This window comes from Papilio xuthus, unplaced genomic scaffold, assembly GCF_000836235.2.
Source record: "Papilio xuthus unplaced genomic scaffold, Pxut_1.1 DF827680.1, whole genome shotgun sequence".
Taxonomy (NCBI): Eukaryota; Metazoa; Arthropoda; class Insecta; order Lepidoptera; family Papilionidae; genus Papilio; species Papilio xuthus.
This window is the reverse complement of record NW_013530969.1, coordinates 4314831-4383068: the sequence shown is the minus strand read 5'-3', so window position 1 is coordinate 4383068 and position 68238 is coordinate 4314831. Positions and strand designations below refer to the sequence as shown.

General features: G+C 32.1%; 7 protein-coding genes and 1 long non-coding RNA gene across 9 annotated transcripts in view; 3 read left to right on the top strand and 5 right to left on the bottom strand.

Annotated features, from left to right (window-relative positions):
* The window catches only part of LOC106117467 (uncharacterized), a 32313-nt gene extending 29072 nt beyond the window's left edge, over positions 1-3241 (bottom strand). Inside the window, exon 1 of the mRNA XM_013311801.1 lies at positions 3059-3241. Within this exon, the coding sequence (XP_013167255.1) occupies positions 3059-3067 (9 nt within the window). The 5' untranslated portion in view covers positions 3068-3241. The remainder of the gene's footprint in view (positions 1-3058) is intronic.
* A 5271-nt stretch (positions 3242-8512) lies between these two features.
* LOC106117409 (kynurenine formamidase) lies at positions 8513-28532 on the bottom strand. 2 transcript variants are annotated; one of them, XM_013311712.1, is made up of 5 exons: positions 16578-16758; positions 13688-13820; positions 13006-13107; positions 10560-10773; positions 8513-9122 (listed from the first exon to the last, which is right to left on the bottom strand). In XM_013311712.1, the coding sequence occupies exons 1-5, from the start codon at positions 16668-16670 to the stop codon at positions 8663-8665; spliced, it is 1002 nt and encodes a 333-aa protein (XP_013167166.1). In that variant the 5' UTR covers positions 16671-16758; the 3' UTR covers positions 8513-8662. The 2 variants fall into 2 exon arrangements, with proteins under 2 accessions (XP_013167166.1, XP_013167167.1); XM_013311713.1 differs by lacking the exon at positions 16578-16758 and adding an exon at positions 28315-28532 and having other exon boundaries at positions 8515-9122.
* A 1334-nt stretch (positions 28533-29866) lies between these two features.
* LOC106117325 (uncharacterized) lies at positions 29867-30694 on the top strand. Its single transcript, XM_013311581.1, has 3 exons — positions 29867-29904; positions 30037-30140; positions 30441-30694. The coding sequence occupies exons 1-3, from the start codon at positions 29882-29884 to the stop codon at positions 30617-30619; spliced, it is 306 nt and encodes a 101-aa protein (XP_013167035.1). The 5' UTR covers positions 29867-29881; the 3' UTR covers positions 30620-30694.
* A 2190-nt stretch (positions 30695-32884) lies between these two features.
* LOC106117324 (uncharacterized) lies at positions 32885-36001 on the top strand. Its single transcript, XR_001227875.1, has 2 exons — positions 32885-34783; positions 34860-36001. It is a non-coding gene; the product is annotated as an uncharacterized LOC106117324 (long non-coding RNA).
* Positions 36002-36618: 617 nt separating this feature from the next.
* On the bottom strand, positions 36619-46634 carry LOC106117323 (carbohydrate sulfotransferase 4). Its single transcript, XM_013311580.1, has 5 exons — positions 45640-46634; positions 44071-44250; positions 38310-38526; positions 37452-37631; positions 36619-36735 (listed from the first exon to the last, which is right to left on the bottom strand). The coding sequence occupies exons 1-4, from the start codon at positions 46359-46361 to the stop codon at positions 37521-37523; spliced, it is 1230 nt and encodes a 409-aa protein (XP_013167034.1). The 5' UTR covers positions 46362-46634; the 3' UTR covers positions 36619-36735; positions 37452-37520.
* A 237-nt stretch (positions 46635-46871) lies between these two features.
* On the bottom strand, positions 46872-48351 carry LOC106117099 (ATP synthase subunit g, mitochondrial). Its single transcript, XM_013311171.1, has 4 exons — positions 48268-48351; positions 48106-48189; positions 47823-47926; positions 46872-47099 (listed from the first exon to the last, which is right to left on the bottom strand). Exons 1-4 carry the CDS (start codon positions 48299-48301, stop codon positions 46929-46931), a joined length of 393 nt encoding a protein of 130 aa, XP_013166625.1. The 5' UTR covers positions 48302-48351; the 3' UTR covers positions 46872-46928.
* A 435-nt stretch (positions 48352-48786) lies between these two features.
* On the bottom strand, positions 48787-50295 carry LOC106117091 (uncharacterized). The gene is made up of 2 exons (XM_013311162.1): positions 50219-50295; positions 48787-49415 (listed from the first exon to the last, which is right to left on the bottom strand). Exons 1-2 carry the CDS (start codon positions 50256-50258, stop codon positions 48973-48975), a joined length of 483 nt encoding a protein of 160 aa, XP_013166616.1. The 5' UTR covers positions 50259-50295; the 3' UTR covers positions 48787-48972.
* A 13320-nt stretch (positions 50296-63615) lies between these two features.
* The window catches only part of LOC106117265 (beta-1,4-glucuronyltransferase 1), a 60017-nt gene continuing 55394 nt past the window's right edge, over positions 63616-68238 (top strand). The window contains exon 1 of the mRNA XM_013311483.1: positions 63616-63930. The gene's annotated coding sequence lies outside the window, so the exon portion shown is untranslated. The remainder of the gene's footprint in view (positions 63931-68238) is intronic.

Genomic DNA, 68238 nt, shown 5'->3' with positions numbered 1-68238 from the left:
AAGGTGATAAGTATCGGCAATTGACGTAATCATTCTAAAAACGGATTGATGATCGATGTCGTGGAGCGAGTGATTAAATAAACGAGTGCAAGGAATATTGTTGTTTGAACTTTTGGTCATCCCCAAAAATAAATAGTTGACTATTTATAGTGTACCAGTGTGTAGGGGTCCACTGATGACAAGGCGGGAGTGCACGTTGACGGGGATATAGATGAGTTTGAGAATATACCGTACCTTAAATACGCAAAGTTTGAATAAAATAAAAGAAGGAAGAATTGTTAAAGTAACATTTCTTTTTACATGTCGTAAGGAATGCAAGTACATTTAATTGAACACGTGGCGGTGACATTTTTAAATGTGTAATTAAAGGCAAGGCAACGTTGGTCGTGTGAGTCAGTGTCGCAGAAGTAATTACATTTGCTGAGGCATGTCTACAATGTAACCTTCCAACGAATTGCTGACGAAAAATTACTTTAATGTGCCTAAAAGTGTCTTTTGTGCAACATATAATCAAAATTCTTTTTAAACGTATTATACAAAAATTACAGTTTCGTGAAATTGATATACAAAAGAAAATTTGCCAAATTATAGGCGTTGAATTGTTAATGTGACTTTTTTAACTTAACAAGAGAAGTTTTTAATTAAATTCCTATGATAATAAATTACTTCCTACTTTATTGCTTCGAAACTAAATTGATATAGCTCATTTCTCTTTCATTTATTATAATTTTATTATTATCTTGTTGCTGGTATATAGTAATATAGTTATCATTATTTTTATCATTTTTTTCATTATAGTTATCATTATACCACCGAGGGGCTCGGAGCCTACCTCAAAGTTAGGGTTATAACGCCATAGTCAACCACGCTGGCTCAGTGCGGGTTGGTTGACTTCACACATATCTTTGAATTTCTTCTCAGATATGTGTAGGTTGCATCACGATGTTTTTCTTCACCGTAAAAACTTCGGATAAATGTACTTATGTAAATCGGAAATCGAAAAACACATTGGTACATGGCGGGATTCAAACCTACAGATTGCAAGTCAAGGTGCTTGTCCCCTGAGCCACCGACGCTCAATATAGCAGTATTTAGTATTAATGCGAATTCATTTTATTTATCTTATGATGATATTAAATTGTGAAAATGAAATATTTGTTCATCTATTCAAATTAAAATCAACATTCGTTTGCTCGAAACGATATTTAGATTTATTATAAGAAATAAAATTTTCTTTGCTACGTCTAAAGATTCTTGAAATGTTTTGAGGTCACACAAACACTTGATGGTTAAGGGTATGGACTACCTATTTTGCGGTTGTGTAATCGATTATCATTCGACTTCTGTTTGAAAATATCCAAGTACAAGTTCCAAGTTTTTTTTTTGTAAAATAAGGGGTCAAACGCACAGTGGTATCATCGTGGTATTCAACGACGTCCATGAACATCTGTAGTACCAGAAAACCGCTGATGCGTTGGCGGTCTTTGAGAGATAAATGAATTTCAGAACTTTCTATAATTCTATAAATAATCTATTTCATATATTGATAGAAAAAATACAATTGATATGCATATTTAATAACTAACCACTACAAAACAAATGAATTAATTTATACTATATTAAATAAACGGTAGGTTTCCCAAGAGGCTTGCGGCATTTCCCCGGAACGTACTATTTTTTAAGATAAAAAAATAGATTCGGACCACTGCCATAAATCAAATCAACAGTTGAAATATTACTAGGGTAAATAAATAATATAGGTGTATTAAAATATGATAGAAATCATTTAGTTCCTGACACAGGGCAACCGCTAGTTGGCGGGCAATTTGTGTTATAGTTGAGGTTAATCTCCTAGGTTGCAAATGTAGCAACATTATGACCTCGGTTATGGTATACTGGATAAAAATGTATACATTTGCGAAAAAATTCCTTGTAACTAGTCGCATAAAATGTATTATATTTAGATCGAGAGAAATGTAAAATCATTTCTAAATCCATAAAACACCCTAAAATGGTTAGTGTAGGAGCATCCAATTATTAAGTTATTGGTTAAATTTTAATTCCCCACGTGGTTTTAAGTTTAATTCAAATGGTTAAAAGAAGTTTTAATTAGTAAATTACTTGCAATAGTAAATACTATATTAAAATAGCTTAGAAGTCAAAATGGTCTTAAAAGAATTAGGGTAAATGAAACATTTTTTGTCATGAGATTGCATTGACGAGCCTAAGGCCAGCCGTTTGTGAGTTTAGTATCGTTTCCCTGATCACAATCCGTAGGCTTCACTTAAGTTCGCGCCAACACAATTATAACCTCTGATGATTGACGTAACGACTCTTCAGGAATTGACAGATTCTGATTGCTTTATACCCTTAAAGGGTAAGGTCGCTAAATTAAAGTTGCTTTTAGCCTTTTAGGGATGTAATAAAAATATTCAACGGTCGGTAGTAAACTGAAGTTTTTTTTTAAACAACTGCTTATTTTAAGTATCCGGATTTTCTTTTTAATTTAAAGTTACTTAAATTAGACGTTTTTATAGAGAAAGAAGTTCGTGGAAATATTTAAAAAGAAAATACTGATAGTTAAAGGCAACCTTTATAATTATTTCAGTCAATTTAGTTAAGTTAAGGTAAGAAAAAAAATCCTCGTGTTTCAGTTTTACAGAAGTTTTATTCATTTTGATTCTAAGGTCTCTTATTTTGTATAAAGTATATAAAAGTTGAGTTTTAAATAAATACCTTTCTATTATTTTTGTTAATATATTGATTTAATTAAAAATAGATAATTTCCACGGACATGACCGGATATACAAAACTCAGTTTTCTTTAACGTAAATATTTTTTTTTAATTGATAACTAATTAATACTAGTTGGCTTTGAATTGATCTCTATGTATTTTTATTCACTATTACGAATTTGCATAAGTTTCAAAATTTTTAATATTTAATTTCGATTTTTGCGATTAGCCTGTTTTTTACTTTTATTTTTTTATTTAAAAAGGTAAAGGTTGTATATAAAAATGGAAATATTATAAATAAATTAAGTTATATTTAAAACTTACCTTTAACATCGTGACACGACAACGAGTGGGAAAACTAAGCGAAAAATAAGTTACTGCTAAGTATTTTTTTTTAAGTTTCTAAAACTACTTCTAAGCACTAAGTATTGCTTTAGAGCCTCTGAATTGGGGAGGTTTATTACTTTTATGCGTTAGTTTAGCGACATTTTAGCGATCGCGTCGCTTCGTTCACATGGTGTGCGCGTGTGCAGCCTGGTCGACGGCGCAAGGCGGTCTGATGTTGAAGCCGCCCGCCCTAAGCGTTACTTGCACTGCCCAACTTTGAGTTGCGTACACAAAAACTTCGATACTTACGCACGCTACGAAAACTTGTTTATTAGATAGAGCACGTATGAATACTAGCTGTCGCAAGCGTCTTCGTCTACAACAATTAATACGACACTTTTTATTTCTACTGAAAAGTGTTTATGTAAATTTTTTGATAATTTTGCTGAAGAAAAATCATTTACATTCCCTTCAATTTTGTCTTTTACGAGATGTCTTTTGAAAATTCCTTATTTGCAATATGTCAGGCAGTTTTTCCTTTTATATGAATAGGTAATTCTGTCGATCAATTCTTTGTTTTTATTTTTCTTACTAACAACTTGCATATTGCAATCTGGCTTAGACATGTTTATTTAAAACTTTTCTATTTAAAATGCAAATTATAGGGATATATTAAAGACCTTTATTGATGTGTTTATTAAAAAATCTATTTTCTATACATTTAATGTACAATAATAAATTAGTAAGCGGTTAAGGCCTTCAAATCCTAATATGGTCAAGTAAGTTATTATTTGTTAATTTCGTTTTAAGTAAATTTAATTAATGAATATGTTTTCAAATAAAATGTAAACTTGAGTCAGTTTTGTGGCCTTTGCTCCCTTTACTATTTAGTTAGTGTATAAGACGTATTATAGTTGACTGTTCACATCAAAATAGAGTTCGGTTGAACGTTGAATTGAACTAAGGGACGGATTATTCCACTTCATAGATGATACGATCTCTTTGATGACATATAAAATAAATTATTAAAAAAAAACAGACGAATTGAGAACCTCCTCCTTTTTGAAGTCGGTTAATATATAATCTCAGTTCAATAAAGCAGAATACTTTTGTATTGTTATATATTTAATATAACTTTAATAATGCAATTGTGTATGTTGAATACATAATTCCGTAAACAAACTTAGTAGCCTATGTGTTCTTTCAGACTATGTTCTACATCTATATGCCAAGTTTCCTAGGGATCTCTGCAACCGTTCTGGAGATACCTTCGACCAAACATACATCCATCCGTTCATCCATCTAAACATTCGCATTTATAATATTAGTAAGATATTTTCATGACAATTGTTGTACCTAATTGTGAGAATTTTAGCGGTGCCAATTTATTAAAAAAAAATTAATGTATTATACTTTTGAAACTAGGTTTTAAATTAATATTTTCTATCACGTGCAGATTTATCAAGAATGAAATAAAATTATAAAATCACAGCAGCCGTAGGTTTATTGGCGCGGTTTTATTGAAGCAGGTCGGCAGTAAGGATTGGGGCCAGATGCGTTTTATATCATGTTATTCTTTATGACTTCAAGAAGTTTTACAACAAGCCGTTATATTTCATTCGTTATAAACAGAAATAGGTAATAGAATTTTTTAATGTTAACATTATACATAATTACGCTAATCCTACATGCGTTGCAAAGCTAAAACAATATGAAATTGCGAACAAAGTTGCATTAATACTGATAAAACTTTATTATATAATATTTTATGACGATGCTGGAAGGTGGTGATCGGAACTTCGCAATGAAACGACACACCTCATCCAGTTTGGGCTTATTGGAATCGTCTCGAATATCTTTTTGTAAATAAAAAAACATCATTAAAGCTTCTCTGCCTTCACAATCTATATAGTGGTTAAGGAATGTAAAGAGAAAATATACACACCTTAATTTTATTTATAAAGTTGTATGTGCAGATGTGTTCATAAAATCCAGGAAGTGACTATCGGGATTCGGCCTGGGACTGGATTTATTGAACGCGCCGTGTGCAAGTAAATATGCGGATAGGGTATATTGGAAAATCTTTCGTTATGATCACGGAAACTGGGACAAGTAAATAAAAGTATGACAAGCTATTTGGTCGTTCCTGTATTGCATGGTGTTGGTTTGTACACATGAATACACGATATCTCTTTCTTAAATCGAAAGAAACATAATTTCTACAGTATGTAATGAACAAATTAGGTTTTTGACACTGCTTAAAAAGTTTTTATTGACAAATTAATCTTGTAACTAAACATTTTCGTACTGTCATAAACAGTGGAATTGCCCCTTATTCTCATTTAATTGCGATTGATTAAATTAACGGGGGTGCAAAATGAATACCTCCGAGAATTAATTGCTACCGAAAATGTGGATCACGTCGTTGAAATTTATGAATGTCTATGCCCATTTTGTTTTTGGGTCATTGATTATTAAACGTATAAATTACGAAGACGATGAAAAGAGAATTATGGTACAATCTTATTACATTTTTACAGGCTTTAAAAATATTAAGAGTCAACTAAATATGATTGAAAGCAAAATCAAAGGTAAAAAAAGAATTTTCATACGACTTACCAAATACCAAGAGAGTGATTTATAGAAAACGGTCGCAAGCGACTGCGTCCACGTGGAATTAAAAAAAAACATAATTAGTAGCCTATTTGTTCTTCCCGACTGTGTCCTATATGTATGTCAAATTCCATCGAGATCCGTTCATCCGTGCTGAAGATACCTTCAAACAAACATCCATCCATTTAAACATTCGCATTTATAATATTAGTAAAATTATAGGTGTTCGATAGGGTGTTATTATGAGTGAAAAAACTACTTTTTTATTGGAAAAAAACCTTAAATTCTGATTGTCGACTCGTATGATATTCCTGACAAGAAAATCAATCGAATTTGATTACGACATCACCTCTCGTCAAAATTGCCATAGTCGTTTACGCTCCAGGCGGTCACAATGGAACTTATATACAAACCCAAGTGTAAGTTTCTCAAGGGGTTTTCCAAGGGTTTCTCATGTCAATGTTATTCTCGTGTCAATGTTAGTTATCATACTCCTTCTAAACGGCTTGATCGATTTTCATGAAATTTTATATATGCATATTCAGTAGGTGTGAGAATCGGCTACTATCTATTTTTTTATCCCGCGCGACGGAGTCACGGGCGAGAGCTAGTATTATGTACATTTATAAATACGCACGAAAAACAGAGGAGGACTCTGATAATTAGAGTGCATTTAGTTAAGTATGTCTCTGAGTTTTTATTTTGCGTTCTCTTAACTAAATAGGCTCAAACGACGTAGATATAAGATGTTGAGTGCTTGTCGAATTCACGCGAGGTCCATTCAACCTCTAATTAGGGGCATGCATGTCAACTTGAGAGCTTGGGTTCGAATTATTCCACTCCATAGATTACAGGGAGGGATTTTCCTTTGATAACGCTCAGACAAAAAGACGCAAAAAATGTACGATAGGATGACCTTAATATATATTTATACTAGCTGTCGCCCAAGACTCCGTTCGCGCAGAATTAAAAAAAGCTAAAATAGTCGATGTGTTCTTCCAAACTATGTTCTAATTCTATGCCAAATTTCAGAGAGATCCGTTTAGCTTTTCTGGAGATACCTTCAAACAAACGTATATCCATCCATCTAAACATTTCATCACAATTTATAATATTAGCATGATAGAACCTATAACCTTCCTTTCCCTCCATTTACAAATTATTATCACTGTGGGTCCCCACGTAAGTCCCCCGTAAGTTAGGGAATGACTAGGCCATAATAAACCTTGCTGGCTTAGTTCAGATTAGTACGAAGAAATAACACTAAAGAAAAATCATCTTTTTTGTAGCTATCTGGTGTTGCAGGTCCGTCGCCTGGTGCATGAACATCGTTGTTTACCTTGGTGTTACCGCCGCACTTTTGTCCCCTTCTCTTATAAGAAAATGAAAAAAGATTATATTTATTTATTTAATTTTGATATGCTCATTTCACTAACACATATTAAAAAGAAAAAGTATATACAGCCAGTATTATTTCTTGAAGCAAAAAGTTGTAATTAGACGAAAGTTTACATGATAAATGATGGCCTTTAAATGTTAAGAATTTTATCGTGTTTTATAAAGATTTTAGTATAAAATTTGTATGCTCTTCAACATAATATGTTTTTGATTTTGGTGAAAAAAAAACTATTTCATTTTTGATACGGGTATAATATCCTGTCCGGGAAATTGACACTTGAAGCTTTATTTTTGTCACTTCATATCTTTGGACAATTCAAACACATTCGTATCAAAATAACTATGAATGGCTCAAATTATTTGTTCCTTTATTACATAAGGCTGCAAAAAGTGATTTATTTTTACATATGCTACTAATTATGCTTTTTTTTACTTCATCATCAGCTCACTATATGTCCCCATCGAGGGGCTCGGAGCCTACCCTAAGTTATGGGTGACTGGGCCATAGTTAACCACGCTGGCCAAGTGCGGGTTGGTTGACTTGACACATATCTTTTGAATTTCTTCTCAGATATGTACAGGTTGCATCACGATGTTTTCCTTCACCAGAAGCATCGGAAATCGAAAGACACATTGGTACATGGCGGGATTAAAAACCAGGACCTGCAGATTGCAAGTCAAGTGCTTGACTGAGCCATCGACGCTTTAGACTCTTTTTACTTAAAAAAACACATATGCTTTTAATTATGCTTTTTTACTTAAATTCAAAAAAGCATAATAAGTAGCCCATGTGTTCTTCCAGGCTATGTTATACGTCTGTGCCAAAGTTGTTTTATTATCCCGCGCATGCGGAGTCGCGGGCGACAGCTAGTATAAGTATATGCATGTTATTTGATTTCAACTATCGCGTAGACATTCCAATTATTGGTTTCGATTATTTGCGGTGAATGATCATTATCAAACAGAAAGGTTATTAATTGAAGGTGTTTACTTGGTCTGAATTACTTTGGGAATATTGTTTATTTTATTTCAAATTTAAATTGATTTCAGGTTAAATTGATAAAAATTTATGTTTAGATTTTTGTATTAACTAGGTTTCACTAATTATTAAGTACCAATATATTTCTTTTGAATCGTATATGTAATTACCAGGATCACATGAATTAGAAAACACGTATTTAATATTTTGAGGCGATTATTATTATACATCGATTATTTTATTTCATAGCGTTCCATAATATTTTATAAACAATGTTATATTTCAGTTTTATTCTTATGAGATTTATGCTTTGTTATTTGTACATCAAAATATTTTACTTCTAAACCTATTCTAGTTAAATATATAAAAAGTATTTGTTATTCCTATACATCGCATTTAAAAGTAAACGAAAATATAATAAATTTAAAATGTTATTATTAATAAAAAAAATATTCATAAAATCATGGAAAATATTTGGTTTTAAATATAATTTTTCCTTTGTTTTAATTTTCAAAAAAATCTCGTCAAAGTTAAACGAGATTTTGTCTTTTAAGAAACTATAAATAAGGGATACTAAACTTAACTACAATAGAAATAAAGATGCAAATAGCTTACAGATGTTTCCTTACGTCATGTACCATTAAATTTTTAAGATAATTATCATTCTCAGCAAGACATTCGACAATGTCGAAATGGTCTAGGTCATCTTTGATTTCTAAATACATATTTTGCATTAAACAAGTATTATGGAGTAGCTCATAGAACTCTCTAGATTGTTTTTTAAATGCCGGACTATCGTTTTGTGCTGCTAAGATATAGATCCTTGTTCTTCTAGCTTGTAGATGTGTGAAACAATCAAATAACGGTGATAAAGGTACCGCCCATTCTTCTGGGAGTTGTACAGCATCGTTAACTGATGTGTGGACGAGTTCCCGAAGGTCATATACACCTGATATAAGAAAAGCGCCCTGCAGACGATGAACACCAGGATTATTCTCAAAGAAGTCAGCGTTACTCAATAGTTTCGCCACCAAATGTGCTCCTGCCGAATGACCCGCGAAGTACACACCTCTGGAAATAAAAAAAATATCTATATTAGTATTACTATTTACAATTTTTTATAATAATTACATTTCGGAGATTTCCTAGCGGTTTATTATTTAAATGGTCGATATCATAATCACGCACACCGGCGCGGACGCTGTCTTTAAACCAAGCCTATCACTTGTCGAACGACCTCGACCACTACTGACAGATACAGTGACACTGACAGACGTCAATCACACACCATACAAGCGATGTTGCCATTCAAATTAAATAATTAACGTCATAAATTGATATTCTCCGACATATATATTTTTTTATTCCTGTATCTATAATATTTTATCGTGCTTTTATTTGTAAGTTAACTTAATTACTCCTTTTCTAATAGGTTATAAATGCTAATTAATCTTTTCGATTTCTATAGTGAAATGTCAAACCTTATCAACCTTTTAGGGTTTATGGATAATCAGGTCAACCCAATTTTTCGGTACTCAATTATAACAAAGTTTAATCGGACTAGAGCCGTGTTTTGTTACCTATTTCAATCTTGATGGCTGCACTAAATGATATTTTGAACACAAAAATTTGATATTTAATGTGCATACTTAAAAACCATAAAGACAATAATTTACTGACAAATTATTGTACAAGACTAGCTATCGCTAACTCTCTTATTAAATTATTATTTAGCTTGCGAAGCTATATTAAAAAAAAAAACTAAGTAGTCTTTCTTTTCTTCCAGACTATGTTTTACATCTATGGCAAATTTCACCGAGATCTGCTGAGCCGTTTTGGAGATTCCTTCAAACAAACATCCATCCAAACATTCTCATTTATAATCTTAGTAAGATAGTAATTTTATATTAATTTTATTGTCTTCAAATATAACAATAAAATTAATTTATATCAATCAATATGGTAAAGTATCACAGTTCCGGTTAGTTTTTTTATAAATACCCGTATTTCTGTGAAGGCCATATACTAAATACGGAACAGACCTTTCGCTTACTGTCTGTAAGCAGTTTTTATCGTGAACAAATCAATGACAAAGCAAAAAGTTGAATCCAGTTCGTGCTGTCGCGTCGTTTGATACATTTTAAACAACGATGTTTAATGCATACCTAAATTATTTTGCGAATTTTATTTAAATACGTAAAGAAACGAATCTTAATAACATTATAAATACGAATGTTTAAATGGATGGATGGATGTTTGTTTGAAGGTATCTCCAGAACGGCTGAACGGATCTCTATGAAATTTGGCATACATATAGAATGTAGTCTGGAAGAAGACATAGGCTACATATTATGTTTGTTTTAATTCGGCGCAGACGGATTCGCGGGCGACAGCTAATGGCTTATTTAAAAACGATAAGAAACGTAAAAAAATACACAAGAAGTCACATAGAATTACTAACTACTTCATCTTTCTGTTACCCTAGTATTTAAATATTGTAAGCTATACCTCGAACCCATTTTCTCTGCATATTCGAATACAAATCTTGCAGCGTTCTCTATCTGATGTACGATCTCCGGCAGTGTGTAAGCGGGACATAGATCGTATCCTATCACTATGGTCTTGATGCGAGAGCGGTGCAGCGGCTGAGCGGGATACCGCGATAACTCCCTGGACAACTCCTGCCAGTATCCACCGTGAATGTATACTAGGATTGGAGAATCTGGAAACATGTTAGTAGTAGTGAGTAATAATACTAGTAAGTCAGTAATAGTAATAGTTTCGCACGACTTGGCCCGGCTCGCCCGGTGAAATACTACGACCACATAGAAGACAGGCGTGAAGTGGAAGCAATTCCGCGTTTCGTCTGATGGGTGTGAGTCCTGGAGGCCTAATTCAGTCCTCTTTCCCTTCCCACCCTTCTTCTTATAAGGAAAGGATGAGAAGTGGAAGTGGACTTTCCGGATGAGAGGATGCATGGAAAGGGAATATATTTTCTTTATGTGCATCCTCTCCTCTGTCGATTAAAGGTAGGCAACGTATATGCAATTGCGTATATCTATGGGCAACGGTCACTTCGCTACATCTGCGATTTCAGGTGGCCGCTCGCTCGTTTGCCACCTTATGATATAAAAAAAAAACCTAATTTAAATTATTTGCGCCTATTTTAAAACTACTATAAGCCGTACTATAAAAATTGTTTCAAATACACTGCGCGGCCACCTGAAATCGCTGAAATAGCGAAGCGACCGTTGCCCATAGACATACGCAATCGCATATGCGTTGTCTACCTTTAATCGACGGAGGAGAGTATGCACAGAAAGAAAATATTTTCCGCTTCCATGCATCCTCACATCCGGAAAGTCCACTTCCACTTCCCATCCTTTCTTTATAAGAAAACGGATGGGAAGGGAAAGAGGACTAAATTAAGCCTCCGGGACGCACACTCATCAGACGAAACGCGGAATTGCTTCCACTTCACGCCTGTCTTCTGTGTGGTCGTGGTATTTCGAGGGCGAGCCGGGCAAATTCTTGCGAAGATGTTAAAGCTGGCTCTACCACTGTTAAAATGTTACATATTAGTTATGGTGCTTCAATACAATTAATCATTGGACTGGTTCAGTACACCGTTTGTCTGTTGTACAAAACATATTTGATTCTTAAGTCAGCTGTGTGTCTATGAGCAATATATTGTTATTTATAGTCTCATGTAATTTTATGAAAATAAACAATTGATAATGTAATAAGCCATTACAGATGTTATCTTTAAGATTTGTCCTAGGACAGATGTTTCAAAATAACATTATATAAACGACAAAGATAACTGTCGTTTAGAGATATCAAAACAATCTCGTAACAAAATATTTATTTAATGTCAATATTATTGATCTATCAATCATCTATTACAAGTTGTAAATACGCGTAATGAGACCACAACGATCACAAAGGTCTTAATTACGTTTGTTCTAATTAAATTATTTTTAACCTTTTATACGCCGCGACCCTCTTGGTTATATTTTAGCGATCCCTTTAGTAGCAGAACGAAAGACAAGGTCATCTACCAAGATCATAGTTGTTCCTGTTATTTAGTAAAAAATACGCAATAAATTATTGCAAGCTATCGTTTAATCTGTAATTCGATATGTCAAGTTATGTGTTTTGAATTTAAAGGTATAAAAATTTAGCTATCTTTGCGTCCGATCTTTTGGAAGATCCAAGTACTTATCTTTTAAGAATTGATAAAGATGTTCAAGTACTTGCAATAAAGCTTTGTTTTATTATAATAATAATCAACAAGGTTACAAAAACGTAACATTTCAACGTTAACACAGTATTTATTTAGAATCATTGCTTACACGAATTTTTCGAAAAAAATACGGCTTTAAGGTAAGGTCTCAACATCAGGTATTGAGCGAAGGAAAGTTGTTTAACGTGTTATTTTTAAAAATATAAAAAGGACGTTTACATAATTTTGGCACTAAGCGTCCCTACAAGATAACGAAATCCAAATGAAGAGTTAATTGAAGACAAATTTATAGGTTCTGATAATGTGAACAATATTCAAATATTTTATATTATTAATTTTCATGTTTAAAGCTTTTCTAATATATGCCTCTTATGTCTTAAATGCGCGTTACAAAAAAAATGTACGTAATAATTACAGTTTATGGATAAAAATACGCTTACACTTTTCTCCCTTTGTATGTAAAGGTCTCTGTCTGGGGATATTCTAGCATATTTATTCTTAAAATTACATGCATGATCTAGTAATTAATTTAAAAAGTAATACATGTACAATGTACAAACAGAAAAAAAAATGAATTTAATGATCCTTGTAACAAGACCCCTTTCTTCGCTTTTGGGGGATCGCAACAGAATGGACGCGAATAAATATCATTATTTTCTCTCAATCGGTTAAATAAAATTAAGAATAGAATATTTTAAATGAACTCACCGTCTGGCAGATCTGTTCCCAATATGTCCAACTTTTGTCCGGGAGTAGAGCCGTATTCTATTTCCAATTTATGTGGCACATTATTGGTGGCTTTGTCGCTCGCTGGAACGAAACAAACATTTATTTGTCATCGCTCATCGTCTCCAGTTTCTTTTGACGTAAATTACAGTGTCAATATCGACATTAATGTGGGAAAAAAAGATCTGAGGATAAATGTAGTGATGAAATTACGCAACAAAGACATCTCACAGTTAAACAGCAGGGCTCTTATGTAGTCATTTTAAAAGTTTAATTTTAGCTGTGTATATTAACAGGGTAATAAAGCCAGTATTATGACATCATTGGAATTTAGAAATTTTAACATATTAATTTATTTTTAACATATTACATAAAGAGATGTGGGGTCGGGGCACACTGGAGCACACTTTCCTCCACCGCAACGGATGTTATTCTTTTCATTTTGTACAATTAGATTTATTTATCTATAGCTGTTCCGGTTATAGAGTACTAGCTAGATTTAAGAAAACTTAATTAGTAACCTAATCCTATATTCTACATATATGCCAAATTTCAACGAGATCCATGCAGCTGTTCCAGAGATACCTCCTAACAAACATCCATCAATCCATCCAAACATTCATATTTATAATATTAATAAAATTTAAATAATAGTAAGTATTACCAGCAGTAACAAATTGCACGTGATGTTGTAAAACTTCACCGGCGGTCGCGAATCTTGTCGACCATCTGCTTGGTGAGTACTCTCTCTCCAGGTCTATGGACTCTGTTATCACAGACATGTTCGCGTTTGATACCTACAAACAAATATATACAATTAAGAATCAATAACATTCTATAGGAAGACATCTGATACAAAAAGTTGTCGTCCTTAATTAGATATTATTTAATTTCGTATGATAGCCTTCGTCTTAGCCTTCGTATTGGTTTGTGATTAAAGCCAGCAGCACACATGATTTCCGTATTCGATATCCGAATAAGTTTCTTCCTTTTTCGCGCAAACGTTCCTTTTTATGTATACGGAATCTTTCGGCTTGTATTTGAAATGACGTACGGAATTTGTTGTAATCGAAAAAAAAATGAATATGTGCTTTTCAGAAAATGCATTTTATAAAGATTTTATATCAGGTTTTAGAATACGGAAATCGTATATTAAGTATATTATAGGAAACAGACAGATCACTCTTGTAGATTTATTATTAAACATCTACAATGAGATACTCTTTTTTTTCAGAGAGGAATGCTTTATGCATACTCCGCGCCCCGGGGGAACGCGGTAGTTATATGGGATTCTCCTCCATAGCGGAGGCATACCCACTAAACCTCTCTGTTCCTCCAACGCATCGAGACGGGACCACGGGCACGCTTTCGCTCTCGTCCGCGGCCCACAATGAGACACTGCCTAAGCAACTGAAAGACAATTAAACAATACAATCCGTAAGATTCAATCTTTGAGAAAATTCTTTGTAACGTTTTCAACTGACATTCATGTGATAAATTGTTTACATTGAACTTAGTGCAAATTCTGTACTTGTATATTGAACGTTATCGTGAAATGCAAACAACGCTTTTTATGCTGCCTTTACCGTTGTATTGATGTCTAATCAGCAAATTGTTTGTACATGGCGTTGCGATTTTGTATACCAAGTGCGTACTTGATTTAAAATGTGACAAAATTCAGTAATTAGGTGAAACATTTATATTTTAGTATTTATAGTATCCAGTCAACCAACCCGCACTTGTCCAGCGTGGTTGACTATGGCCTAGTCACCCCTAACTTAGGGTAGGCTCCGAACCCCCCAGTGGGGACGTATAGTGAGCTGATGATGATTATGATTTATATTATCCTATGGATTTCAGTCGTGCTCACCTCTGCAAGTGCACTGGCAGGCCCTAATTTATGACACTCCGTAGAATACTTTACCTTCTAGTTTACTTTATTAGACAAGTGGGTTATAGCGCTTTAAGGCTTTTTAGGGAAATATCAAAAAAGTTAATCGACATCACAGGGGACCGCAGAGCTGGCAGATACCTCGGACAAAGAATTAGTTTAGCTATTCAAAGGGGGAACGCTGCCAGTATCTTCGGAAACTAAAGGGACTCCTTTTAAGAATATATTTTAGTTAATTATTCGTTTTTAATATTATGTTTAATATCATAGATTTAAGACTCTTTTGTTACTAGAATAAAGATGTGCGTATATTAGACAAGTATTTATACGTAGATCTTTATGTATATATAAGCTAAAGAAATATATAATGACTATGTCATAGGAAAAACGTGGAAAATGAAAATGTGCGTGTGTGTTAAATATTTTCATTATTAATTATGTTTTTTTCTTTTTCCTAATTGATTACTTTATATCTAGGATTATGTGTGTGTGTCTATCACATGATCGTAAGAAATATCTTTGTTATTATTTACCTTAATTTACTGGAAAAGCTATTATTGGCCTTGCTTTGATTTATTAATGGATGTAAATCTGATCTTAATAAGCTATTACTTTTCTTCTTTAATAAAAAATAAAAAAATCTCTGTAACGCTTCTTTGAGATACAGGCGGCAGTATCTCAGTTTTCCCAAAAAGAAAGACACGACGATGTTACTATGAGTGTTTCGGCAATGGAAAGCCACGGTAACATATAATGTTTCCATTCCATTCGATACGTACTTAATTGCTCGTACTGGAATAATCCACAATACTATTGAACAAAAGTGAAGGTTAATTATCCATTGATAACTTTCTAATGATCTTTAAACTTATACTACTCATATATTTAATTATAATGGAACATAGTTTAATTAATAAACTCTACAATTGTGTAAATTAAATTAAATAAAATATCTCTTTTTAATATCTTCAAAAACATTTGTTTTATAAAAGACATACGCTTTAATCAACATATAACACAATAATGTGAGAGTTTCAATTGAATATTCAGTATAACCTATTTTATTGTCTTTTTATTTTCAACTAGCTCTCCCGCGCTTCCGTCCGCGTGGAATTAAAATAAATTATAATTGGTAGCCTATGTATTCTTCTAGACTATGTTCTATATGTATACCAAATTTTATCGAGATCCGTTCAGCCATTCTGGAGATATCTTCAAACAAACATCCATCTAAACATTCGCATTTATAATATTAGTAGGATTATTTATTAAGAAGCAAATTATCAAGAATTTATACCCTTAGTTTATTGACTGTTGGGTTGAATGTTTAAATTAATACCAAATATTTATATTTAAATTATACTGAGCAGTGTCTCGCCACGTGGGACGTGGTGGTATTTTAGCTATTTAAGATAATAGCCTCAACAGAGTTCTGATAAATAATTAGCATTCTTGAATGAATAAAATAGACAATCTATTTAACGTTATATTAGTTTCATACGAGGGCAGAATAGTTAACACTGGAGTACTGTTCTGTCTCGATGTTGTTGGTTAAAGCTTTAATACAATTGCAGTACTGTAATGTCCACTGCTCTGACTCTGTGTGAAATTAACATAAGGGACAAGTTTTTATAAACCGGTTGAATAAATTCTCGCTTCAAACCTTATTGCTCTCGGCCGTTGTCGATGTGTTAGGATCATTAATCCACTTCGTAAACAACTTCAATAAAATTGATCCGGTATTGTTTTTCACCATTGTAAATATAATTTTTTTCTTATATATTTCGTTACTTTCCACACGAACACTTGACACACCACAGATAAGATAAAAAAACTAAAGAAATACTGTGCAGTTCATAAAAATATCACCGTTACTAAACTGTTTGATGTGTTAAGCTAATCTAATCTTTATATTATCACGTTATGAGTTTGAATTAATGTGTTTTTTGTCTCATAACTAAAGATTAACAAATTATGCGTAACAAACGCACTGTTCCACTTTAAGTGAACGCTTGCTTCAATGCAGAAATACGAATACTAACGAATCAGCACACACAACAGCAAAATTACTTGGCAATGCACTTTAAATTAGGCCTGATAAAAACACGCTGTTTACAATTATAATTATTTGTCAAACAATTTTCAGTAATTATATTGTCGATAAATAAAATTATGTCTGTTTAACAAATTAGAATGAATTTACAGCTTTATATTTCTTTGTCTTTGTCTTTATATTTGATTTATTTGTGAAACTCTAGTATTTGGGTCCTGATAAAATATTATAAATTTAGAATGATGTAACCAAAGGCTATCAGTGTCTTTCAAATTAATAGAATTTACGATCGCGCGGAAAATTAGATACTGTCATCTCAATATATAATAATTAAGCTCTTTATTCTTAAAAATACGATTTAAAAAGTATACACAGCAGACCGACTCAATACACTTACTATCAAATTTATTGGTCCAGAAATATACAACATAATTTATAGCTTATATTATCAAAATTAAAAAATAATTGGGCTAAAATCTATGATCTTGTTGTGATTTTACCCTTGAGATTCAAAATGTATTTAGCATGTAAAAATTGTTTAGCTTTCTATCGTACGATTAAATATCTAACGTCTGTTATTCTTTAAAATTTTTATCTTACTAATATTATAAATGTATGGATGGATGTTTGTTTGAAGGTATCTTGACAACGACTCTATGGATCAGGCTGAAATTTTGCATACATGTAAAACATAGTCTGGAATACAATTATAGGCCACTATTTTTTTTTATTCCGCGCAGACTAATATGGGCGGCAGCTAGTACTAAAACATTTAACGAAAACTGTACTGCATATTTTGTCCACGAAACCATAAGAAAATAGAAAAAAAAGAATATTTTCTTGTACGTGTCGGATCGTCGGTGGCTCAGGGGTCAAGCACTTTACTTGCAATCTACAGGTCCTGGGTTCGAATCCCGCCATGTACCAATGTGTTTTTCGATTTCCGATTTACATATGTACATTTATCCGACGTTCTTACGGTAAAGGAAAACATCGTGATGCAACCTGCACATATCTGAGAAGAAATTCAAAGATATGTGTGAAGTCAACCAACCCGCACTAGGCCAGCGTGGTTGACTATGGCCTAATCACCCTTAACTTAGGGTAGGCTCCGAGCCCCTCGGTGGGGACGTATAGTGAGCTGTTGATGATGACATGTCGGTAACCATAGCTTAGCATAGCCTAGCTTTTAATACCATTTAAGTTTAAAAGTAAGTTGTGCGAAATATTGCAATGCAAATTAGGAACAGTTATATGTGTTCTTTAAACTCTCATAAAGCTAGAATATTGTTTTGCAGTGTTCTTATCTAACCCATTACAACATTGTTGTTAACGAGGTTGTAAAACAGAGTTAATGCTTTAAAACCAGTACATATTGACAAACATTAATGTATAGCGAAATGCACTTGTGAAAGTCACATAATATCAATAGAGATAAGAAAATTAAAATTAACTATTCTGTAAGCATCGGAATATTTTGTGAATTCATACAGTTGTCTATATTTATAATATACCTAGTAAGATTGTGAACTCGTGTTCACAATCGGAGTTAGTTACATAATAAATTGTCATCATGATTTGACAATATAAACCACGGTGGGAAGTGGATTTGACGGAGGACGAATAGGAAGGGGAAATATTAACTTTCTGTGCGTCCCTTCCACCGTCGATTAAAGGTAGGCAACGCATCTGCAATTGCGGATTTCTATGGGCAGCGGTAGCTACGCTTTTTCGGCGTATTTATGTTGCAGCATGCTCGTTTGCCACTTTATGATATAAAAAGTTTTCTAAAATGGGTCACATTTATCGCTGCATTATACCGCTATATTCTAGTAGAAATTCCTTTAACTTCGACAATTCACGTAGAGGTAATTCATAACATCATAATCTTTGAATTTCTAATACATAAGTCTTTAGTTTATTACAGAATCGTGTCTATTATTGCTTCAACAAATCATATTAGATTATAAACATTCATCTTTTATATAACAATATTTTATCGATACTATTTATAAAATCAAACACTATTTCAACACTCTAAAAGTATCCAGGGTCATTGTTACGCTTGCACTTAACTATACTTATTATAGAAAGTTTTTTTTCGATTTGGCAAGCAAATTTATAATACCCCATTTTACATAGATAATAGCTTTTTGTGGTTCAAGGTCTATGACATTAGGCAAAGACAATTTTAAGTCAAAAAGAACTTAAAAATTGAATATCGTCGTAGAGAAAAGAAAAGATTTGATGACTTGAAACTTCTCCAAACATATGAAAATATTATTTAATCGATACGATTTAACAACATTAAGGCCTATAGACAAATTTAAGATATGACCTACTACATTTCTTTAGTGAGATTTATATTTTTGGGCCTAAATGACGTCTAAACGATCTAAACGTAGCATCAATTTGTGCAGTAATATGGTTGGTAATCAAATTAAAATTCTTCTCCGCCATTATCGTTTGATTGATTAACAAATAGCAAAGCGACTTTTCATTACTGATTCAATTATGAGACTCCGTTTAATAATCGAAAAGAATATTCGTCTTTATAGGGTGAGGTTACACTAGATTGTAATGTAATACGTTTGCGTTTTTAACATGCAATTACACAGACTTGATTTTTCCTAAAAGATGACAGTGACGTACTAAAATTATTTCCGTGGGATCGCAAAAGTCTTTTTAAGTAAAAGCCTAAATCGACAATTATGAAATTAAGTATTAAGATTTTTATTTAAATATCCAGCGCACATAAGATTCGCTATTTTGATGCACGCTGTTAAATACTAAACATGGAAAGAACGTTAAGAAACGGAACATTCAAAGTAACTATTAACATAAAACAAATAATTCAAAGCAAAACCCAATCAGTCGACATTTTATGAAACTATTAGAAATTTTGAAGGATGTTTTTTAATAATTAAATATTGCGAATTAGTGTGGTCACACCTTTATATTGATTGACACGATAACCTCATTTATCTTCATTTGAAAACGAATTATAGCGTTCCGATAAAAATCATTAAAACACAATGAAAAAGAAATGATATTTATATTGAATCCTTGACTATAAAGTGAAGATTAAGTAAAAAGAAAATCTTAATATTATTCTATTATCCTTCTATATTAAACGTTATGTTTTTAATAATTTTCATTATTAATGTTTATCATACTTTCACACTGTATAAAATGATGAATAGATATTTCGACTTCTTAATATCAAATTAATTCATCAATTCAATGAAAAATAGCAATAAATTATAACATAATCCACCGAACAACCAGATAATAACCAACAGAAGTAAATAAACTCAATAAATGTTTCAACTAAGAATTGAACCCAAGATATAAAATGCTAGTCTTATATAAATTAACATACCATTACTAATATACTAGTAACCAAAAAGTCTTGTATATAATAAAAAAATATCGAAGCACAAATCGATTGCGTCTTATTAAAAAAAAGAAGTATAAATTTGATAGTTATCAAACATTGACCTCAGTCGGTATGCGACCTCTACGAAGATACAAAATGAACAAAAAAAAGCAATGATATTAAAAACAGCTACTTTATAATACATGAATTGTATTATTACTTTTATAATTTCTATTCGCGTCTTCAAATTATTATATCTCAATTAGCAGTTGCCCATGACTCCGTCCGCGCGTAATAAAAAACATATAAGTAGCCTGTGTTCTTCCGGACTATGTTCTACGTGTCAGCCAAATTTCGTCAATATTTGTTTAGCCGTTCCGGAGATACTTTCAAACAAACATATATCCATCCATCCATTAAACATTCGCATTTATAATATTAGTTAAGACAGTATACATACTAAGTCTAAGGTCTTGTTCACACCAAATAAATAACCGCGATCAAGCCTTAACAGACATCTATCCCGTGCTTACCGACGTCTCATCTTACGAAAAGTTAACGATAGTTTGTTGTAAAATGGTCAACTAAAAACTAATGAAATAATGAACGCAACGAATTGATTTAAATTGATACATTTTAGAGTAATTAACTTCGTTTTAAATTAATTGTTTTTAACGTCTTGTAAGTAAATGTTGTTTTTATCATGGTTGATAAATAATTAATTACCACAACAGTTTTGATGCATTTCATAGTGGCTGAGCATTAAATATGTACCTTCAATAAAAAGATGATAAGATGTTTTCGTAATTTACAATGATTGTGTAATTGTTTGGTGGCTTTTTATCACAGAATGTTTCGACTTACATTATCTGTGTTTGTTCAAAAATGTGTAAATATGATATAGTGTTTTGCTTATTTTTAAAAATAACGTCTCCTCGCAAATTAATTTATGATTAACTACAATGTATTACATAAAAAATAATATATAACTATGCCTTTAGCAGATTATTTTAGCTGCAAACGATTTATTGTTAACTAGCTATCGCCCGCGGCTCTTTCTGTGCCGAATTAAAAAAACTTAGTTGCCTTTATGTTCTTCCAGTGCGATTCGTATATCCGTTCTGCAGATCTTCTAACATCCATCCATCTGGGCATTTGCATTCACAATATTAGTAATTAAAAAAAATATTATTATAAAGATTGATGAAGTGACTTACAACTTAGTAATAAAAATTTGTGACAGTAAATGCATACATTCTCTGTAGATATTTGGTCCAAATGCACTAAGTACATATCCAATAACTAGAAGGAAGGAATATAAATATAATTTACATATAAACAGTTAAAAATACTTACAGATGCCATAGTAAGAAGTAGATATAAATTACTTATATATTACGTATACATGTAAAGTTTTTAACTTGTAACTTTAAACCAACAACTTAATAGCACGATGTTTTCTATACTCAATCTATACGCTTCACTACCTTCGATCGACTGACTTTGAATAAAAAGTAAACAACTTTGAAAGAACTTAAAATAAAGATTTTTCCTACTACTTCACAATCGTTGGGAAAACCTGTACAAAATTATAATAATCGATGGATTTACAATTTTAATTGTTACAAATTATCGTTTAATTGTAAAATAAAATATGTCACGACTATTAACCTAGTAAATAAACACGCTATATTATAACTAGTCACATAATGGTCAAGTATTTAAAACTAAAGAATTTGCAATCCCATCTGAAATCTTTATTTTACTTCTTTTATAATATCTTTAAGTTGAAAAAAAGGAGAAAAATTGTTACATTTTTCTCCGATTTTTGAACTTGTTTTATGGAGAAAAACTTACAAACCACTGGATACTAATTAATATTTCAAAAAATGGGACCAAATGATACGCAATACCTTTCGATTAAAAAAATAATTATGAAAATCGGCCAACCAGGTGCGGAGTTATCGATGAACAAAAATTGAACGATGAACGAATTGATAACCTCCTTCTATTTGAAGTCGGTTAAAAAAAACGTGGAGCGTCGGTGGCTCAGTGGTCTAACGCTTGACTTGTAATCTACAGGTCCTGGGTTCGAATCCCGCCATGTACCAATGTGTTTTTCGATTTCCGATTTACATATGTACATTTATCCGACGTTCTTACGGTGAAGGAAAACATCGTGATGCAACCTGCACTTATCTGAGAAGAAATTCAAAGATATGTGTGAAGTTAACCAACCCGCACTTGGCCAGCGTGGTTGACTATGGCCCAGTCACACCTAACTTAGGGTAGGCTCCGAGCTCCTCGGTGGGGATGTATAGTGAGCTGATGATGATGATGAGGATGAAACACACTTACTCTATGAATCTAAGTATCAATTGAAATTATACAAAGAATTTATTTCTGAAGTAGTATGGACTTTAAGCAATTTCGTTATTGACCTACAGACATGTAAATTCTCACAATGGTCCTCTGTCGTAACATCATCTATATTGAATTTATCTTCATGGTATAAAATGTGTTGATAATTAGATTATATTTCTCCAGATTAAGTATTGTGAAGAATTTCTATTTATGTTTAGTGTTAATATATTTTTATGACGAAAATTATATAATAATCAATTCATCATCAACCTGCTCTTATCCCTGTCGAGGGTCGGCACAGTAAGTACTACTCCTCCATACATCTCTATCAGCCGTCATATCCGAATCTACCCCCTTCCTACGCATATTCTCTTTCAGACAGTCATTCCATACTTTTCTTGGTCTTCCTCTACCTTTGTAGCCATCCACATTCAATCTCATTACTTTTTTGCTTATATCATCATCATCCCTCCGCATATGTCCAAACCACGCTAATCTTTTACTCCTCAATTTCTCGATCACTGGTGCTACTTTCAAACTTCCTCTAATAAACACATTTTTAACTTTATCCTTTCGTGTCACACCACACATCCATCTTAGAATACGCATTCCAGCTACATGCAATCTTCTTTCATCCGAAACCTTGGTGGCCCAACATTCAGATCCGTACAATACGACAGGTCTTACGATGGACTTGTAGATTCTGTCCAAATCAATTGATATTCTTATTAAAGCAGTTAATTGGAAGTGTTACTTGATATCGGTTTAAGGTTATAATAAAAAAACAAATTGTGTTTATCATAATTAAAAGTTGACTACATTTTAATCGAACAAGATTTTAATAACCTTAAAAACGGAATTTCAATGTGTGTAATAAAGTTTTGTTATCGTCCTTTAATTGTTTTCGTTGTGAAATACGATAAAGAAAATCCAACTAGTATTATGTAGAAGTTATCTGGAAGTATTACAAATAGATAAAACAGGTCATTTTAAGTTAATTATAACTACTTTTGGAATATTTAGAAATATTTACGGTTTTTATTTAGTGAAATTAAAAAAAAAATAGTTTAGTGTTCTCTTATAAAAATGATATTAGCTAAGACGTTATCAAAGGACAAGAGATTTAGATGAACACATATCGTATAAAAAATATGTGTGTTTAATGATAAAATAAAAAAGATAAATATGTTAAAAAAAAAGTAAGACATTGTTGTATTGTTTGTCTTTATAGTAATAGGATGTATTAGAGTGTAGGTATCTTGTAAACATTGAACTAGAAACAAGGTCAAACATTTAAAAACCTTGAGATGTCTTATTGAGACACATTCTAAGATATTATTTAAAACCATCTGATTCATATCTACGAGCGCAATAATTCCTAATCATTATGTTTAGCAAAGTCTGAACGAATCTTAATAAATTTCAATCTGGGACCGCTATTTTTTTAATCATAATTTTTCTGTATTAGTGAAAATCAAATTTTATTTTATGTTCAGTTTTTGTGTTCGAGATATCAAAATATAGACATAAAATATATCTTATTTTTAATATTATAAATGCGAAAGTTTAGATGGATGCATAGATGGATGTTTGTTAGGAGATACCTTGGGAACGGCTCAACGGATTTCGACACAGATGTAAGATATAGTGTGGAAGAACACATAGGCTATTTATTTTTTTAATTCCGCACGGACAGAGTCGCGACCAACAATTAGTAATATTATAATTATCAGTGCTTTATAACAAAATACTTAATTAAAACATAAATTAATTCTTTATCAAAGCGCTTAATTAACATAAACATTTAAAAAAAGTTTTCAATATTTTTTCATGAACAGTCATTTTTCAAAATCGATTTTTGTAAACATTATTTGTCCGTCAATATATAGAAAAGCTATATAACCTAATATTAAATAATTCGCCTTTTAAACCGTAGATTATATCCGCCTTTTAAAAATATCATAGCACTTTTAAAGTGACACGTCACTTTACAAGTGACAAGTTAAAATATTATAAGTTTGTCACGCTTGGAACTGAAAAAAAAATATTTCGTAACGATATAACCTTAACAAATCATATTCTTTAAAATATTAAAATAAATTCATTGCCTCACGATCGGTTTCTATGTTAAATACATAAGGAATCCGATCAGTCCTACGCTAATGGAAATTTTGTAATTTCGATCCGCGTAATCTTATATTTTCAATCAAAATAACACGGCGAGGGATTAATAAATTTTATAAATTATAATCTGAATTGTAATAAGAATAAAAATATGATTTGAATTGGATATATTAGTTTACATCAATATAAGATCACGTATCAATTTCCATAGTATATTGGTTAATGATTATTTAATATGAGAAGGGAAATTTTTGTATACCTTCTTGAAAACATTTCTATGAACGCGATACAATAATGTTGAGAAGTAATTCATAAAGCTATTTTAAAACAAAATAAAAATCTTTGATTACAAAATATGAATTTATTTTGACTAATAAGCGATTAGTAAAAATAATTCCTAAATTAATAAATAATGAAAAATCTCCATAAGAAACTTATCGGTGCATATTTAAAAAAAACTAAATAATTATAACTTAACCACATAAATATCTGTCAAAATCCCTTAGAGCTTTTTAATGTATATTTGCAACGGATCCCTAATTAACAACAACCCGATCCAATTATTTATGATTCTCTTCTTTAACGACGGAGGAGAGGATGCACAGAAAGAAAATATTTTCCCTTTTCATGCATCCTCTCATCCGGAAAGTCCACTTCCACTTCCCATCCTTTCCTTATAAGGAAAAGGGTGGGAATACAAAGAGGACTAAATTAGGCCTCCGGGACGCACACTCATCAGACGAAACGTGGAATCGCTTCCACTTCACGCCTGTCTTCTGTGTGGTCGTGGTATTTCATCGGGCGAGCCGGGCCAATTCGTGCGAAAATATTAAAGAGGGCTCTACCACTGTATAGGTCTACGGTGTAAGAAGTTGCTTTAGTCTTCGTGATATTTTTATGCATTTAGAAAGAAAGTCTTCTAATAAATTTCTATGATTACATACAGTAGAATTTAGATAGGCAACAGACCTTTTATATATTTTTCAACACTATCTCTTCCGAGGTTCTTGTAGTAGATCGCTTTTAATAGTTCTGTTACAAATAATTTAGTCTACTTCTCTCTTACATTAAGAAATAAGTTCGTAATCCTAACCGCTGGAACATCTTAGACTCTTCGTATATAAGGAAACGTAATTCGAAACTCACATGTTGTATACTGACGTACCTTGTGCTTCGTACACAAGTTGAATCGTCAACGCGAGTCGTCTATTTAGTCAGTACAGGCCTAGCGACTACACGGCCAACAAACATTTAGTCATATGTTTTAAAGAATAAGCTAGTTTGTATGTCAAATAAAATAATACAAGGTGGATGAACTGTAAAAAACACTTGTGTGCTAAATTAACAATAGGTACAGTTTTCATGTTGATTAAATTAAACATTAATATATCATTAAGTATTAAAAGAGCATTCAGACACAATAAAGAAAATATATGTATGTATATAAATACACATAATATATAACATAATGTATGTATGTATGTAAATAAATAATACAAATATAATAATTATGTGCAATATATTAAAGGCCAGTGATTATAGTACTTTTTGATATTATTGTTTAGAATCCTTTGGCGCGAATGACACGCTTTCATTACCAAGTCAAATGTCAGAATGATTAGTGATGGGACATAAACGTAGATACTTTAATAAGGCTAGTGTTGCGCAGTACGCATTGCTGTACAGTACCGGTACAATGTCGAATTTTCTTCCTAACAGTAAAGTTTTACAACATGGCCTTTTATATCTATCTGTTTAGTTTTTGCTTGTGCCATTGAAAAATCTTAATCTCAGTAAAAATAAACATTTTAAAATCAAACACTAAAACTTGTATGCAAATGGAAGTGAATACTTTTTTCCTCTTAAATATTTTACTTTTGGGTAATCGAGATCATGACATACGTAGGTTGTAAATTTTGTGAGAACTGGTCCTTGCTTTTTTATTGTTTTTTATTGTAATACATTTTAAATTAAAACCGGCCAATACAAACAAAATATCGATTTTCAATAAATATACAATACCCATTTACTTTTAAAGAAGTTTAGACGTGGATGGGAATAGTAATGCCACTTAATAAAAAAATTTCATATTGATATCACGGTTAGTTTTCACTAACGTAATAGCTGTAAAAACATTTCCATCCCTCTCATTTTCTTCATATCAAAAAGAGATAATAAAGTTATTAAACAGCTATTACGATAGTTGAAATTTATGGTTAATTTTTAAAATCAAATTAACAATAAAAAACCCGTTTTTGATTCGACTGACGTCAATGATTCTTTAAATTTTGTTGTTATAAAACATCGTGGACAAAAGTTATTTATGGAAGGTTATAGATATGTTATTTATTTAGATCTTATAATAAACTAGCTGTCGCCCGCGACTCCGTCCGCGTGGATATAATATAAAAAAACTTAATCTATGTAGCCTATGTGTTCTTTCAGACGATGTTCTATACGTATGCCAAATTTAATCGAGATCCGTTCAGCCGTTCTAGAGATATCTTCAAACACACATCCATCCATCCACATCACATCCATTTAAACATTCGCATTTATAATATTAGTAAGTTAAATAAAAAGCAGTTCTTCAAGGCATAAATTCGAAAAAAAATGAATAAATAGTATCTTATGTCCGTATCCTGGCTCTATGCTACCTCCTCACCAATTTTCAGCCATATCGGTAAAGCCGTTCTTGAGTTATAAATAGTGTATCTAATACGACTTTCTTTTGTATATATAAGATAGGAATTATATGTTAATGACCGTATTCTGAACCTTATTTTTGTAATTTGCCTAGGTTAACTACAAACCGGCAAATGATATATTGAACCTTTTTAAAACTAATTACAATTCGTGCAACGGTACACGCAAGGTAACAAAACTCGTCAAACCTGTAACCACGAGAAAGTTGAACCAAGTTATATTTATACGGTAATTTTAAGATAGTACAGCATATAATAAAAAATCTATATATAGTAATTTATTAATTAAATGTGACATATAGAAACATAAATCTTTTGTAATCATAAATGTATGGATGTCAAAATGAGATGATATGTTTGTTATAAATCAAGCTAATCTTAATAATAAATAATACGTATGTTAATCATAATATAAATAAACGCTTATTTTGTATTTCGTTATTAAATTAAATAATTTGTCATGTATTTTTTATTCGTTAAGAATTTAGTGTTTTTTGGGTACAGATTATACACAATTGCTTAACTTTATCTGTCAAATTATAATAAATAAACCAAAAATGTATTAACATTGGCAATACCTATATTACGCATATGCGTAGGTATTTCGGAGCATAATATTTGTCAGGATTGACAACAAAAAAAATAATTATTATAAAAAAAAGTCGTGTTGATATTGATTGAATACATTACAATAAATAACCTAAGTAATTTATGACAATGTTATCATATTTTTAACGCATGTTTATATCTGTTAACAAAACAAATTCAGACTTACCGATAACGTTGTCTAAAACTTTTGATTTTTACGAAAAAAAAAACTCAAATTGGTTAAGGTCAGGTCAGATAATATAAAGTTGTTTGTAAACAAAGGCGATGACGCGCTCCCGCGCATGCGCAGTGCACACTAGCGCTTGATCTGTCAACGTGCGTCGCAGCACGCCACCACGCCCGCGACCAGCGCGCCAACTGAGCGAGACTTACCACGCATATCTAATTTTAACTTGAACTGGTTAACGATAAATACCGGCCGGTTCAGCGGTAATTGATAAAGGTGCATCTGCATCTTGTGAACATATGCATTTTTATCAATATTACGTCGTAGTTAGGTATATGAAAATATCATTATTTTTGTATACGGCTTTGTCTTCCGTTCGTAGATGTAGGACAGAAATAAGCAAAAAAGTTAAGGCATTTAAAATATTGAAACAACGGTTGGTCTCACTGCTAAATTCGACCAAACGACATCCTGTATGGTGGGCCCAATGGACTAGAAATGAGTTGATACCTACAAAAGGAGAATCTATCCGATGTTTAATTTATAAAAAAAAATAGTAAAGTAGACATCAATACATTGTTTTTTGGGGCACGCATAATGAAATAAAAGTTACATAGTTAAAAGCACAAAGGATTAATTTGTAATAACTTTCTGTTTATGTGAGTTTTTGCACTTACGTATTTTTTCCTATAAGAAGGTTCCTAAAAAGGAAATGTATGTAAATAGCCTGCTTGTCATTTTTAATAAAAAAAATATACCTTTGAGTATAAATAATTAATTTCTTTTGATTAATTATAGTTATTAATGACGACATTGATGGAACTAATGCGGGAATATGGGTTGTAAAAAGTATTTTTTTAGCAACAAATTTATTTACACAACTTTGCCGAATATTTTTAGCAAAGAGTGTCGGTAACATTTTTAGCGACTCCCATGTTATCGTCGTCACGTATTACTTGACTACATGTAGGCGGAAATGCACTTGGTATTTTTATAAATGCTATGAGTAATCAATTTACGATAAAACACAAAGCAAGCTGGTCATTGAACCTACGACAACGATTCGCACGGCGATATATTAGTGTACAATATTGTACGATAAAAAAAAATCTAAATGCACCTTGTAAGAAATATGTTAGCAATAAATACTGACCCTTATCTTCCAAGTTAGAAAAAACACGAACTTGATGATATACCGATGAAAAAGATAATAATTCAAGGCTCCAATGTGGTCGAATTTGGTGGACCTTTTATTATATTCTTACTAATCTTCAATAAAGGATAAATAATTCATCACGACGAAGGTTTTGTAACTTGTAATTCCAGATTTTTGTTATTACGTCATTATTAGGACCTTATATTATTGTGTACGAATAGTACCATCGATTAAAAAAAAATACCATAAATCTTTTGATTTTTTTGTAGAAAAATAAAAAGACTATGACATTTGTGACACATTCATTTACTTATATTATTTACATTATTGAGTTTTCTGTAGTTTGCAAAGCCTACAGACGGGTTAAAACTTATTTATTTAATAGGTTTACTAATAGTAATTAAGCTTACTATGGATCAAAATATTCTAATAAGGTAATCTGTTAATTTACTTTGAAATTTATTATCAAACCTTAATTGTTAATATTTTTAAAAAGGATGAGGTTCTGAATTCGTCTCTAAATTGTTGGTGTGTTTACTAATTTGAATACTTCTGTATTTTTACAGTGAACCTACTATTTCCAAACGAGTTTATATAATGCTGATGTTAAATATAATTGGAGTTATTGGCACATTGATTTTCATAATCATACTTATATTGTGGGCACTTGGTAAAGCAATATCCGTACTAGAGTATATTAGCATTTTAAAGATAAAAGACGTTTTGAAATTGGTTAAGTAGTTTAAGAGAAGTATTAATCATTACAAACAACTTATAAAGTTTCTTGCTAGTGAAGATTGGTTATCTTATTCTCTCCTTTTCCCACCTTTTAAATTCAAAACAAAACATTTCTTCATCTTGAGAAATTATTCCAGGCTATCGTAAGCCTGCGGTCCTTAATATCCCGACTAACAGAGTCTGGAAATTACTGGTGTAGATATAATACTTTTTTCTGTTTTTTTTTTCGCAGGAATAATTCTGGTGGAACCTGACACATCGCCGGTGATAAAGAATTACATAATTTACTTCAACAGTAAGCCGAATGGATCGTCCATCATAAATCGTGCGGATATCATCGATAGGTTTTGGGACTTGGCAGATTTTGAGCAATACCCTTTTGAGGATATTACAAGTGGCGTTGGAATGTAGATATTGCAAATATTTTTAGACATTATTAATTACAATACTTTGGCGCGAATGACGTGCTTTCGTTACAAAGTCCAGTGTCAGAATGAATGTGAGGGAACACAAACGGCGACATTTTAGTAAGTCCAGTGTTGAGTCAATACATAGGCACTTTTCCGTATTTTATTCCTGACAATATCTAGCAGTAATACTACTGGGTACATAAAGGTTTATTTTACGCCCTGTACTTTATGGGGAGAAAAACTGAAAGCTTAAAGTAGGTGGCGCTAGCGTCGAGTTACCTGTCACTTGTAGAGCTTCGAAGCCCGAATACATCGACAGGAGGAAAGTTTTTTTTTAATATTTTTAAAGGGAAATTTGACGGACGTACTGTTTTGAGTATATTTGTCGTATATTTTGCTCTACTGTCACTCTTGATCATGTTAATATCTAACAGTGAGTAAAGGGCAGTTTTCTCCTCTATTATATTACTATTATTGTATCGTAGCATTAAAACTTGTTAAAAAGGATTCAAATAAAAATCGTGTTCTCAACCTAGATTTGTAACTTTATTTAATTTCAAATGAAAATATAATACAATGTACGTAATATCAACTGGCCGTCCTATAGTCGTCTACAGACAATCAAATCCCTTAAACCCTCCTTTACACTAATAAGGCTACCCTTAAACGCTACAACCTTTTGTAAATATAAAATGGCTTTACGCAAATTATTCGTTTAATTATTGCTTCATTTTCCCGCCTTTGCGATATATAGGACGTAATACAATTCCTGAATGCCTAATGCTAATACACAAAACTATATAGGATGATACATTTTTTAAATAAAGTCAATAATTTTCAAATACATGTTGAATATACATATAACATATTTAAAAAAAAAACCTATACTAATTAAAAAAGAAAAAACTCGACTGATTGAGGATGTTATGAATATAGCGCCATCTATTGCCAGAACTTTAAAACGAATATTTTTCTATTTAAACTAAATAAACTATCGTTATATGCAATTTTTCTTATTGTATAATAAACAAATGATTCAATAATTTAAAAAAAAAGTTAAACGTAAAAACATTAGAAGTGTTTTCCAAATAAATTAGAATTTAGTTACTGCTAAAATACATGTTTAGTTGAGATGTAATGTCTATGACACTCTGGGAAAAAATACAAACCGAATGACACTTTACTTGGTACCAAATTGGTTCATCCGTTTAGGCTTTAGGCCGTTACAAAGAAATTTACATATACATAAAATCCACGTATATTAAAACAAAATTATATGGGCGCGTTAAAATGCCTATCAGTCGAGTAATAAAAAATAAGTTAAAACTTAATATAAAAGGGCAATACAAATGAGAATTAACAATATAACCGTCGTCTTTCACTGCCGATATTTTAGTCCTTTTTTTCTCCCAAAAAAGGAAGTGATAAATATGAAATTACATTTTTGTATATATATATATATAGGCAGTGAAAATTTATGATAAAAAAAATTAATATTTTTAATACTTTGAGACATAAAAGTGTTATTACATAATAACTAAGGTTAATACAATTCAGTTAAAATTAGCACTTTCTAAAATTCTTCTAATTTAATCAACTCTACTTACTGTTATATATATAAGTAAGATATTGCTTTTAAATACAATAAAATATACTGAAAAAGGAACACCAGTGTCTAAATCATAACACACACTTTTAACTTGTATTACCGTGGGTTTCCGAGACCAAAATCCTCGTTTAAAATATACTGTTATCTCTGTTATGTCAAAGATAATGACAGGGATGGCGATATGTTTCATACAGAGATCAACTCAGAAACCAACGGTTAATCATACAACAAATAAAATTATTATGTGTTACATATCGTATTAATTAATTGACATAATATAATTTTATTTAATGTTCAAAAAATTTAAAGTAAATCTAAAAAAAAAATAGTAATAATAAAATAAACATTTCTAAAACATGTTTATAAACGTAAAATATTAAACTAAAAACTCTCGTAAGTTTACAAGCTCAAGCAAATATAATGAATGTAACATAGATAAGTTTTTTTAGTCTTATGATATGCTAATGATATGATAGAAAATCTACATCTGGTTCCAGCCAGTTCCCGCGACCATGTATCATAAAAATGTAAACATAATTACAAGGTTTAAGCTGTCAACGGCTCCGTCAAAAAACGTTGTTAAAAAAACTAATCAGCCTATGTTTTCTTCTAGGCATTGTCATTAATATAAGCATTTATAATATTAGTAAGATTTTTATAATCCGCTTTAATATCTTTATAAAAACATTTTTTCATCTTTATAGTTTTAAACTTATATAAAAACGGCTAAAACATACACGTAAACATTGAATACCTCTACGTTTCTTTGAGAGAGATTTTCATTGAAAAAGATAATAAGCAATCAACATAATCTTTGTAAAATCTTTTGACATTCAAATGTCAGACTGACATTTACATGATAACATTAAATAATACTTTTTTTTAATTTTATGAGCTGGTAACATAGACCTTTAAGTCATATCTTATTCCATTAAATAATACTGTCTAAATTTTGTACAGATTATGTATGTCATTTTTATAATACAAGGTCGGTACATTTTAATTAAAAAAAAACTATAATATATATATGTATATACTATATGTATATGACTACCATGCAGTTAGTAATAAATTCTTAACTATATCACTACCAGTATTTCGATAAGGCATAACTGAATATATTGTCAGATCTATCAGGAAGCATGTTATCTTAAAATAGTAATTGATGGCTTTTCATTGACTTTAAGTTGTATATTTCGTAAGCATATTAAAACTTCATAAATATTACTATATAGTATATGGCAACATTTTTATGTATTGCCATACCAATATATAATATTTACCATTAAACTAGATCTTACTAAGAAAAAAATTGCCTCTTAAAAGAGATATAACTTTGAAAGTTTAACTAAATTCTAGATTAAAAAATAAATCTATTAAGTTAATACTTAACAACTAAAAGCAAATGTCATGTGGATAATATTAAATTATAATTTGATCGATTTAATTCATTTCTTTGTAACACCAATAAATGCGAAGGTTTAGTTACATCTCTCGGAAGTCACTTAACACGTTAGCTGCCAGCTGTTCGAAAAACGAATTTTTTTTTTAATTTTTGTCCAACACCATTTGAATGGGCACTTGCGGGTCACGCTGTTTACAACAATTCGATTAAAAAGCCCCAGCGAGGTGTTGAATGGAAGTATGGCTTGTCGGACACATAGTCCGCCACGGCCTGATTGAAACATTAGCTTGTCGGACATAAAGTCCGACATGGCAGCTAACGTGTTAAACAATTTTTCAAGCATTATAAAAATTAAAAATAGATGAAAAAAATCATACAGTTTTAATCAATGTTCAGATTTGGTAGATTTAATAAAATGGACAATTTAATTTGATATTGCAATCTTACCCGTTTAGGGAAGACAAACTCTATGGTAATTTAGAGATGGTAACATTAAGGAAAAAATATTTTCCAGATTCTTTTTATTCAATAGATTATTTTATTTAAACCTTCGCAAATAGTTCTTTAAAAATCTTGTTACCACTAAAATGTATTTGATCAGTTGACGCTAAACGCAATCACGTGCTAAAATATTACTTTTAAAAACTAACATACAAATGACGTCACAAACTTTGTGGCCCAACAGGGCACACATGTAAATGTAAAAAAGTAACTAGCCAATATGAGTTCATTAAAAACATTGAAACGAATACATACATGTAAAATTCAAATTATTACATCAAAAAGTTTATAACAATGCCAAAAATAAATCTTCACGACATCAAACAATTCGAGTATCATCAAAATCACATAAGTTACTAATACCACACTTTTTCGAGCCTAATATTAATGATACCTTCTTAATTAACTTTTTAAATTATTTCTTACAATCAAGTGCACTTTTATGAGTTCTCACTACATTCATAGTTTCGTTAATTAGAATTATAACAGCGACCTTATTTCTAATACAATAGAGTCGGTTTTCTCTTGAGGTCGGACATTCGTCATATAAAAATATGACAAAGTGCCTAAAGATTCGTTTAGAGAATCCGGGATCATACGAATGCTCGTCAGTCGAATCAGAGTGGGATAAACATATCGGAATACAATACGTTTGTCTTGCTCTGAAGCGACTGCCGAGCGTTCGTACCCTTCCGGATTAGAGCGGGATAAATGGGAATACAATAGGTTTGTCTCGCTCTGAAGCGACTGCCGAGCGTTCGTACGATTCCGGATATCTAAACGAACCTTAACGCCGGACTTGTATAGACGTATACTTTTTGTAGCCGATTTTTATATTGGCTTTACGATATGGTAAATGAGCATCGATTTTAATCGATTAAAAATGAGAAATAAACAACACTAAACAATCTAACGCAGTGTTTCTCAACTTTTAGGCCAAGACTTTACGAAAATTACAATAGGGTAACGATTTTTGCAAATACTTATTTTGAGGAACAACATGATTATTACAAATTTCTTTAATTACATCCAATAGTAAATTTAGCGCCATTTTTTTTTCAAATTGTATATCAAAGGTGATTTTTATAGTCGTGCCTCTGTAAGCTTGAAAACACTGACTTAATGTTAAAATTATTGCTATTTTTACTGAAATTCCATAACTCAATTGTTACATATTGAACTGTTGACCTCACAACATTGTCATAGGAAACAATTCGGTAGATTCTCGCTTATTTTACCACATGGACGGAGATCCAACTAATATTCAATACAATGACGTTATACAAACATTTGTCAAATATCAACGCTATAGTCCATAAGTTTGGGCAAATGTTCGGCAAATTGTCACAAATATAATTTAAACTGTTGTTTGCATAATTGGTGTTCATATTGGTGTTACAGTTTGACCCAAATTATTGGCCAAATATTGTAAAAAAGAGCGTCATATAACAATTACATAAAACTTATACTGTAAGCCAAATCTACGTGTACACGGCTCCTAAAATTACGAAAAGCCAAAGTAATGATATTTGTATATTATATATTTATATATGTATATGTCTGTATATAACCAGTGCAATGAGTATATATCTAAACTATAAAAAACGTGTTGTCTATATTGGAAGCATCAACAATTCGTCAATTCCGTGAGTGCTAAATTATTAAGTATTTGTTCCTAAGCTTATCAACTAAAACGAGAAGACTTTAAGGATCAAAATCGCTTGAACATTGACCAACTAATGAGATTCTTTCATTCAGAAAACCTTTAACTTTGTTCAAGGGATTTTAACCTTAATAATAATGGTCCATCTTTTACGATTTGATACGACTTTTCAAACACAACCCACTCTAAACTATACATCCCCTTTCCATTGTATAAAAACATTCGAATAATAAAAGAAATACGATGTTTTCTTTTTTATTAGTTAATGGCAGATATTTAGCGAAATAGTTTTCGAAGTCATTTTCAAGGCCATCACTGTAATTATTTAACCCATTAGTGCATAAAGTTTATTAACGCCTTCATTATGATCACTGTAATATATTTTCATTTCGAGTGTATTTGACCATTAAATTATATAAAATATTTAATCAATATGAAAGTTTAGATTTTATAGCCCGTCCGATAAATCGGACGTTATGCTTCCCGGAATGTCATACCAACAGTATTAACACTTCAAATATATATTACACTACTGTTTAAAAAAATAAACGGTTAGTAAAATATATATAACTCCTAAAATTAACAATTTTATTGGCGTCCGATTTATCGAACGTTATGCACTAATGGGTTAAAAAAAGAATTGAACACTAAGTCTTCAGACCGATGAAGGTATTATTTTTAAGCAATTTACCCTTTTATGATACCTATTACTAGTAGTTACTGATATTAGTTATATTTCGATTAATGTTCGTAAAAATTAAATTCCAATATAAATTATAATAAACTAAGAGAACATAATTATACTTTAGTTAAATATAATGATACAATTATGAATATAATTCGATGTAATAGCTTATCTTGTAAAAATGTTTTCAAATGTACTTTAAAATCATGAAATATCGCGTACCTGCTTTTTGTGCTATGCGAAGATATAAAAATCTGAAAAAAAAAACATTATAAATTTAAAAACTGTATAATACTTTGCAAAAAAAGAAACGAGATTTAGGGTTCCGTACCTCGAAAGGAATAAAACAGTACCCTTATAAAATCACTTTGTTTTCTGTCGGTCTATCAAGACCCTTTTTCTCAGGAACGCGTGCAAATATCACGCTGTAATTTATTTTGTGATGAACAATCTTGCACTTAACCACGATCCCACCTGATGTTATGTGATGATGACGAAAGATGAAGTCAAAACTTATAATTACGGGGAAACAAGAGTTAGGAATAGCCATCATCACCATCATCAGCTCACTATACGTCCCCACCGGGGGGCTCGGAGCTTGCCCTAAGTTAAGGGTGATTGAGCCATAGTCAACCACGCTGGCCAAGAGCGGGCTGGTTGACTTCACACATATCTTTGGATTTCTTCTCAGATATGTGCAGGTTGCGTCACGATGTTTTCCTTCACCGTAAGAACGTCGGATAAATGTACATATGTAAATCGGAAATCGAAAAACACATTGGTACATGGCGGGATTCGAACCCAGGACCTGTAGATTGCAAGTCAAGTGCTTGACCACTGAGCCACCGACGCAGTCAGTCAGTCAGTTAGGAATCTGGCAAGATGACTCGATGATATAGTCAAAGTGTAAGAGTATCTCGGTAAAAACAAAATACGACATTAGACCGCAAAAATATAAAAAAAAACTTACGCGTTATTATTTATTTGCTCACTCCATCATGTGAATATTTTGAGACCAATACGTATCACAGAATATGTTTCATTGCACGAGTGAGTATTCTTCGAGAGGATAGAAATCTTTGCTTAGCATGTGCGATGCGTTGTGCGCCATTTTGTAACCCCACAGGCTCATTGCTTCTTTACATGTTATCTGAAAACGAACGATTTACCGTTGATTTCTAAGACCAAAATCTCCGAATAAAACATATCGTTATCCCTATCATTACCTTTGACAAAATAGAGATAACAATATCTTTTAAACGACTATTTTGGTCTAAAGAAACCCACAGTTAGATTTTGTACTTTACAATACAGTGTACAATATTCGTTAAACATTATTTTTAAATCTGTCTTCACGCAGTCATACCAGGCAAGACCCCGGCTTTCATGCGTCATCAACTGGACTAAGCAGAGCGCTGCAGACCGAGTCTAATGACTAGGAAGTAAAGTATGTCCAACTAAATCAGATATTACAAAATAATATATCTATACTAATATTATAAATGCGAATGTTTAGTTGGATGGATGGATGTTTGTTTGACGGTATCTCCAGAACGGTGATGTCGCTAAAATTTGGCATACATGTAGAACATAGTCTGGAAGAACACATAGACTACTTATTAAGTTTTTTTTTAATTCCGTGCGACCTAAATCGCGGCTGACAGCTAGTACAAAAATATATTGGAACTGGTTATAAAATTTAGTAACATCACAAATCCTTTTACAATAGGCGTTCAACTGTAAAATGTTTGAAAATAAATCTATTGTAAAACTTCCTTTATTAATTTACAATATTATTTCTTCTTATGTCTACAATTTACTGACTCACCTGTATGTCCTCAACGTAGTCAAACTTTAGTACATTCTTCCACCTGAAAGGCACATCTCTTGAGACTCGGAAGGTGGAACTGACGCCGGCAACTTCCACACTGGTGTGAGATCGTAGGAACTCAGCGACCGACGACGTCACACTCAAGCCAAGGAACTTGAACAGTTTGTACGTAGTCACGTTAGGATTCAACGCTAAATCCTCGTATCGTAACACCCTGAAAATATTTACGAGACTTCTTGATACGTTTGTGAGACGAAACATGTAGACAATGAACTAATGATTACCAAGTTTTTGACTTTAGATCTTACTTTTCGTACGAATATTATGAATGCGAATGTTTAGATGGATGTATGCTTGTTTGTTTGAAGGTATCTCCAGAACGGCTGAATGGATCTCAATGAAATTTGGCATACATACAGAACATAGTCTGGATGAACACATAACCAATCTTTATTTTTTTATAATTCGCGCGGATAGAGTCGCTGGCAACAGCTAGTCTAACAGTAAATACGTTCTTTTAGATATTGTTGTACGTATAAAATACCTGAAAAGTTTTAACAAGGTTTAGCTTGTCGACCACAAGAGTTTAACAAAAGAAGCATGCTGAGTGCTGCGAGCGCCAGCCATTGTGGAAATATTTGAGGAATTTGCAATATTCACAAGTAGACTTAACCCAGTTAGCGAGTAGGGTGACCATGACACATTCTGAATTTAAAATTTAACTTTTTTGGCTAACGTAAGTTAACAATGAAATTTAAAGAAAAATAATGTGTCTTCGGTCATCTTTATATTCTACGGTATTATTAAAAAAAACAGTATTTGAAAGCAATGTTATAATCGATTCTGATAAAACGTATAAGATATCCTAAAAACTACGCGGAACCTTAAAATCTTAGTAAACAACTCGAGAGAACAAAAACAACATTTTTATTAGTAATAGACAGAAATTCACAGGTTAAATTATAGTGGAAAAATTTTACGTAATAAGATAGAAAAAAAATCAGACGTCTTAACACACGGACAAAGCCGAACGGGCTTCTAATTTATACTAATATTATAAAGAGTAAAGATTTGATTGTTTGTTTGCATTGTAGGCTTTGCAACTACTAAACCGATTTGAAAAATTCTTTTACTATTACGAACCAACAATATCTTCTGATGACACGTCACGAAGTCACGGGCAACTGCTAGTATTTTGATATTTAAAGTTAATTACGTTGTGAAAAATTATTTAATTGTATTTAATTAGTATCATATTTAAACCGGTACGAATGTTCTAGTGGTCTTTTCTGCAAGGCCAACTGAATGGTTGAAGTTATTTTGTAACAAAGTTTTTACGCTTACGTATAGCAAAGTTATACTAAACACAAAAAAGTGTGATTAACTTACGTACGTTGTATGTATTATTAAAAAATGTAAAGGTTGAAAAGTATAAATTAAACGGAGGTTACTATGTTGTGAAATATTAACACACTCAAGTCATATGATTCCCTACGGATACGATCGTATATGTTTTAGAAATACTTCTTTGTAAATAACAATAATTAAACATTGCAGCATTTTGGCGCGAGCATTTTGTTTTGGCAGTGTTCCAAACATAAAGGCAACGTGGCAAACGAATTGTTTGTTTTTTTACCAACAATGTAATGCAGCAAACTAACCGTAGAGCTTGGCATAATGTCTAAAGGGATTTAATCACGGTGAAGGTGATATGAGGACAAAATGGAGTATTAGACAATATTTACAAATAACAAAAGATAGACGAATATCGGCGGAATATCGAACGTCGGTGGCTCAGGGGTCAAGCACTTTACTTGCAATCTGCAGGTCCTGTGTTCGATTCCCGCCATGTACCAATGTGTACATTTATCCGACGTTCTTACGGCGAAGGAAAACATCGTGATGCAACCTGCACAAGTCAACCAACCCGCACTTGGCCTGCGTGGTTGACTATGGCCTAATTACCCTTATCTTAGGGTAGGCTCTGGGTAGGGTGGGCTCAGAAGCCCATCGGTGGGAACGTATAGTGAGTTGATGATGATAGACGAATACGTTGTACTTTGGTCCACCAAAAGTCTTTTCTAAGCGTTTTTTTTACGCGAACTTATTAAAAGGTATATTATGAAGTAAATTTGAACTAAGCACTGCTAAATAAATCTTTATTTATGTAAAGCCTACTTACTGAGCTGTAATTTTATAACAAACCTAAACATGACTTGTGTGACTTGACATACTTTTTCACTTTTTATTTATTATACGATTCAGATGGTCTAGTCATTGTTGCAGCCAATTGATATGTAGCACGACTACCAATTCTCAGTCGAGGTCGACGCTCTTTACTTGTGGTGTTCTGTTACATGCAAACAGTAACTTACACGCTGAAGTGAGCGTAATATTTACTGTAAACTTCATATCTAAACTTCTTGTTTCAATTAAACAAAATCGAACTATAAAATCTATTACTTCCTGTGCTTATTTTAAGATGTAAAGCAAGCAATGTTATAACACGTGTAACCTTGCGCAACAATGTCATGCTTATAATGTACAGGCAAAGAATTAAATTCCCTATCCACTTACGATCGAGTATTGTATAGCAAACTGTCTCCATTTTACTAATATCTTACTTCTTACTAGTATTATAAATGCGAAAGTTTAGATGAATGGACTAATTAGACGGTATCTCCATAACAATTGTATAGATCTTTATGATATTTGGCAGATATGTAGAACATAGTCTGGAAGAACACATTGACTTCTAATGTTTTTTTAATTCCACGCGGACGGAGTCAATGGCGACAGCTAGTAAGGACTGTAATTTTGTGCGTATATATGGTGTTATAACATGTCTTCTGATTGCATTGTCCTGTTCAAAAGATATTTCTATTATTCAATTACTTCATAGAATACTGTTTAAAAACGTAGAGGAATGTTGATTAAAAATTTACACCAGTTATTTATAAAATATGTTTGGGTAATGTTTATATCATAGACAAACGAATTTGAAATAAAACAAAACAATTATAAAACGAATCATCAATTACGTAACCTATGTTTATTAACATGTTTAGCGTAAGCTTTACATATTTGTAGTTACGATATTATTTTAATATAAATATTTTATCAAAGAACTTTTTTATGAAAAGGCATACAACACAAAGGCATAGCAATATCAATTTCATTGGTTGTGTTTTATTTAGGCCAATTGAAAGTTTTCATCTGGGTTAGTAGCTCACTGTGGGTTTCAAAATCCAAAATCTCCATTTAAAACATCTCTGAGTTGTCAAAGATAATGACCGTTATAAGCTTTATACAGAGATTTTAGTGTCAGAAACCCACGGTCAGTCGTTTAAAATTCAGCCAGTTTATAAAAAAACAATAATATTGTCTATGTAATCATGTATTATTTTTTATCGGAATTCGTTTAATTTTTTTTTTCAAGTACCGCATGGTAAATTTATTTTTAAATTCATGAATACAGTTGTTCACAATGAGTTTCCATCAGGCAGCGCCAGTCAAGTGTTTCATTTTTTTCTCTCCACAAACTACAATAGACTTGAAAAATACATATCCGTGATTGCTTTCTTTTCTTATAACGTCATTGACCTAGATTTTTTAATTAATCTAGAAGTAACGTATTATAATAATCTTTCACGAATATAGCAAAGTTGGTAGTCAGAATAAAAACAATGTTAATTTCCTTGAAGTCGCAATCTAACAAAATTTTGTATAAAACCTTAGAGGTCTATTAGTGAAGATTTAATATGACAAATATATACTATGCGAAACTTTAAATATCCATTAAAAACTCAGAGTGCGACATTAAACTTTTTTTAACAGTAACTTAAACGAGACATAAATATCTTAGTAATTAAAATATTAATAACAATCAAGGTTACAAACTGGATTAACATAATATAAACTAGATATCCGATAAACGCAATCATGCGTACGGTCTATCAGTTTATTTTTATTCTCGCCATTTTTAGCGTGCACGATCAGAATGCACGAACAGAATATCTACTACCCTCAATTAAACATCACCATATATTTGAAATCTTTTTTTATCGTAGACCTCGTTTAAAATATTACTGACGTCAGTGATCGCTACCGCTAAATTTACTTCTCAATTTTTGCAGCTGTAGCCCATCCGGGGTCTACCGTGGACTTCAGGGGTCCACAATGAAAACTTTATGAATCATTAATCTACATAAATATTGTGATAACGTTAACTATGTTACATTGCCTGATTACATACAAGTTTAAAAATTGTAGATATAATGCAACTCAATGTCTCAACGAATCTTGAATCGGAGATTGGTAACCGGACAAGTGAACGGCATTTAGAGCTTATTGACATGCACACTTTCACGTACCAAGTTTCCAATGACGTTTTTAAATTAAAAATATAAAAAGCTTTATAGTAATTACTTTCACTGTTAATACATTTATCCAATTGAATTATTATATTTTACTAATATTATAAATGCGACAGAGATCTTTGTTAGCAAATAACACCAATACGTAAACGGATCTGGATGAAATTTGCCAATTAGATTACTGTCTAAAATAGTGCGGAGGCTATATCTTTTAAGGGTTCCGTACCTCGAAAGGAAAAAAACGGAACCGTTATAGGATCACTTTATTGTCCGTCCGTCTGTCTGTCAAGCCCCTTTTTTACTAGTAACTACATAAAAATAATTGGCAAGCCATTAAATCTACAAACTAGTTACGTGTAAAAGTGGAATTATCATGTTTCCATACTATAACATGCTTATACTATGAATAAATACTTTTGTCTACGTTTCATTTATATTGTTCTGAAACCGTTATTCATTTTACTAATATTATAAAAATATAAGTTTTCTGGGTGAAATTTTGCACCAAGATAAAATTACTGTTTACAATAACGCATAGGTGTAAAGTTCCTTTTTTAAATTCCGCGTAGATGAAGTCACGGGCAAAGACTAGTCTTTGACATTTTAAGGTACAGTTATATGTTAACATATCCAACCTCCTTTAGTGGATCTTCAATAAAAAAGGGTTTTGACAGACAGACGGACGGACAACAAAGTGAACCTGTAAGGGTTCCGTTTTTCCTATCGAGGTAAGGAATCCAAAAAAAAATTTAATAATAAATATATTACACATTTTAATTTTGTTTCAGTTAAAATAATTCACATGTAACTCAATGCGATTAATTTTCACATGCGTTATCAAATACACAGCATCACCACTTGTTCTTTGCTAATTGTCCGCCCAATGTAGAGTGGCATTAATTACGGTTTGTTAGTTATTATAGCAAATACCTACAATATTTAACAAACTCATAATATATGATAAGCTAGTAAGAAGTATTTTTTATCTTTTTTAATCTATCCACGAAAGGTTAGGCTTTCGCACGGGTTCATTTCGATCTTGAGTTTTAATTATAAAGAACACAATTACTAATGACTACTACGAGACAACCTCAAGAAGCAAACCTTTATTTTGGCCAAAGAGCGACAGAAAGAAAAGAAAGGAAAACCCTAGCTTTATTATTTACTACTTAGTGTAGAATTTAAACATCATCTGGTCGTCTTACGTAAAATTGTTTTTACGAATATCAGAAGCATCAAGAAGCTCATTTAGGGGACCGATATACACACATTTTGTAAATCCAATGCTGTCCTTTACGTGTAGGTGCAGTAATGTTCAATTGGAATGAATTACTGTAATAGGAATATCAGGTATGGGAACAAAATAATATTAAACAACTCACATGAGTCTGTCTGGGTATTGGTTCAGCAGCCTGCCAGCAGCAACATAGTCACTGATCATGTCTGCACAAAGCAACTCCGGCTGCCAGCAGTCTGGCGCCGGCTGACAGAAGTTGCGGTGTTGCCGCGACTGCATCACTCCACGCGGGTCACGGATCAACAATATCACTTTTACATTAAGCCTGTAAAGTTACACGCAAATTAATAGTGCGACAAAAATATTTAACCCTCCGTACACGAGACAACATAAATCTTCGGAATCTGACGAGTTTAGCCGCTACTTAACTTTTAATGCAATTTCATAGAGGTTAGTACATCGGTCCAGTCACTCGCAACCTTTTATAGCCGACTTCAAAAAGAAGGAGGTTATCAATTCGTCTGTATGTTTTTTTTTATTTTGAAAAAAATTTTTTGATTGAAAGGTTTTACTTTCTCATTTTTGTCAAGATCGTCATAAGAAAAGTCACTGCAATTTCAAAATGGCGGAGCAAATCTATACTGATGATCTGGTAACACATTTTTGGCATTAGGGGTCTAAAGAGTTTTTGTAATTTTGTTTTAAAAATTAATTAAATCAAAGATGTGGTGAAATCAATCCTCACAATCTTAATCTCAGTATAAAAATATTGTCATCCCTTTCATTATCTTTGAGGAAACAGAGATAACAATATATTTTAAATGGGGATTTTAGTCTCAGAATTAAAAAGACAAAGATTATGTATAAGTCAAGACTTGTTGGCTTTTTCTAGTAAAGAAATAATATTGATATTGAAAACTTAAACGGGATACAAAGCAAGCGTTTTTATTGTTACATAAATATTTTCTTTATGATGTTTAAACTAACAATATGTTATGTTATCATTGTTTTTACAAAAAAGGTTGTTTTGGCGATAAACAACCTATTTATTCAAAACCTTTTACTATTTTAAAATAAAATATTTTACTTTCTTATGAACATGCCATAGGACTTAGGCAAATTGAGTTGTGTAAACTATTAAAAAAAATATTTTTACTAAGGATTACTTGATTTATACCTTTGTACTGTGAATTTACAATGGTAATTAGAAAACTTACATATTGAATGTTTAACTTTTGAAACAAATGTTTTAGTAAGTGATGCATAAAATTTATATTTCAAATATTTATGTTTAGATGAGCAAATATTTTATATACTTTCAAGTAGGAAGGCAATATATAATAAAACTTCTCAATTGGTCTAAAATTTGAATTCATTTTGCGTTAAAGTGTAAATTTAGTCTAGAAACAAAGAATATACAATTGAATTTTTAAAAAGTACATTATTTTCTTATACAACCTTATTTCAAGAATATTATTTAAGGCTTTTAACACTATTTCAATTTAAATAACATTATATAAATTTTGTGTTTTTTTTGTTGATATAAAATATGTAATCTAAAGGTCTATGCCCTGCAGTGGGCGTCTCATGGCTGAGAAGAAGAAGAATCTAAAATTATAAGCATGAAAAAAGTACACAAAGAGTTTTAATGTTAAGATTGGTGTTAGTAATAAAATATAGTTGTAAAATTTATAATCTTTAGAACAATACTCACTCTTTATCCTGCAATATCTCTTGTATGAGACGTAATCTGACACGAACAACTTTCATACTTTGGAAGGGGAACTGCTTACAAAATCTTGCAGTAAATTCAGAATCAAAACACAATTCTTTCTTATATTTACAGTGGTCCCATAGTCTACCGTTGTGACTAAATTGGTGCAAATGCCCTTTTCCATACTCGAAATAATCTTCCATCCCATCAAACTTACACTTAAGCATATTTTTTATTGTTTTTAAAGCTTTATCAGCATGTGGAGGACCCCTTATTTGTATAATTTCATATTTCAGAAGCGGCTCATAATGGTAAAAATTTCCCGGCATTGCATTCAAAATCTCACCGAGGAATGTTGTGCCTGATCTCCAAGTGGAAATTATTAGACTTCTTATTGGTCGACCGCCAGACTCCATTAGAAGATTTTCAAGATTATTGACTCCAGATGCAGTGTAGTTATAGTTCCACAACTCAAATTTAATTTTCGACCTTGTTTTTTCAATAATTTTTTCGATGTCTGGAGAACCGTCGTCTGCATTTGTTGGTAGTGGCTGAAGTAACTCTTCCCCATCTTCAACTTTTTGAATGTTTTTAATATTTCTTCGATTTTCAGAGGACGGACGGTAATTCGTGTTATCTGTATATCGACTTCCAGCAAGAATTAATAGAACACTGAGACCAAACGCGATACATATTGAGTAAAAGTTTACTCGCCGCAACATTACTAACAAAAAAATTATTTAATATTAAAACAGCAAGGAGTACTAAGGACAGAGTATTTTTCCCAACACAAATATTAACAAGACACATTTAACGTCATTTTTAAAAAGTTTTTTTATGTTTCACAATCATGATTCTCGTCCTAACGTTTCCGCGGAAACACCGCATTGCACCCCTTTGCATTGCACCTTCACTGCCATCTGCCATCTTGCTGGAATGACGTCTATACGTCAATGTCAAACTTTAAAAGCTGTCATGGCACTGTCACATTTATTTACGGATTCGTTCAGAAATTTAATTTTAAACACAATAAACTTAAATTAAATCTCGTGTTATGATAGGTTTCTTTCAATGAAACCTGTTTGTTATTTGCCTAGGTCAGTTATTGAGACGCATTGAACGAATTCAATTACTTTATCATGTATTTTAACAATAAAGGAATTCATTGCCTACCAAGCCACGATTAATTTTTGACACAAAACACACACCGATACAAAAATGAAATCTAAAAAAATTATAAGATATAATTTTATTATTCAAGTATCATTGCATTAGTTTTAAAGACAGTGTTACACTTTGTAACCAACAAAATGCATTTTTCCGATGGTTTCTCCCATGAAAAACCATAAGCCCACTTCGGTGCACACCAAAAATATAAGGAAAGCTTGCTTAACGGTCAAATATTTGAAGCATTTATTTTGAATAAACTCCCGTACTAAATTTATGTCCTCTTGCAAAGTCTGAAAAATAGAACCAATATTTCCAACCGTCACATTGTTATTTTCATTAGGATTGGTTCATTTATTCCCTTAGGGGTACAGATGTCCAAATATTCTTCCTAACTAAACTTTAGTATTAGTTTTCACATTTTTATACTTTATTTACTTTTTATTCAACAATGTTTGAAAATAAAAAAGACGAATCAATTAAAAAAGATATCCCGATTCCGCACGATTTCAAAATTGTTGTGATTGATCGATGGCCTATGATTAGATAAAAGGCGGCAATAAATTTTACCTTGACAACTATTTACCAATAACAGTACAAGGTAAATATAAAACGCATTGAAGAAGTCATACGAGTAAATACGATGCCCATTGCGAGAGTCTGTTAATATATAAACCAAAATTTGTATTTTAAAATCTAAGTGGACATAAACGTTCAAGAAATACACTGCATTGCGGCAATGATGCCCAAAGCCGCATACTAGCATTGACTGTTGCTTTTAAATGTCAAAAATTAAAAATAAAATACTCAGTTATGGATAAAATTATTAGGTTATTCGTATGACGTCAGATTACTGAGGACTTAAGGTTCTTGTATTGTATTTTTTTCTAAGCCTAAATACTTATCATGAAGCACATATTAAGATCTGTATTCTTTACAATGTACAGATTAAGATATGTGTCTGTTGTTGCCGCACTAACATCAGGGTATGTTTATTTTTGGGTTAAAAAAATTACCTTTAACTCGTAGCTCGATGGCGGACTCATTTCTAATGTAAAATAGCGCCTAGCAATTCTTATTTTATCTGCCAAGTCTGACTGCATCACCCGATTTGATTTCTCTATAGTTGTAAAAATAAACAATCTCATTGGAAATTTGGCAACAAAATCGATACGAAAATTCTGTAATGTGTGAAGTTTTAGACATTTTTTTATTATAGTTTTTTCAAATAAATGTTAAGAGGTGACTTTTTTTGCACTAAAAGCAATAAGGACATGAATATCAGATAGTGATTTTTACCTAAAATTATCTTCGACAATCTGCCTTTATTCTTGTTCAGAGTTAACTCATATGTCCCAGCGATCGTTTGCAATAATCTAACGCCTGTTGAAAAAGTAAGAAGTATTGTAAACTAATTTAGGTTATTTCCAAATGTTCACCAAATAGATTAAAATAACTTACGCTTTAGACTATTTGTCACTTTTGAAATATTCATTTTCTATAATATTATATTTTATACTCTTTACAGAATAAGGAATGGTCACAAAGTCACAGAAATTAATACTTTAATACAGTGCGATTAAACTTTGACATTGACGTTAACTGTCATTAATAAATTCTAATTAAAATTATTTTATTTCTGAGGTATTGGCGATGACAAACAGTTACAAACGGCCTGCAATTTGGTATAATAGGTATTCACTGAGGTGAAACAATAATTGTGAATTCATTCACATCAGTAGAAAACTAATTTGACAGCTCAGTAACGGTTTTAGCTCTACCAGCGCTCTGGGCGAGAATCCCAGGGCACCCATTTTTACCATACCTTTTCGTTTAGACAGAGTTACGTGACCTATGTCGGTCTGTCTATCGTTAGACCTATGTAAACTCATTATTATAACTCCTAATGCTCCCACAAAAAGTAGCGAGCCTCACCTAAATTAAAATAATACTTAGCAACTAATAAATAAAACGTATGCATTACGGACAAAAATTTATTTATGATATTTTCGAACAAGAGAGCAAACAGGAATAGGATGCAAATACGTCTCTAAATAAAACTTTATCAATTAAAAATAATTTTGAAATGTCATATTCAAATACTCAACAAATTACACAATCAGAAATTGATAACATAGAGAAAGTTTTAATATGATTGTTCCATTGTCACGTTTTGCCTCCTCGTTTGGGCTTCTTCCCTCCTTTTGGTTTTCCTTTTCCTTTGCCCTTGGCTTTGGCCTTTGCCTTTGGCTTCGTATCAACTTTTTTAGCTCTCTTTTTAGTTACCTTTGATTTACCTAATTGCTTAGATGAGCTTAGCTTAGCTTTTTCGGCCTTTTCCCTCGCAATTCTGGCTTCTTCTTTTAATTTCTCTTGCGCGGCTTTCACAGCTTCCTCTTTAAGTCTTATTTGCCTTAATCTTTCTGCTTCCATATCACGTACCATAGCTTCTAAGCCAGCGATCAAGTTATTTGCTGTTTTGGATGCAAGCTCTTCTATTTTGCGACCACCTCGTCCGGTGAAATATGCAACAGTTAACGGCGGTGCCATTTCTATTTTTGCATATTGCCATGCTGTACCAATCGCAGGCTTGACGGCTTTAGCAGTTACTAAAATTGTATAGAATGTTTAAGTACAATCAATCAATGATACAATAGCTCAGAATGTTCCTTAAAGCTATAATTAAGCATAACTTCGCGAAACATCTAGAGTAATACTCAAAAATTATGTGAACCTTGCCTTTTATTGACTGGTGGGACGAGTGCTATGTTATGTTTTTATTGAGGAGTTCATGTATTTACGCGTATTGCATTTAACTAACCTAAACGTTATTCAAATAAAAAACTTTAGCCTAACATACATTATCTTTTTTCATTTTCTCCTTAGCTTTTTGTAATTCTTTTTCGAGATATTCGACTTCTTTTGGTAGCTGGTTATCTCGAAGTGTAGTTAATTTTGTTTCTAAATTCTCTGTCGCATCATGGAGCGCATGTTCAGCCCTTGTCACTAAATTATTGTCTACGAGACGTTTAGCCGAAGTTTCAAGGATGTAACTTTTTGATCCTCTCCATAACCTAGATACAGCAGGTCGAATTGTTTTAATAGAAACTGTAACAAATGGATCAATGATTTATATAAATAAAGATATAGAAGATTTTAGAATAGTAAAGTATGTAATAATACATTTTTATGATTTCATTTGCTGCAGTTTCTTTTTTAATCCTCGTTTAATTCACAAAGACTTACCTTACTTAATTAATTACATTCTTTAAAATATCACCTAAGAATTCCTTAAAAATGATATGTTTATGGAAGTGTTAAGTCTATGAAGATTTATTTTTACTTTTAGAGGATTTGTTTAGTTCGTTTGGGTTGTTGGTCAACGATATTATAACTTTACGATAATACGTACCCAAAGCGAAGTCTAACGCTATTCTTGTTATTCTTGCCATTTATTCGAAAGCTGTTTAATTCTTCTTAGATGCCTTTGTTTTAAAAGAGATGAAATAAATGTTTTACTTTATCAACAAATATGACATTTTGTTTACTTCAAAAAAGGTTATCTATAAGTATATTTATGTCATAGTTTTTTTTTTAAAATTACAAATCTTTTATGTTTTTAATATTGTTGAAACTTTTTAATTTTCGGGAAAAAATATTTGCAAATATTTATATTTTAATTTCAACAAAAGTTTTCAACATCTTGTTAAGAAATCAACCCGCATAATTAAAGGTTGGAATTTACAATCCTGTTACAAACCCGATTTGAAACAATGTTGATTGGTTGCCAAACGAGAGCTTGCAGGGCTTTATACAGAAATAAAATTATTTGTTTGTCATATAATGATGTTTTAAATTCGACGCCAATACTGTTGTCTCTGGAGAATTTTATGACGAAACAGAAAAAGACAGATATAAAGTGCGTGGAAATCTTTAGGAGAAGCCTATGCCCTGAAGTGGGCGTTTTGTGGCTGAATAAACAGAGCTTTAACCTATGAGTTTGTCCGAGAGGAATTAAAAACTTAACTAGTTATTAGCCTATCCTTCTTAGCATTGTAGGCTTAAGCTCTGAGGGCGCAGTAGTGTCTCTACCAATGCGAACACTATCGAATCATCATTCACAAATCGGTTTAGGGTTCCTTATTATCATAAAAATTAAAACCCGAAATTTCCGAGATAAGAACCTATATACTACTGACCCGAAATCACTTCCAGATAAATACTAAAAAAAATATTACCTACCAGTACATAAGTATAACTACGTGCGGCATTTTACAAACGGTATATATTAATGCGTTTTTTACAGAATTTTCGGTCGACGACATTTCATCCTTGAATATACTTGAGTATTAAACCGGTTTTAAGACCTATTTATATTGATTTATGATGCTTAGATTGCATTGATTTTTACCGTGCAGTGGTACCGCAAATAGAGACAAATAGACGGTCTATGACACATAAAATAGTATTAAAATCACATCTGAATATTTTAGTTAACAGTACATAAACGCCTACATCAGTTTATCAGTGAAAAAATATTGTTTTTCGGAAGGCGCTAGAGATGCCTAAAGATAGATAGAAGACATGAGGATTGTAGGTTTCCCCAATATGCGAATGCCACCTAAATTCGCCAAAATGGCGAAACAACCGCTGCCTACAGACACCTGCAACGCAGCTGCCTTGCCTATCTTTAGTCGACGGAGGAGGGGACGGACAAAAAGAGGATATTTTCCCTTCCTATGCGTCTTCTCTTTTGACAAATCCACTTACCATCCTTTCTTTATGAGAAAAGGGAGGGGAGGAACAGAGGTCTAAAATTAGGCCTTTCAAAATACGGTCCTTCGTCAGATGTTTAAAAAAACTTATAAACAATAATATTTCCAAGCTATTAGCTACTAGCTATTATGGTTAAAGATAATATACAAAATTATAAAATAATCGTACTGTTTCAAAGTGGATTGGTGATTATTTTTAATCATTGTATTACGTTCTTAATGAGTTTCCGCGTAACAGTACACTAAAATTTTATTATTACCTCTCAGAACTTAAGTAGCGGTTGGAAACAGTTACTTAAAACTAATAAGAATTATTTAAAAAGTACCAACAAACGACGCAATACAAATCAAAAACATCACGTTATTCGTGATTACTTAAATTTTCATCAAGTACAGTTATCTTTCGTAATACATAATTTACTCTTGCACTTATAAAATCTCACACCGGATAATATGCACTGATGGTATTTACTTTTTTTGTCTGTACTCTTAATGTAGATAACAAATCTAAATTACTATAAATGTAGCTGGCAACATTCCCAACGTTATTTTTTATTTAAAAAAAATAACTTGTCATGCTCGGTATGTGATGATTGATTTGATCGCGTTAAAGCTTAATATCTTAGATTATACAGAATATAACTGTTGAAGTAATTTTGAATAAAATGAAAATTGTAGAATTGATTGTTTGCATGTTTACTGACCAAACTTTTTAAACTTCATAGTTTATTGACTTCTTAAAACAAATTAAATACGTTTGTTCGTTTTAAGATTTTACTTAACTAATTATATTACTTACTACATAATACATTCTTTAAACCAACCGAACGCTGAAATTTTAATGACAAAAATCGAACTTAACACCACCCAGTTCGTAAGCAATGGAAGTGACTTGGTGTCGTTTCTTAGTTACTTCTTAGGTTAATAGCTGTAGAGAAAAAATGTAAATATTAAGTACTTAATGAGAATATGTGCTTTTTTTTAATTAATCTATGTGAATAATTCATCTCAAAACTAATATAGGATACTTACAGGATTTCGTTATCTATGAAATGGCTGGCATCATTCATTAATGTCATTATTGCTTTATGAATAATTTAATGTTTTTTTTTTCTGCAAGCTTAAGTTAATATCTCTTAAGTAGATGAAATATAAGTCTATAAGTCATGTGCTTAAAAGATATCGATGATTGAAAGGTTCCGTTTTATTAATACAATCCTAACAATCCGATTTAACATTGCTTGGGAATATTAATTGATTTTTTTAATTAATATCTTACTAATATTATAAATCCGAATGTTAAGATGGATGGATGTTTTTGAAGTTATCTCCAGTACAGCTGAACGGATCTGGATAAAATTTGGCATATATATAGAATATAGTCTGTAAGAACATATATGCTAATTAAGGTTTTTTTAATTCCGCTTTGCGGAAGGAGTCAGAGTCGACCGCTAGTTAGTAATTTATTATACTTGCGTAAAACAAAATTAAGCACTTATAATTGTTGTTATATTTGTGATTTTTTTTTAAATGTTTTGGTTGTTGTTGAATTTTTTGGGCACAACCATTTAATAATTAATTTAAAAAAATCGTGGAAACTCATGATTAGAATGATATATAAATTTAAATTAATCTTCATCGAGGTCTTTAGGTTTATTACCAGAAGAGGCCTAAATCAACATAAGTGTGACACACATTGGGCAATCGATCAACGTTGGACATGAAATCGTGATATTTTGCAATGACTATAATCAAAGTTTTAATAAAACTTTGTCATAAAATCAACATTATATTTACTTAATCATTAGGAATCGTGTTTATAGGAAGTAAATATATTTAACCTAATAATGACGTTCAATTCAAGGTTTTCCTTAAGTGGTAAATAAAGTTAAAATTATTTGATTTCGTGGTATATAGCTTTTGATACGCGCCTCGTGTACTAATATATTATCATGGCGTAAGTGCTATGTACGGATATTTACGCAGTTATTTATTTAAAGTTACGATACGATATAAATAAAAATGAATATATGGGTTATTTAATGGGTTATGCGGTGTCGTAAACTTTCAAACAGTAAAGCTCGTTTAATTTAAGCTTATTTCGTATTATAGTTTTAAACAATATTACAATGAAGATCGCTTTTATATCTCTGTTCCATATTTTATACTAAACTTAAAGTTATATTTTAAGTTACTTAACAATAACTTAAGTTAGTTATATAAGTTTAACAAGATTCTACCGATTCCATAAATTAGCTAGTGTACAAAATATACACGTAAACATTTCGGTATTTCACCGTCTCATCATTTTTAATTATTTATAAAAACAATGCGAAATCATAGACACGTGTAAATAAGAAACTTGAGTACGGTGACACACTTTACGTACAAAACACTAGACATTCGTAATATTTGTACATTACGTAAAAAAGTATCATCAATTCCCTATAATTATTTTTTTTTCACATCTAGTGTACTTGAGTATATTATTGGGGTATTATTTATAAGTTGGTGTGTTTGAGTATGAATTAATAACTAACGAATTTCGACAAAATTAAAAAAAAGTTGTTCTATTTTTAAAAGTAACTCAAAGAAGGCATAGACAAAGTTGAGGGTTCCTTTGTACGGTTAGGAAGAAAATCCGACACTGGGCCGGTGTACAGGCGCGACACTAATCTTACTAAAATGTTGATACTTGACTTTGTAACGAAAGCGCGCCAATCGGGCCAAAGGATTTTAACTAATAATCTCTAAAAGTACTAATAAGCAAATGAAGTTGGATCAAGTTACAAAAGTATTATATTAAATTAGTAAAAATCTATAACTACAAAAGTATTAGGCCGCAGTTCTTGGTATCTTATGTTGAAACATTGTAGACACTAAATCAAAATACTTGGTGTGAATTGAAAGAGCGACGGAGGAATTGGTTAGACCGTACCCGTAAAGTGTTTCATAAGATTTTATAAAAACCCAAGGAAACCATCGAATTTTTATATTCAAAATATTCATGAAACATTTCAAATATGATCTAAAGCCTGAAATTTGACCAGAAAAATTTTAATGCTTTCCGGACACTAATCGTTGGATTTACAATGGTGTTCATTCTTCAAAACTTTTACTAACTGAAATAAATATCGTTGGCCATTTTGACCAATCATTTATCCTTAAAGTTAGGGCTCCTTTAAGCAGCATTTAGTACGCACGTAGTAAGGAATTCGTTTTCACCAACGTTTAGGTAACCACGACTTAGGTACCTTCAAGAAGCGAGCATACCATTTCCTTAAAGGCCGGCAACAATCTGCAGTTCCTCTGGTGTTGCAGATGTCCATGGGTGTCGTCGATCACCTCGGTGTTCCCGCCGCTCGTTTGCCCCCTTCTCTTAAAAAAAAAAACCAAAAAGTCACATATCTAAGAATACTTTTGTGTCTGGATACTGAAAACTAGCATAAATTCTTCCAATTAGAAAAACTAGACTTCCAATTAGAAGTAAGAGATAAAATTAAAAATATATATATAATATTCACACATTATATAGATATTTAGATGTCTTTCTTTCAGAGGTCAATAGCACATTACAAGACACAAGGTAACATTTCAGTTTGACACTTTCACTAGCAACTATGCACGAAAGAGGCGTTCGTTACAACATCGGTTACATATCTCTCTTGTTCCTTATTATCATCTTGAGACACGTTTCAAAATGTGACCTAACATTTTAGAATATACACGTAAATGAAACATTGCTTGTTTGTTTATCAACAATATATTAACACAATAGAATTTGAACTGCAATCATCCATGACGTTTTTGGCTATTTTTAGCCTTGTTAAATGAGTTCAATGGTTAGATGGGCAAATTACAATCGATTTCAGATTGTCTCATTCCAATCTTACCTTATATATAAAATTCTTGTGTCACAATTTTCGTTCCCATATTCCTCCGAAACGGCTTGACCGATTCTCATGAAATTTTGTGACCATATTGAGTAGGTCTGAGAATCGGTCGACATCTATTATTAATCCCGCGCGGACAGAGTCGCGGACGACAGCTAGTTCTATCTATAATTAGTTAATCTGGACTACAATACAATCTGATGCACTCTCCAAAAAAACAAAAACAAAATGTCTGTCAAATAATCTTCACTAATTATAGTACATTTTAATTGATTAAGGAATTAATCACAGCTCTATTTTATCTATATATTTTTAAAGTGAATAAATACATGACATTTTCATTTAGCTTATGATTAAAAAATTGACCACCTAAAAACGTAAAGACCATTCTATAATTGTAACAATTTATTAAATCAATCCGAAGGTTATTAGTGCTTTAACCTAAATTTAGCGTAACGAGAAGCAATCGAGTTACCAATAGTCAACAGTTCCCTCGGCGCGGTAATCACAGCGATTAAAATCAAATATGAAGGAGATCTCTGTGTACCGCCGTTCACTATTTCAAAACAGTCTTCTTGTTCTTTTATTTACATACACTATATAACGTTGCGTTTTGTCACGTCACTTAAGTGAAGACTATTACAATAGGTGAATGAACTTGCGGTTTCCTGATTCACATTTGCATATCTCCTGTCACCCTAATTATTAAAGCTAACAGAAGAAATGATTTCCAAATACTTATTCAATACTAATTACGCATTCTTCAAGTTTACTTAGTACTAATGTATAATTTAATTTACGTGTATTTCCATTTCGTTTACAATTTGAGATATAACACTTTTGTTAATGTTGCATTTCCTTCAGATGTTTTTGCGTCGTGTCCCCATTCGGAGGTTCGTTGTCCGGCTTCTAACTGGACAGTTTTTTGCTGCTCAATTCGAGATTTGAATAAACTACTCAATATGACATAGCGGGTGTGGCGCTATATTTTTTTTTTCTGCGTACCAGTTTGAGTGTGGGCGATGGTAACGTTTTTTTGTCATTTGGTTACGCTCTGTGATAAATAATGCGTCTCCATTTGATCGACAATGGAATGTGTACAATTCTTAAGAAAGAGGAAGCTATATTGAATTTTAGATGAAACTACAATCTACTTGCATAGCTATCACAATGCTCCACTTTAGAAAGAGAATTTTAGTTTAATATAATTACTTAACTGATATATTGTTAATTAAAATTAAGTTTAAATAACATGGCATCGTAAATATGTTTTACACAGAGATTTTGAGAAAATACTTAAGTTCAATTTATGTTGGTTATTTAATAGGCTCGATCTTTAAAAACACATTAAACAAACGAAATAATGTGAAGCTGTCGACGATATTATAAAACTGAACTACAGATTACTACATAAGCAATAAAATCTGCATATTATGACAATTAAATTGCTCATCTAAATGTTACGTTACGTTGTAACAAATGAGCCTAATATTCAAAAGAGTTACATCATTTAAATTTTATGATCAACTGACTGTTTATAATTATAATTCATAAATTACGTATGTATTTGGTCCGTTATTGAAGAGGCAAACTGTGGGTTCTCACTGCCGAAGCAACAATAAAAAACATACCATCCACAACTTTCTGAGACCAAAATATCTGTACGAAACATATCGCCATCCTTGTTATCATCTTTGACAAAATAGAGATAAAAATACATTTTAAAACGGGGATATTGGTCTCTGAAATATACGATAAGAAGATTGTGTAGGCCGGAACTTACATCTCTAGTTAATTCCATCAATTCAAAAGCCTGCGTATTTTATTTTATCATGACTATAGTTTAAGTGGCACTTATCATCAGGGCCACATCACGGCCGTTAATTATAAAGCGTGGATATCGTGAGGAATACGTTCAGGTTTCCTACTTACGAACGGCGCATGTCTAACATGATTTTTAGTGACACCACGAATGTTTAATTTAGCGGACAGTCTTCAAATTATGGAATAAGTTTAATGACACATAAATGATGATATAATGCTTACTTCTTATTCATTTCTACATATAATACTTTGTAAAATCGTTGTGTTAAAAAAGTAAGAAAAGTTCATACATTATTCACTTTTCGTATTTTTTTTCCTTGAATTCTTTTCTGTTTTGCTTTTTAATCAGAAAAATATGTCTCCTATACTTGTATTATATAAAAAATATGTCTTTAATAGCTACATCCACTTAAGTATGAAGAAATATTTATAAATCTAACATTTATCCTTATAAATTCATAAATGTTAGTCATACTAGTTATTGGTCATCTTTAATGGCTAATGGAAATTTGTACTCAAGTCACGGTAATAAGTAAAAACTGCGCCATTCACACTCCACGGAGTATTAAATAATTAGTTCTCGATTGAAATTCTTAACTTGTCCTCATACCTGCTCATAAAATATTTACCTTTCAAAAATTTTTATATCATTCTTTGTGGTACCAAATATTATATAAAAACATGCAAACAATCTAATTAGTCTGAGGAATCATAAATGTTGGTATAAGAAGCCTAAGGTTGTGTTTTTCTGATCAAAGAAAGTAAAAGAATGAAGCACAAACTGCTGTTATTATAACTTTTTTGCTGTACGTATGTTGAAGTAAGTCCATTGACGTGCCAAGCGAAATAAGGTCAAATATTGATAAACTGTTGCGTGTTAAAATCCAATTGCTGTAACAATCATGTAATTGTTAACACCATTATCCTAATGAATTGCCAGAAGCCATTAATTTTTGCAGAAAATATCAACAGATATTATTCGAGATTAACCGTTACTAGACTTAGGATAAGGGGCGTAACTTGCAATCTGCAGGTCCTGGGTTCGAATCCCGCCATGTACCAATGTGTTTTTCGATTTTCGATTTACATATGTACATTTATCCGACGTTCTTACGGTGAAGGAAAACATCGTGATGCAACAACATCTGAGAAGAAGCGTGCGAGAAAGAAGAGAAGAAGCCAGCGTGGTTGACTATGGCCTAATCACCCTTAACTTAGGGTAGGCTCCGAGCCCCTCGGTGGGGACATATAGCTGATGATGATGATGATGAGACTTAGGATCCTTCAAGCGAACGTATCTTCTCAAAGGCAACACATCTGCTGTTCCTCTGGTTGCGATCATTGTTTCGATTGTCAATTGATTTCCATCAAAAGATATCCTTGATGTTAATGTATTTCATAATAATGTTATACAACAAAGAGCTACATAAGTAGCCTTGTTAACAATTAGTTGTCGTTTAAACGTGCTACTCGACAGCCTATTGACTATTGAGATTTATCTTTTGAAGTGAGCAATACAAAACGGAAAATACACCATAATAAAGCCACAAGTTGCAGTCGTGACACAGAAGTCCTAGGCTCCCATCACGCACGCTTCTATCAAAATACAAACAGTAGAGTGATCTCACTTTTCTTAAGGACGCCACTTATTTTTCGTGGCCATGCTATTAAGTTATACATTGTTAGTGTGGGTCTTAACTGTGTTATTAAAAATAAAATTCTCAGGAAATTATAATAAAATTTTATTTATTTTTCGTACATATGTAATGTAATTAAGTGCACAGCAGACGGTAAAATATCGACAAAAGCAATAAACACAACCGGGTACTATTCAGTAGCGGCGTTACAGTAGAGCGAGGTGTGACACCGTCCTGGGCGCCGGGCATAAAGGGGCATCACGAGCGCCAGAATGGAGGCGCCTGCGCTGCCCCCTTAGATATCTTTGGAAGATTTTCACGACACCAAAAAAGTGTGCGCTGCAAAAACCTCGCCCAGGGCGACGTAAACGCTAAAACCAATCCAGGTTTGTTCATACGAGTAATTCCTAACACTATAAAGTATGTTAGATTGTTGATAAATTCATGATTTCTCAACTTCTCATTTTTGGTTGTTTAAAATTATTTCCTTACGTATGTTTGGTTACGTCATTTGCATGCATCGTGCGTGTAAATTAACTGATATCCTCGCATCCGTATCTCGAGATAAAACAATGATATCATATGGTTTTAGCGTATCTCTTATCATTTTGACTTGTTAGCAATGCGTCAACTAGTGTTACTTTACTGTGTACCGTTTGTTACACTGATAAACAGGCTAATTTTACTGTTTACAAGTCATATTGACGTTATCGTACTTGGTACTAATATTATAAATGCAAATGTTGAGATCGACAGATGAACGGTAGCTTGGATCTCGCTGAAATTTGGTATTTGTGTAGGACACAGCCTGGATGAACACATAGGCTTACAATAATGTTTTTTTTAATTCCGCGCGAACAGTCTCCGGTGACAGCTAGTTCTTACTAATTTAACAATTTTGAATTAATTGTTAGTGTAGAAATTCTTTTGTTTTTTATTATTCCCTTAAGTTAATAAAATTGATTTGTCTGCGTGTAGCATCGAAATAATTGCGAACATGATGCATTTTGGTAAAATTAGATTGTCGTTGGATTTACATATGTACATTTATCCGACGTTCTTACGGCGAAGGAAAACATCGTGATGCAACCTGCACATATCTGCGAAGAAATTCAAAGATAAGTGTGAAGTCAACCAACCCGCACTTGGCCAGCGTGGTTGACTATGGCCTAATCACCCTTAACGTAGGGTAGGCTCCGAGCCCCTCAGTGGGGAAGTATAGAGAGATGTGATGATGAGATTATCGTTATAAACAATATAACGACAATTTAATATTTTTAATTTTTGTCTATTTATCTGTCAAATATCCTTGTTTGTTCTGGGCAATCTTGGAAATGGCTGGAACGATTTTTGGGCATTAATTGGAATGCAGATGTGTGTAGTGACAGTAACTTAGTCAACTTATTTTTTATTTAACTATGCGCTGACGAAATATATAATTACGTAAAGAGATATCTCCATATTATAATGTAGTCGTATCTTTAAAGTTAATAATGAAATAAACGACTGCTAATATGAATGGAAAGGAAACATTATAAAGCCTCCAATTATCGTTGTAGAAAACATATTAATAATCACATGAAAGGTTTACTGCATTTCCTGAAAACTTGTGTAGAATTTGATCGTAAATATTGAGTTATCCACTGCGTTTACGGCTTTACATGTTTATAGCAGTTCTATTAAGAGTATATCATATATTTATGAGGTAACATAATAATATTGTAAAGCTTGTATTAGCACAATGAACTTAAACGCTATAAAACATTTTATCCCGTGTATATACTATGCACCTATCGTTTTTAAATAGCTCATTTTTAATGTCGATATGTTAACAAAAACAAATGGAGGAGATTCACGGTTTGTATGTTTGTTTTCTATTACGTTACTAGCTCTCACTCTGTCCGCACGGTATTAAAAAAACTTAATTAGTAGCTTATGTGTTCTTCCAGATTATGATTTACATCTATGCCAAGTTTGAAGCGAAATCCTTACATCCCTTCCGAAGATACCTTCAAATAAACATCTATCCATCGAAACATTTGCATTTCTAATATTGTTTAGAAATAAATTGCTAAAATGCCCTTTCTTTTTATATAAAAGGCTAACAACATTAGTTACCCGATATAACGCGTGAAAAGGCACTAAAGTTAGCTTATTCCATAAAAAAAAACTGCGCTTAAGGATTGTTACGTGTGAGTAATCCTGTAGATAGTTGAAGTCTAGACTTGCGTATAAATGAAAATAAAACAAAAGTAAGACAGCGCCATCTTTGTGCCGTCGTGAGAAATTATTGAAGTGAATAATTCAGCGTGTTAAGTTACAGCACGCATGATAAACACGTTAATTGGAACTGTCCTAGTAACAAACGTTATATCTTTTAATTATTTTAATTTTTTCTTCTGAAAATCTTATACGTGAGTATATATGTATATGTGTATATGTATCTTTGTAAATAATTGAGACGATAAAAGGAGGGAACAGTTATTCGGATTAGAAGAATTTAACAAAACTTATATTGGTAATATTGGTGATGTACACATTACTTAAGTTTATAAATGTATGTATTTAAAACGAACAATCATTTATACGTAAGCTCAAAGATGAGGACGAAGTAAGAAGAAAACAAAAGAGGTCTGAGAATAGTGTCGGTTTTAGCGCACCCTGGGCGAGCTTTCTACGTCGCCCCCATTTTGGGGGAGGATGATTAAAGGCATCACGTAAGACTCTTTTATTGCCAGACCTCCGTGGTCGTTTTTTCTAACCAGCACCCCACCCAAACGCCGATACTGTCTCTAAACATGTTCTAAAACAAATTAGAAACATTGACATTCTTTTGTTTCTTTTGTAACGGCTGTTGTTAGTTTAATAATTTACTACAGCGCTAATAAAGCTTTGTAACACTCTGTATGTACATCACAGAACAAAAATAGACTTCGACCTCGTAATACAAGCATGTACAAAAATTGTTACAATGTTATAGTGACGTCATTTGCTAAGAATTCTTAGACGTTAGTAGTTAACAAATGTTTATAATACCATTTTAGTACCCAATGATACTTACTGGGTGTTCTTATTGTAATAAAGATAACGAAAATCAGAGCAACAAAGCTTACTAATATAGCTTAAGGAATCATGTTAAAATTGTGTCTTATTACAGAAACTTATATTTTGGCTAAAACTAATTCAACATATATATTGTAAACCACATGTAACTTATCTGGTTATGTTAGCGTAGTATAAAACGTCAGCCCAAGGTCCAACAGAACAATGAGAGATAAATTTTATAATCTGTCATTGTTTTAAAAATGCACAAAGATATTGTACAAAAGTAAAGGTGATGTTTACGTTAACTAAGCTCTTTATATTAAACTTTATAAACTAGCTGTCGTCTGCGATTACGTGTACACGCAATTAAAAATAAATTTAATTAGTAGCTTATATGCTCTTTCTTGCTATGCTCTACATCTATGGCAAATTTCAGTGAGATCCACGCAGCCGTTCTGGAGATACCTTCGAACAAACAACCATCTAAACATTCGCATTTATAATATTAGTAAGGTACTTAAAAATATTCTCAAATCATGAAACATGAGTCACAATAAGAGAAGTATTTTCTGTTTGTAGGTATACCTGACACAGATTTTGTCCTCTTATTCTTTTGTTAGATATTTAATAATTTGTCTTTTACATATTTTTATCATTCAATGACCTAACCCTGGGATTTAGCAGGTACGTGCATATAAAAGATATACCGTCATATTATAAAACTTTATAATTTTTTCCTAACAACTAATTTCTCGAAATAATAGTCATAATTAGGTTTAGTTTTTAAATTGGCTTCAGTATGAAGGAGTGCCTCCTTGTATTCATCTCATCAGCACTTGTTTATAAGAGTATGGAGAGGTATCTCGGAAGAAGGCCGAGGACGAGATGGAATGAGTGAAAGGTGACATGGTAGAAAAAAGTGACGACACATATGTTAGATTCATCTAAACGAAAACGTAGTGAGACCCCACACAAAGTAATATAAGGAATGGAAATATGCTGACACAGTTATTAATATAAAAATATATATGTTCAAAATTAACATAATTACGAAATGTAAATTCTGTCCATATCAAAAAATTATAATAATGAAACATTACGTACTGCAAAGTGCCCGATAAGTAAATTTTGCAATATAATGTCGAATTACTTCCCTGTGTCGGCGGTATTTCCGGATGTCTGATAGTCCACTTAAGCTGGAATTAGATATTGTTGAATTGTGCAATCCTCGGTTTCACCACAATCAAACTCGATAGATAAACTATATTGAATTATGTGCAAAATGACAACGAGCTTACAAATTGAAAACAAATATATAAATACATTAAAAAGCTCTAGAACTACTCCCAACGAAATTTATAAGTATTACGATCATTTAATAATATAAGAAATGTTTTAACCGACTCCAAAAAAGGGGAGGTCTATTATTATTCCTTGTTTACCCTGGACCTGGATTTTCCTTTTCGAAACTATACACATTGTCATATAAGTTATTTCAAAGAAACTGGGAGGACAATATGGTTATGAATGATTGATTCGGATACAGAAACCCTCAGTTAGAGGATTGGAACATACTGTTGCTAATATTAGACGGGACAAAAAACGCGTCGACGTCGGGTTGCGGCCCTTCTGCCACGGTCCCTCGCCTGACGCGACGTCCCGGCGGCGCGCCGTGCTTCCGACCCGAGCCCCTCACAACATAAACTATACGAATATACGGCCGTCAGTCAGTACGCCGCGCGCCGCCGATCGAGGCGTTCGTACACGTGCGTCACGGGCAATTGTCTCGCAACTTAAAACATACAAGTGCATACCGACTCATAACCCGTATATTTTTGGAGAGTGCCCACTATTTATATATTGTAACGAAGCGATTCGCATCCTGGCTCACGTTCCTCGCAAATGCGGGCTTTGGACATCTGTGAAGAGAAAAATAAATATAGCGATCCGGTAAGTATTCGTTGGATGCTCATATAATCTTTTATCATTTTAAACTGTGCAATACATTGTACGCGCAGGACGCAGGATGCTGTGGACTCCTATCGAAGTTTGGAGAACAATAAAATAATTCATGTCTCCTTTTTTGCCTGTCTGTCCTTTGAGCAGTGACATTGTCAACGAATCGTTTAGGAACAGCTATCGAGCGTTTTATAAATATCAGAATAGCTGCAATCAAATAACAGGTTATGTTTCAAAACTGACACTTTCAATTGTAGCTTTTTGTAATCTTCGATACAATCTAAAGCTGTGAAATGCAAAGCATGTAGTTAAGTATCAAAAATTCACTTTCAGTGTGCATCGGTTATAAAAGAACCATTATTTTTCTATAAAATTATACGGCAATGTAATATAATTACCGATTTTCGTTCGTTGCCATACATACTCCGGCTGTAGTGTTTATTTTACACCAATCTCAGTTGGTAGTTACGTTAAAGCGTGCGTCATAACGTATAAAAACTCGTTAATTTAATGTAGACTAAAATACCAAATAAAAGTGTTGCCCGTTTTAGACATTTGTTTGAAAAATGTTAAAATTTATTATACTTAAGCATTTAAAGCTTCACATATTGTGTAAACAAAGAAACGGGAAGCTTATTGGAAGCCAAAATAGTCGATATTTCGTTATCCAGTTGGCATTTTAGATTGATGAAACAACGTAATTTATCTCTGTGAGACATCTAAAAGACCATCCATAATGGTTGACCCGACACGTTCGCTACAATGCTTGCGAAATGCTTGCATGGATCTGATTTCAGGTTACTATTGCACTTTTCACAGCTCTTTTGATCTTATTGGATAGATTTTTTTTAGTCGCCAAATTAATAAAAAAAGGTATACAGGCATATTATTATTAAAAGCTTGACAACAACTTCGAGAAAGGTTACTTGTAATATTTAATCTAAGTTTTTTATTTTATTTTTAAACAAAGTTTATGAACTCTATTTGTTCATTAATTATTTTTATTATCAAACGCTATAACGTAAAGTTTGCTTTAACGAGTTAAATATAATTTGTCCGGAACAACTTTTCCACACGTTGGCCTTTTTAAATCAATGATACGCTTAGCCTATAACCATGTAAGCGGTCGCGTCAATTACGATTTTATGTCGTCAATCTTTTAAACCAGGGCTAACTGAAACTGACGATTCAATGGTTTAGGGCTTATTAGCGTAATTAAAAGAACGTTTTCCTTATAATAACATTTCTAACTAACTTACTTATAGTAAACTATAACCTGAGTCAGATTAAGAGCTGTAAAATTAGTAGTTTAGAAATGTTAGTATGGACATAGGTTTAACTTATGGTAATATTTACTTCCGTTCTGTTTACCCTGCTTCACCAAATCCAAACTCCCTTTTCCCTCTTTTCATTATAAGAACATTCGTAAGGCTAGGGACTCGTAAAGTTTTATAATTTTTTAGCTCGTAGTAACTCTTACGACTAATATAACATTGACAATATGGATAGTAAGCTACCTATTCCGTTGTATTCCGACCCCTTCGTTACTTCAGATCAATATACTCACGTGCTCCGTGAACCAGACGGCTTCTAAATACAACTATACACTACCTATACTAACTTATACTCTTTGCCAATTAAAAAGCTTCAATTACTTTTCCTTTCAAATGTTTTTTTTTTGTTTTATTTTGATACCAACTACTCTGTCTTATTTTGCGACGGTAGTTTCATAGTAACTAAGCTATTGCCTAACAGTAATTACCATTTAAAAACATACAGCTAATCCAATAGTTTCAATTCCGCTTTGTCGAGTAATTTTAACGTTTTTTCTTTATTTTAATTGTCCGTTGGTTACAACATCAGCTATTACATAGGAATCTTGACATTATATAAGTACAATAAATGCAGCTCATACTGAAGTATCGTATAATCAAACGCATTAAGCGAATAACTAGTACTGCTTAAGTGTTACGTTGATTACATTAGTGAGAATATTATTGTTAGTGACCATAACATTTCAATTGTTTTAACATCTTCAATTATTATCTTTAACATCAGAGATGTACAATTGTTTAATTTAAAATGATTCGAATGTTAATTTCTAGATTTGTGTTAGCGCGTTTTATTCTAATATTAGCTGTCGCTCGCGACTTCCGCGCGGAATTAAAAAAAAACTATTGGTCGCAGCGTAATGTTATATAGCCTTCCTCTATAAATGGACTATCCAACAAAAAAAGAATTTTTCAAATCGGACCAGTAGTTCCTGAGATTAGCGCGTTTAAACAAACTCTTCTGCTTTATAATAATATAGATTACAAGAAACAAAGACTTGTTTTTTACTTTTCCATAGTGCGTTATAGCCGAATATTCAATACAAAATTGGCATCTCAGTTATGTCGTTTAGAATTTGTGGAGTTTCTAAGTCCCGGTACCCCGTTCTTTGACTCAAAAGGTAAATAAGTAACCGTTACAGGATCAGTCCGTTATCCAGGTCGGTGGACGGAGGCCATGTGTTACTGTCGATTGAAAAAAATGTCAATTGCTGCGACACCGGATTTCGAATACATTATTAATAAATTCAATGTAAGTCAGCAATCACTTTTTATGGATTGATGATTGATTTGTGTGTTTTTTTTTAAAGTTTAAATGACGTAAGTTAATTAAGTTTGTACTAAAGTAAATGTTATATTAAGGGTAATTTTTGACGTATTAAAGTGACACCAAGAATTGGATTGTAGTTATTTTGCTTCGAGAATTTTATATTTAACCTTTTGCACACCGAAAAGTTGGAAAGAAGTCTAATTTATCAATATACATTGCTATGTTATTATAACACTAATATTATAAATGCGAATGTTTAGATGGATGAATGGATGTCTTTAAGATGGTAACTCTAGAACGGATCAACGGATATTGATGAAATTTGTCACAGATGTTAAACATAGTCTGGAAGAACACATAGACTACCAATTAAGTTTCTTTATTTCCGCGCGGACAGAATCGCGGGCGACAACTAGTGTATTATAAATGGACATTAAGTTGCGAGTATGAATTATTGAATATGACTGAGCTAGTTAATGTAAATGATCTAAATCTAGTTTAACAACTTGTCTATATCCAGTACACATGTAATTATACTGCTTCTACCTTGTAACATGCGTCTTAAGAAATGAATTACTGTACGTAAAACTGCGAGTTTCCACTGTTTAAATACCCGTTCGAAAACATAATGTCTCAGTCCTTTTACAAGGAAACGAGAGTAAGAATATTTGTAAGTAGTACTACCGTACCGTAATATAACCGCTACGACGTAGGGTCCTTCAAGAAGCGAGCTTATCACTATCTCAAAGGCCGGCAACGCATCTGCGGTTCCTCTGGTATTGCTGATGTCCATGGGCGTCATTGAACACCTCGGTGTTCCCGCTGCTCGTTTGCTCCCTTCTGTTATAAAAAAAAGTATTAAGCTTTTGTTTGAATAATTTAAGAATCAAATTAATTCAACCGCACCATTCCTCTTCACATGTTCCGTATTAAAAAGTTACCCCCAGTTAATGCTAATACGTAGCTACCCTTTAATTTTACCGTAAAGTTTTAATATAAGCTTCCAGCTATTTTTTAGACATTTTTTTTATTGTAGGTAAAAGAAAGCAGCATTTCATAAAATAACAAAGATATTATCAGATGTCCTTCAGAGCAAAATCAAAAATATCTCTAGAACGACTGAACGGATCACGATGAAATTTGGCATTCATATAGAACATAGTCTGGAAGAATACATATCCTACTATTTTTTTTAATTCGGCTCAGACGGAGTCACGAGCAACAGCTATAGTCATAAAAATATCAATAATTGTATTGATTTTAATTATTAAACACAGAAACAGGACTTAAATCTAGAAGTTAAAATGTTTAATCGTTATTTAAACGTCGCTAATGGATAATATTATCACTGTAGAAGTGCAAGAATTGTCTAATCTATTTTATTAGATGCAATAAAATGCTTGTAATTATAATAAAATGCTGCATTACAGAGGAGTAATTAAAACGATGTTTAATAGTTTATTAGCCAGCCAACCGCAGAATTGTATTCGATTTATCATGAACATTATGTACCTTATACTAATCCAGGTCTGTTCTAATTTAAAATATGTCGAAACACACATCTTACTAATATTACAAACTAGCTGTTGCCCGCGACTACGTCCGTGTGGATATATCAAAACTTAATTAGTGTAGCCTATGTGTTCTTTCAGACTATGCATTATTAATAATCCTTACGTATGCCAAATTTAATCGAGA

Bases quoted from the DNA above. Each gene is read 5' to 3' on its own strand.
- LOC106117409 (XM_013311712.1), bottom strand. From the start codon at position 16,670: ATGGTGAAAAACAATACCGGATCAATTTTATTGAAGTTGTTTACGAAG. The intron at 13,821-16,577 runs GTTTGAAGCGAG...ATTTGTTTGTAG, and splicing joins CAACGGCCGAGAGCAATAAG to GTATCAAACGCGAACATGTC. The intron at 13,108-13,687 runs GTAATACTTACT...GTTTCGTTCCAG, and splicing joins CGTGCAATTTGTTACTGCTG to CGAGCGACAAAGCCACCAAT.
- LOC106117325 (XM_013311581.1), top strand. From the start codon at position 29,882: ATGGATCAAAATATTCTAATAAG. The intron at 29,905-30,036 runs GTAATCTGTTAA...GTATTTTTACAG, and splicing joins GATCAAAATATTCTAATAAG to TGAACCTACTATTTCCAAAC. The intron at 30,141-30,440 runs GTAAAGCAATAT...TTTTTTTCGCAG, and splicing joins ACTTATATTGTGGGCACTTG to GAATAATTCTGGTGGAACCT.
- LOC106117323 (XM_013311580.1), bottom strand. From the start codon at position 46,361: ATGTTGCGGCGAGTAAACTTTTACTCAATATGTATCGCGTTTGGTCTC. The intron at 44,251-45,639 runs GTGAGTATTGTT...GTAACTTTACAG, and splicing joins GAGATATTGCAGGATAAAGA to GCTTAATGTAAAAGTGATAT. The intron at 37,632-38,309 runs GTGAGTCAGTAA...GTTCGTTTTCAG, and splicing joins ACTACGTTGAGGACATACAG to ATAACATGTAAAGAAGCAAT.
- LOC106117099 (XM_013311171.1), bottom strand. From the start codon at position 48,301: ATGAATATTTCAAAAGTGACAAATAGTCTAAAGC. The intron at 48,190-48,267 runs GTAAGTTATTTT...CTTTTTCAACAG, and splicing joins AGTGACAAATAGTCTAAAGC to GCGTTAGATTATTGCAAACG. The intron at 47,927-48,105 runs GTAAAAATCACT...TTACAACTATAG, and splicing joins ATTGTCGAAGATAATTTTAG to AGAAATCAAATCGGGTGATG.
- LOC106117091 (XM_013311162.1), bottom strand. From the start codon at position 50,258: ATGGCAAGAATAACAAGAATAGCGTTAGACTTCGCTTTGG. The intron at 49,416-50,218 runs GTACGTATTATC...ATACAATTTTAG, and splicing joins AGCGTTAGACTTCGCTTTGG to TAACTGCTAAAGCCGTCAAG.